The sequence below is a fragment of the Chenopodium quinoa genome, unplaced genomic scaffold (assembly GCF_001683475.1).
Source record: "Chenopodium quinoa cultivar QQ74 unplaced genomic scaffold, ASM168347v1, whole genome shotgun sequence".
Lineage (NCBI taxonomy): Eukaryota > Viridiplantae > Streptophyta > Magnoliopsida > Caryophyllales > Amaranthaceae > Chenopodium > Chenopodium quinoa.
Window position 1 is genome coordinate 3,553,036 of NW_018742523.1, and position 72,089 is coordinate 3,625,124.

Here is a 72,089-nt window from a genome sequence, read left to right on the forward strand (position 1 = left end):
AGGGTAAGGAAGTCTTTTCTTTACTTTCTCTCTCTCCCTCTTTATCTGTTTATCGCTTTTTATAATTACATGTTAGGTTGTTTAGTTATATTAATTATGCATGCGGTCCTTTGCGGGTTTTGTTTCCGCGCGATGTCGGACACCGTAAAACCCAATAAAAGTATAAGAGCCTCTTTCATTTAATTTTTACCAAAAAAATTAATTAAGGTGATTTAAAATGGATTTAAATTTCAAGATTAGCAACCTAATTAGATTAGGACCTCGTTTTTACCAATAATGAAAACCCCCCATCTCACAACACTCGTGTGTTTAAAAGGTTATATTATCTCTCAACCTAGTTAAATGTCGGCTCGAAATGTGACATATATTCCAGCATTTTGACAAGGGACTCATTTCTCATGAACACAATACCATGCACGAAGGTCAGAAGGTCTTTTCAAGCTTGTAATGTAGGCCGGGTAAAAGTGGGTAGGAAGTAAATTTGGGAGATATAGGCAATTATAGTCTAACCGGGGAGCTATCGAACATAATCAATAAACATCCTTGATCCATCATTCTCACTCACAAGAGCACATATCCAAATTACATTGTGAACATCCACTACTACCTTTATTTTTTTCATTCTTCTTTCTTTTTCTTCATTTTCAATTTATTTTTCTTTCTTCGTTGTTTTTTTCTTTTTCTATTTTTTTTCTTTTCATTCACTTTCTAAGGATAAAACCTCCATGCTTGTGATTCCTTCTTTTCTCTTTTTTTTATAGCTCCACATTAAACGCTAATTTCACCACAAAAATTAAACAAACACCACGATATAAAGCTCCCCCAAGCTAGACTAGGGAAAAGTAACCAATTGGGGCCAAAGGGTTAATTTTGTGACTTTCATGAAAAATATAGACAAGGCTACAACATGGGTGAGCAAGAAGGGAACAAACGTTTCTAACTAAATTCGTCTGGAGGTCACCTAAAGAACATGGCCTTCGTCCTGCTCAACGTGCATGTGCAATTTATAATGAAACATTACTAAGAGTCTAAAGTCAAAAGTAAGATCAATATCACACCAGGAACTAGACACACATGAATAAATAATTAAGTCTCAAGCCTCACAGTTAACACAGTCAAGCTCCAGACTCATACATGGTTAACAAAGTTGACTTCTACTAGGGATCAAAACAATTCAAGGTCAAATCATGATCATTTAATTCGTAGTGCAAGCCTTTCAATCAAGATAAGTCAAAAACCTTTTGGTGTCAAGGATAGGGGCACAGGGAAGTAGTTCATTGGCCATTCATTATCATGATTCTCGTATTTTTTTTTAACACAACCAAAGCAATAAAACAAACTAATCAAAGCAAAAGTAAATAAGAGAACGTACCGAGAGACACACAAATATACACAAACCTCCCCCAAGCTACACTCGGCAATGGCCTCATTGCAACGTGTTGGAGGTGGGAAAAACACCTATGAATCCTCACTCAAATTCATCATCATCATCATCTCCGTCATCCATCGTCACCATCATCATCATTACTAGCTGCCCCGCTACTACCAGCAATGTCTCCCATATCGGGAAAGGTATACCACGAAGGATGGGAAGCATCCCTCGGAATATGACCTTGCCTGTAAAAATAATCATAAACAGGATGCATAGACAGGCGATAGTTGGTCTCAAGTTTCTGGAGACAGGAAGAGAGATCCCGGATGCCAGCCATGATGGCCTCATTTTCAGAAGAGAGGGGTGGTGCAGGGGAAGATGAGAAGGGTCCAGCAGACTCTCGCCTATAGTAAGTCCTTGTGGGGGCAACTGGGCAGGTGAACTACTAAGGACCTCCAAAAGATATGAAGGTTGGTGAGGGCGAATCTTAGTAAGGTCAGGAGAGGGTAAGGAGATGGATCGCCCATTGTTCTTTATATTAAGCCATTTGTAATTTCCAAGTTCAACGGATAGCCAGTTGGTGGCAATGAAATAATGTTGGTCCAAGGTAATAGGACCTAGCACTAGTGTGCGATGGAATTCATCAAAAGCCTCCTTAACTTCCAAGTGGGTCACCAAACCGCCTAGGACTATGGGGTTGTTGGTACGGTCTCCATTAGGTTTAACAGTGGTGAAGGTAAGTCCCTGTTTCCTAAGATGAGGGAAAAAAGGTGAGTAATAATCATCCGAAAACCCTCATCAGAATCCCCATATCCTAGGTAACTACCCAAGATCGCAACCTCGTCTGCCCTAACATTATTAGGTTCTGTCCGTCCAAAAATAGTCCACCCAGAAAAGCGAGTCCAAAGTCTAAGGATGGGTTGATGGATTTTGGTAACTGGGGCATGTTGCATTGACTCAATGTTTTCACCTGTCATGGCAAACCACAAATTCCCAGACATGAAATTGTTCGGTTGCATGGTTAATCCTGTGGACGGAAGACCAAACTTCCTAGCAAAACCATCTAATGTAAGACGATGGGATTTATTCAACAATCTATAAACTACATGTGTCACCAAACCATGTCTACCTTTTACTACATCAAAAGAGCTCAAGAATTCAAGAGTGATGTCTTCATATGTATAATGGATCATGTTAAACAATTGAGACATGCCAAGTTTAGAAAACAAAGTTCTACATTCAGAATCAATTCCTAATTTTGCAAGAAGAGAACGATCTATAAAACGAGTAGGAATTACCTTCTGATGTTGGAGCTCTAGGAAACGCTTCTTTTGATTCGGAAATTCGGCCACGAACTTGATGTGAGGAAAACCAGGAATTCTCTCCAAATCGAGTTGTGGATTTGAGGGGCGCTCCTATTCACTACTACATTTAAGAGCTAATACAACGACTTTTTCCGTTGTATTAGGTGTCAAAAACCGTTGTATTAGACCTAATACAACGGCTAGCAACCGTCACATTTGCTGGGGTTGGATTAGGTCTAATACAACGGTAAAAGTGACCTAATCCAACGGATTGAGCAATCCGTTGGATTAGGTTCCCTTTTTTTGTTTTTGGGAATAATTGGACCAAATCCAACGGATTGAGGAATCCGTTGGATTAGTTATCTATCTAATCTAACGGATTGCTCGCCCAATCCGTTAGATTAGGTCCTTTTCCTTTTTTTTTTTTCTTTTGATACCGTTGTATTAGACCCTTTTTGTTCTTTTTTTTTTAAAACCGTTGTATTAGGTAATTTTTTTAATTTTTTTTTTGGAATATATAATTATATATTACACCTAAGCTATATATTATATATAATTAATTAGTTTAAATCTAAAAGGTATAATATATAATAAATATAAATTATATTAGTATATTTATAATTAAAAATCAACGAAGTGCATATAATATATTCGTTGCATTACAAAATAAACGAAGTGCCGATACTAACCAATAATAAATGAAAGTTCACTAATTAATTAACAATCGTTTGAAATAAAATTAGTACTTGCAATAGATACATAAAATGAACATTAGTCCGTACTTCATTCAACCCGGGGTAGCTCATCGTCATCAAGCACCTACATGTAAAAATAATAATAATAATAATAATAATAATAATAATAATAATAATAATAATAATAATAATAATAATAATAATAATAATAATAATAATATATTAGGACAAGTAATGTATATAAATCAACATTAGGGACAAGTAACAAATAATATAATGCATATAAGCCAAACAAAAGCTAAAACAAGTAATGCATAAGCCATAACACCACCAACAACACAACAATAACACCACCAATTGGGGAAATTAAATAACGCACAATAACACGAACACACAGCAACACACAACAACACAACAACACGACACAACACCACACAACGCAGCAGCAACAGGCAGGCAGGCAGCAGCAACAGGCAGGCAGCAACAGCGGCAGGCAGACAGGCTTAATTATTTCCTGCCACTACCTTTCAACAAGCTTGAACACAATTTGCCACTGCTCATCTCTTACAGGAGTTAGGCACCTCTGGTTCTTGAAAGGCAAGCAAGGAAACTTGATTTAGTCTTTTGACATCTTCATTTCCAAATATTTAGCAGATTCTTCCTTATTTTCTATCAAGTACCAACCTAATCAGCTGTTAGTAGGCTAGAACTTAGCCAAGCCCCTAGGCACTAAGGCCATGAAAGCTCGATCACGTCTCATAATTAACACCTAACATGATCAACCCAATGATTATAGGAGGAAGAATGTAAGCCACCAATAGATCCTTGGCAGGAGCCATAGAACCTTATAATCCCTATTGAATGCTATTATTAGGATTACTTTTGATTAACTTTTATGGCACACCTAGGAGGGATACACCTGTTTCAACAATGCTTAAGGATGTTCCGGCAAGCTTTACAGTTTTGCAAAGGCCTATTCTCAACAAATGCTAAACACAATTAACTAGCTCATACTTGAGTCCCATTGCACATCGATGTCTATCTTTATGGTCTCATTATAGTAATTGGCTTCATTCGTTAGTCTGAAAGATAACTTACTAACAAATTTCAATATAACTTCCTAGTGTTATACTTTTAGTCGTAGGGTTATTTTGATACTCATCTACCATTTGTTTATTTGCGATGTAGCATTGGAATTGTATCTTACGGGTCATTGTTTTTTGGATTTAGTTAAATTAAGTTCAAATTCTAAAATGGTCTTCACTACCATGCTTGCATTTCTGAACCTTTCTAAAATTTTTCACCTTTGACATGTCTAAATGAAGTCTTTAATTCTTAGCTGAGGCATCTTTTGCCTATTCTTGCTGAGACACCTGTCTATTTCGATTGCGGGAGCTCTCTTTTTTGGAACTAGATAACAACAGCCCCACTAGTAAGCTGCATGTTTTACTATATTAATAATTGCTAACATCTGGCCAGTTATAGGCATTTAATATCCAATTCTAGAATTGTGGTTAACATTAGCTTTATGTATCAGATTCTCAAGGGGCTCAAACGGGAGATACCATGTCTGCGAGGACCAGGTCACCATTATGTTTCCTAAACATTTTAGGCTTCATTAGCATTTTAGGCTGAATATTGTTAGATTAAACTTGTGTTTTTGGGGTACAAGGCAGTGGCTCAATTTCTGAAAAATCATTCTCCTGTATCCAACTTCGCAGATGGTTATGATAATTTAAGTTTAAGCACCATATTGGAAGGGAGACGAAGGAAGTTACGTGCACATATGTTTTATGAAACTTTGGTAAGTCTTAAAATGCTATTTCAAGGTTTTCTTAGATTGGATTAGGTCTTTAGGAGTACCTCTTAGGTTCATGAAATCCCTCACTGACTATTTGATTGAACTTTTTATTTTTTGTGCTACATTGTGACAAGGATTATCTCCTATTGGTATGTTCTTATTTCTATGCTTTCCCCTAGTATTAGCTTCCTAAACCCTAAAGATGGACAATTATAACTATGAGAAATACTGTATTTCATCAAATCAGTTGATTAATATATACATAAGAATTCAAGATTCAACGCAAAATGATTTAGTATTTCAGTAATCACATTTCTGATGGTTTCTACTAACTTCACCTTGTTAGCCCAAATTTCCCCTGCTATAACAACACAACACCACCATTTGTTGTTTCTATTCAGAGAAGTTTAGAAAAGAAAGTTCAGAGCAGAGAAGTGCAGATTGTACCTGATTAAATGATTTTGAAGATTGTCCACTTTGGGCAGTATTTCGATTTGGTGCATAAGCAAAACAAAAGCTAAAACAAGTAACGCATAAGCCATAACACCACCAACAACACAACAATAACACCATCTTCTTGTGATTATGCTGACTCCAAAGCATCAATTTTGGCCTGTTTAGGCAAACATAGTAATATGTTACTAATTATCGAATAACTAACAATATTTAGGCGTACAATGTTACTAAATATCGAATAACTCACAATATTCTCTTTTGCTTTTTCAGAGCTGCTAATGTATGTCCTTTCAGCACTTCTTTTTCTTGATTCCTTATAAACCTTTGCTTGAGAAGGTTCTTTCTTGTCTGGATCTTGTTGTTGCTATATATATGTAAATCATAATATATAAATTAGAATAAAAATATATGCAACATGCCTATAATTTAGATTTTAAAAAATGTACTTACCAACTCATGGCGTAAAATAGCATATGATTTGCGTCCCAAAGTGTGCATATCGTCTAACATTAGACGATTGCCTTTTTTACTGTCGCTAACTGCCTAGGGAAAATCGGAAACCACCATTTAATTCAAAATTAAACACATATTAGATAAAATTATTTCAGGAAATTAGATTAGAATCAATATACGTACAATACCTTCTCCTCATCGGTATGCCAATATTGTAGAAGATCTTGGAACATCTGATCGGAGATTGTATCTGGTTTATGTTTCCACCTTAAATCATCCGTATCATAAGCATAGAAGTGTTTCTTCTTGATTTGGCATTTATAATATTTCCAACAACTATTTACAGCATCCATCACCCAATTAAACCCGGCATGGGGGACCATATACTTCTCCTGTTCAAGCTAAAACATTAGTAACGTGTTGAGGTGTAAGTGTAATGCAACTAAGACAGTATCATTTACCTGGACATAATCCAATATTTATTAAGTGTCGGTAGGCTTGGAAAATTTCTATAGTTAAGCGGTGCAAGTTCGGAATCCCTTGCCACCATTCCCAAAAAAAACTTGAACTCTTGCACAATCTCCTTTGTAGGTGCAACTGGCTGACCTAATGAGTTCAGAACAATCACATGACGCTCCTCTCTTGAACATGCGTGAACTCTTTGGAGCATTGTTCGACCTCGTTTTTTCGTTTTGGAGGACAATTCTCTTGATGTTTCTATGGTAATAAACACTAGTCAAATGGATGGATTTGTTTTCCTGTTCCTTGAATTTGTTCTTAACAACATTATTCACAATTAATCGGCATTTCAACATGAAAATCAGACCAAATCAATCACACATTGAATTAAGCACACCATGAATTAAACTTATGTAAACATCGAAACATGTTGATGTTAGCTTAGTAGTTAGAATTCAATCTTCCTAAAAAAGTTCGTAGGATCAAATCCCGGAATTCTTAAAAGGCAGCCATTAAGATTTAAGCATACAGATTTTATACACTGCTCCTTAACCCAAATAATCTACAAAAATGATTATATTATGAACTTAGCGTATTGAAATCCACAGGAAAAAAAAATAAATCTTCCTGACTAAACAAAGGGTTAAAAAAATAAATTCAACTTGTTTCTAATTTATCCCCTTGTTTGATGGTAAATATAGATCATGACCATTCTAAACTCATAAGCAAATATTTACAAACCAAGTAACATAACAAATTCCTGATCCAGATAATACTACCACTATAGCCCACACGGTTCCAAAATGTAATCAACATATTTATGCAATCAACACAGTTTAGAAAACCTATTTGCATTAACAGAGTAAACTTATACAAATTCAAACCTTTCACTTGCACATATACATAATTCCATAAATAAAAATTCCATAATATTACGGGTCTGGATAGCATATCTAAATCACCTGAGAAAATTTATACCTGAGTACTATTTTAAAATAAGAAAAATCAGTAGAAAGAAAGTTAGAAAACTTGAATGGAAAAGTGTACACATAATTTTTAGAAAGGGATAAAAGGGATGGAAGAGTCTGATTCACATAATTCTTGTGATCTGATTCACAAACAAGAGGGCCATTATATGATGTTCTGGCTGGGAGAAGGGATGGAAGAGTCTCTTTAGATTCAAAGGTGCTACGAGACATCCCTACACCCTCAATGAATGTTGACCAACTCACATAGAGCTTTTACAGAAATCTGACACAGGAAGAAATGGTCACCCTATCAGGTATCAATAGTGAGGGTGAATTTATCTTTAACTTTGGTTGGACTTTCACACAGAAATATGCCTGGCCTTCCACTTTTAGAATTTACCGAAAGTCAAAGAATAATGTACTATTCAGTTACGAGTCAGGACTTCGGAGTCCCAACACAAAGTAGTCAGTCAAATCATGTTTCCATCTAAAGGTCCTAATAAACAGCTTTTAGTTTTCAAGCCGAACCAGCAATTAGATAACATTCTTATTAACTCTTCGATGTTAGCTATCCAGTAATAAACTAGCTAATAAAATTCAAATCCATTTTAGCTAGTCATGATAGGTTTTGAATAGCTATCAACAAACACAATGGTCGAACTTGGTTTTCTAGGTTTAAAATTATCCAATTTATACCAAAGTTCATTTGCATGAATAAGTCTTGAATAGTTGAGCTTGAACACTTGAACCTAAGTCCCTAATCTATTGAGGACCTTAATCTGACATCAAATTCATAAACCCACTCATCATATATACAAAGACACCCAAGCTTTAAGCCACAAGCTCAAGTTGATCACATAAATTTCACAATTTATTTTAGCATCAAGATACCAATTCAGCAATATAAATCCATTTCCACCAGGTAAAAAAGAGAGACTTGACCTGCAGTCCTACAGATATTGGTGGAAAGCAGCAGAAATGTAGTTTTAAGTATATGACTAACAAGAAAATGCAGCCCAACTTTCTGAGAGAAATCAAGGACTGACTACAAAATGCTTCAGGAATGTAACTACACACTACATCATTTCTCAGAGTAAGAAACATAATTCATAATTACATAAAGTTAATTAGTCTCATGTTTATCCCAAAAGTATCTTCCAAACTGGAACACCATGCAAACACCTATCCAAATACCCCCTTTCTACCACCCTGCCCTACAAATACCTGAAAGTTAATTAGTCTCATGGTACACCAATTTGAGAAGCAAAATCCTCTTCTTTGCTCTGTTAGCTCCTATCGTTGTTCTTGTACAAGAAGTACATATATGTATGTATGTATATAACAAGAATATCATGATTAGAATATACCTTCCATTCCAAACTGTGCTATAACTGCTCGGTCCGCTGCTTCATTGCCCTCACAATCTTCCTGAAGAGCATCAGCGGTCTCATTCAGCTGCTCATCATCATAATTTTGCCCTTGTTCAGGCACCTCACTGCTCATCATCAGCGCTTCATCTTTTTGTCGTTTCCAAAACTCGAGGTACGCTGACATTGAGCCAGGAGAACAGAACGCTCTTTTCTTCACAGATGCCTTTGTTGACCCCAATTGCTATTCTTGCTGCTTCCTTTGAATTTCCCGTGTGGGAACTTGATGTTGTTGAAAAGAGACCTATAAAACAAAAGCAAAATAAGTAATGCATAATCAAACAAGTAATATATATAAGTAATACATATATATACAAAGCAACAAATTCAAGTTACTGAAGATACCTTTTCATATACTTGTATTTTTCAAGTACCAAGAGTTTCCTGTTCCATATCAGAATCTCCTGAGGAGCCATCATCTGTTTGCCTCACACTCGAACAAAGTATGTCGCGTGTTTTTTGTTGCAGTATCTTATTCGCCAAGGATCCCGATCCTTGGGCTTACATTCTTTCAGCATTATACTTCAATTTTTGGAGCCTTTGTAACTCATAGTCTGGAAGCTGACTTTGGGAATCAGAAGCTTTTGCTTTACCCCCCTTAATCTGCAAAGCCATTCAATGAGAACATGTTTACAACCCATAAAAGATAATAATATGAAAAACAATGCAATATAATATAATATAATATAATATAATATAATATAATATAATATAATATAATATAATATAATATAATATAATATAATATAATATGGAAATCAATGCAATATAATGTAATATAAATTGTTAGGGAAAAAACCATCAGAAAGCTCTCTAGGAGGGATTTGAACAGCATACTGCCAACCATCTATATTAAGATCTTCAACATAAAACACTTGATGTGCTTGAGATGCCAAGATAAATGGTTCTTCTTTAGAAATCGTCTTATACATATTAATCATTACAAGCTCATCATCATCTTTTTTCAGAGTGAAACCACACATACTTAAATAAGACGACACAGAAGTAGCCATGGTACGAAATTGAAATGATGTCTGTTATTGAACCACAATAATTGACATTAGCCTTAATAGGATTTTGATCTTTGGAACTCGCAAAGCTATGTGTCATGGCCATTATAGTGACTCAACTATTTTGAGTTACACAATTAGCATCGCGCTTCATGGTATGGAACCTAAAACCATTGACTGAGTACCTTGTGTACTTTATAGCAATGTAAGAAGGCCCTTTTGATAACCATATGATATTGTTAAGGATGATGTCTTGACCCTCATCAACAATGAAATCAACTTTCTCCCTAAACCAATCCACAAAATCCTTGTTGTGATCTTGAACGCTATTCCATTTCCTTTTTCCTCTAGCGCTTACAAATTCCTTGTGCTCACTATGAAATATAAAAAGATTATTTTATTAACACTACAAATAAAACATATTGAAAACCAAGAGAAAAAGAAAAGAAACTACATTTTGGTTGGTAATCTAACCTTATATATTTCTCAACTTCCTCGCAGTCACAATTGAACAAGACATAACGATGCGCTTGTACCCATTGATTGTGATCAAGTATGTGTTCACGGTCTTTTTTCTTTGATGTCCTTCCTTTCCTTTTTATTGGAAGTCCTACCTTCGGAAGAAATGATTGTGATGTACTACAAGCATTAATTTGAGGTGTGGCTGAGTTTGATCCTTTCAAAAATCTAGCTACAAAGGCAACACATTTTTTGGCTAGATATCCTTCTGCCATTGAGCCTTCTTGACGAGTTTTATTTCAAACATCTTACTTCAGTCCATGAAGATACCTCTCAATCCCATACATACACCTTGAACTTACAGGTCCACCCAACTTAATTTGGCCCACCAAGTGTAGAGGTAGATGTACCATTATATCAAAAAAGGCAGGTGGAAAAATCCTCTCAAGTAGGCATAATGTTTTAACTATCTCAAATTGCAATTTTTCAAGATGTTGAGGATCAATAGTTTTACTCCATATACTATTAAAAAAAGCACAAAGTCTAATCAAAGGAGTAGCAACATCTTTGGATAATGTTGTCTTCACTGCAATTGGGAGCAAATAATTCATCATAAAATGTGCATCGTGGCTTTTGTAGCCTGCAATTTTCCTTTCCCCAACTTGTACGCATCGACCAATGTTAGAAGCATAGCCTTGAGGAAGTTTGGAATTTTTGAAGTCTTGGCAGAACTTACGTTTTTGCTCCAATGACATCCAAAAGCGGGATCTTGGAAATTCTTCGCCACCATCTTCCAATTCTCTTGGTTGAAGCTCCGACATCAAATTAAGCTCTACCAAATCTTGACGAGAACTCACATGATCCTTGGTCTTTTGAGAAATGTCTAACAATGTCCCAATGACACTATCAAACACATTTTTCTCAATATGCATTACATCGAGGTTGTGGCGATTAAGACAATGCTTCCAATATGGTAACTCGAAGAAAATGACCCTCTTTTTCCATGGATTTGGATCATCAACAACACGCCTTGGTTTCTTTTGCTTCTTTCCAAATTCATTTGGAAAATCACGCAACAGATGAGCTACATCAATTCCATTCAATGGAGTAGGTTGATGTCTTTCCTCAACCTTCCCATCAAAATTCCTCTTATCACGATGCCAAGGGTGAAATGGAGGTAGAAATTTACGATTTGCCCTATACACATTCTTAGCACTATAAGGCAACCACTCAGAATCTAATTCATAATGACAATCAGGGCACGCCAAGTATCCTTTTGTGCTCCAGCCAGATAACATCGCATAAGCAGGAAAATCACTAACGGTAGTCTATATGTATGTGAAACCTGTAGTTACTCGAAGCATCATAAGTTTCCAGTTCGAACTCCCACAAATCCTTCAAGTCCTTCATTAGTGGTTGCAAATATATGTCAAGGTCATTGCCTAGGGAAGAAGGACCCGGAATTAGTAGTGCTAACATCAAATACTCAGGCTTCATAATCATCCAAGGAGGCAAGTTGTAATTGATCAACATAACTGGCCAAGTACTATGTACTATACTCATTAAGTTGAATAGGCTGAATCCATCTGTGGCTAGTTCTAGCCTCACATTGCGCGGGTCATCAGAAATCTCTTTGTACAGGGAATCAAATTCCCTCTAAGCTTGACCGTCAGCTGGATGATGTAAAAGATGATCATTTTAATGCCCATCCGCATGCCAAGTCATGTATCTCGCTGTCTCTTGACACATAAATAGTCGTTGAAGCCTTTTCTTTATCGGAAAGTACCTAAGAATCTTTTTAGGAATCCTATAGGTCTTTCCTTTACCATTTTCTATGTCATCCTCTTTGTCCTTTGATTTCCATCTTGGTGTTTTACAAACATGGCAGCTTGTTGCATTTTCATGCTCTTCCCAATATATCATGCAATCATTTGGACATGCATCAATCTTTGTATAATCCAACCCCAACCCTTTCAAAATACTTTTTGCTTCATTGAAAGAAGTTGGCAACTTTGCATCAAGCAACACCTCCCTTATAAGCTCCAATATATCTCCAAATGCGGCATTGGTTAGATTATGATCACACTTCAAAATAAAAAGTCGAATCATGAAGGAAAGTTTTGAGTGGTTTTTGGAACCAGGATACAATTCTTCTTTCCCTTTTTCAACTAACCTCAAAAACTTTTTTGCCTCATCATTTTGCCCCTCTCTAAAAGCATCACGTGCATGATGCAACAACCTCACTACGTCATTGCTAGAGTCACTTGGGATTGACCCTTCATCATTATCCAAACTAGTTTCTTCTCTTTGGATATTGAACCCTAAGTCTAATAACTTATCCGATCTTGGAACAAAACCATTACAAATTAGATGGTCTCTGACCACACCTTCACGCCGCTAAAAACGATAATGACAAATTTGACAGGGACAACAAATTTGATTTCCTTGAGACTTAATAGCAAAAGCCCTTTTGACATATTCGCCAACTCCTTGTTCATATTCATCGCTCCATTTGGCAAACATCCACCAATTCTTAGTTCCACCTTCCATTCCTTAGGGTAAAAATAGAAATTAACAGAGTAAATAGGAAAAATTATTTGATAATTCAAGAAGGCCTTGACTTAAGTCCCTAATTTAGCTGTTACATAATGTTCCATATTTTGATTGATGTGGATTAGAATTTAAAAACAAGAAAAACCCATATTTAATTTACCATTTACATCATAATGAACAATTGACATTCAACACTAAGTAATGAACGGAAAATAATAAAGCAAACAATCAAATATGCACAGGTACAACTATTAGTTTCCATACTCTTGCTTTTAAGTTCCTTGCGGTCCATAAATTTGTCGGTTTAAAAGTTGAAAGACCTAACAAGTCAGATAGTTTGTGGATGCTAAAATAAGAAACTATCTTTCTTTCATAGTCCATAACTCCATACTGCCTCTAATACCTTAATGACCAAAATAGTACATAATCTATCCCTGTATCGATAAGTACACTAATTTTACCCCAAAGATGAGTAATATTGATTCTTACCACATTACTATAAACCCAAATCAAACTTTACAATGAAATGCTTCAGATTAGTCAAAACCAATAAGTATAATTAGCAACCCACTTGAAAATATTAAAATTGAAGCAAACCCAGATCATATTTCACGCTACTAATTAGTCAAAAACAACAAATTTGATGAGAAAATCCACTTCAAAATTAATATGAAGTATTGTCTATCAAAATAGAAAAATAAAGTAGTGATTCGGTCATAAACACTATATTTTGATTTATTCATGCAAAAGAGTACATTCAGATATTCAGTCCATCTGTCCATGGAAATTGAACAGGCCAAACTAACCTGGTAGAAAGTACCTGACAAGAAATAGCTTCAAGATTCCAATTTTAAGATAGAGAACGTTGTAGTTCATCAGTGCACCTAAGATTAATTCATCTAACTCATTTCTGGAAAAAGGGAACATAATCAAGAACATGGAACCTAGAAAAGCAAGGACAGCAGCTTGGTAACAGAGGAAATCCAAAGCACATACCACAGTAAGATTTAGAAAACAGAACATAGAGCCGAATGATATATTAAGGAGTAGAAAAAGAGTTCGGATTGCATAAAGCTACACAAGCGAATTGCCTGTTGGGTTTTGTTTATAGAAAATTGTGCAAATACGCCCACCCAAACAGATTTACATAAAAAAGAACAAAGGTTGCAGCATAATTATGAGTAATGTTTAAGCCAAAGTAATATCAAAACTAATGGCACAAAATAAGTTGTCTATTATACTATAGAAGAAAATTAGATACTGTAACCTCATATTAATTGTACAGGTTTTATAAGCAGAAAAATGCAAAGGCCAGCAGAAAGAACTGAGAAAAGGTTAAGATTCGAGCAGCTAACTTCAACAGGTATGTCAAGTATTCCTAAATAAACCCCTAAAAAAAATTTAGGGTTCATAAATCTAAAAACCACCACAACAACCACCCTCAAGCAAGCAATCAGCCACATGCAACATTCGAACAAATCAACAAATCTAAATCCAAAGATTCGAGCAATCAACCACATGCAAGGTTCAAACTAAAACTAAATACAAAACAAAATCAATAAGTCTATAATTGGTAGACGAAAATTCAAGGTATACCTTAAATAGAGATTCGAGCACGAAGCAGCGGCGAGGGAGGAGAACAAAGGAAGGACCAGCAGCGAGCTAGGAGGAGAACGAAGGAAGACTGATGAGAAGTTTGGGAAAGGGGTTTCAATTTCATTTTTGGCTCTAATATTTCAGCATTTCTCGGGGGTTTTTTTTTTTTTTTTTTTGACTTATCCGTTGTATTAGGTCTTATTCTTTTTTCCTTTTTTTTTTTTTTGGGGGCTGATCCATTGGATTAGCTCCACTGATCCGTTGGATTAGCTCCAACTGAAAAATAAAAAAAAAATAAAATTCGGGAACACTATCCGTTGTGTTAGAAGAATAATCCGTTGGATTAGCTCAACTAATACAACGGATTAGTATATCTAATACAACGGTTAGTATAAACCGTTGAATTAGCCCTATTTTAGTGTAATATAACGGATTAGCCTAGTCTAATACAACGGTACAAAATTAGCCGTTGTATTAGCTATTTTTGTACCGTTGTATTAGATAAAAAATATAGTAGTGTATATTTCTCTTCCTTGTAGCCATTGATGCTTCTCAAGCTTTCTCTCTCTAGAAAAGAAAAATGGAATTCGGGTGAGATGAGTGTTTGGAGGGATAGGAATAGTAGTGGAGGTTGGATACGGGGTAGAAGTGATGAAGGATGAAGAAATTGAAAGGATTTGAGCCAAATTTGTGGGGATTAGAGGAGAGGATGAGAGTTAGGGATTGGGATTTGGGGATTTTTAGAGAGAGAGAGAGGGTGAGAATAATGAAGATGGAAGATTAGAATGAAGTGAGAGGATTTTATTTTTTTCCTTTTGAAATACGACTTGCATTGCTGCTATCCCTCGTGCCTGATCGGGCATAGGCGCCCGGTTGACCCAGCGGAGAGAGTTAGGAAAAGTTCTTGTTTTCTTTCTTCTATTTTCTGAACTTAGCTTCTCGCGCTCGATCGGGCATCCTATGCCCGGTCTGACCGGGCGGTGAAAGCAACAGACGTTCTGCCTTCCTCTTGCCTCTTGCGCCCGGTCCGACATGACATGCCCGGTCTGCCCGGGCGGTAAGGGTTAGAAAAAAATTCTACGCTTCTTTTTCCCTTTTCTTCTCTTATGATCAGTGCTTCTCGCGCCCGGTTGGGCATCCTATGCTCTTTCTACTAGGGCGACGAGTAATTCCTCGTTTTATCAACCTTCGACGACTTTCTTGACATCCCACTTCTTGCATAGCTCGGTGTTCTCTGAAAAGCAAAAACTAAAACAACACAAACATAATACTAAAAAAAAGAAAAAAAAAAGAAAAGGAAAATAGGGAAAGCTAAGAAAACGGGTTGCCTCCCGCAAGTGCTTGTTTATAAGGTCGCTAGCTCGATCATAGTAATGCTCATTGAGTTGGCGATGGGGAAGAGAGTGCGATGTCCACCTTCTCTTCGATAGGATCCCCGAATCGATAATGCTTCACCCTTTGTCCGTTAACCTTGAAAGTGCCTCTGGCCTTATTCCATAGTTCAATAGTGTCGTAGGGGTAGGCCTTAAAAACAGTGAAAGGACCCAACCACCTAGACCGAAGCTTTCCGGGGAACTATTTCAATCGTGAGTTGAATAGAAGAACTTGATCTCCTTCCTTGAATTCTCTTCTCACAAGGCCCTTATCATGCCAACGGTTAGTTCTTTCCTTGTATAATTTTGAACTCTCATAGGCTTCAAGATGGAGCTCATCTAGTTCATTCAATTGTAACAACCACTTTTCTCCCGCTGCTTTAGCATCAAAATTTAATCTCTTCATAGCCCAAAATGCTCAGTATTCTAGCTCAATGGGTAGCTGGCATGTCATCCCATAAACAAGTCTGTATGGGGTTGTATCTATTGGCGTTTTAAAAGTTGTTCGGTATGCCCATAGTGCATCATTAACCTTGGCAGACCAATCTTTTCTTGTCCTTGCAACCGTTTTCTCTAAGATAGACTTAATTTCTCGGTTAGACACTTCAACTTGACCACTGGTTTGTGGATGATAGCCAATGCCAAGCCTGTGTTGCACTCCATAATTTTTCAACATCGCTTCGAACCGATGCTCCAAGAAATGTGTTCCCCTGTCACTAATCAACACACGTGGGATACCAAATCGGGGAAAAAAATTTTCTTGAAAAATTTACTTACCACACGAGCATCATTGGTTGGAGTAGCAATAGCTTCAATCCACTTTGACACATAGTCAACGGTACTAGGATATATCGGTTTCCATGAGAAGAAGGAAACGGACCCATGAAGTCTATCCCCGACACGTCAAACAACTCGAACTCGAGTATGTTGTTGAGTGGCATTTTATTCCTCTTAGAAATATTGCCCGTCCGTTGACATAGGAATATACATCTTTGAACAAGGTTGGCCAATAAAACCCGCACTACAAAATCTTCGCGGTTGTCTTCGAAGGACCTGCATGTCCACCACACAGTAAGTCATGGCAATGAGAGATGACATTGTTAACCATTAGTTTTGATAATATTACTTTGTCAAGTGGATGTCCCTGATGATTTACAACGTGAGCAACTTCCCTTGATCAAAACGGAAGATGCACTTGAAACGGTGTTAATAGGGAGTGTCAATGATGAAGATTGGGAAACAAGGGAGTAAACAAGGCTACTAGAGGAAGCAAAAGCCAATCCAATCATCGCTCTAGTCAAGGAAGTCTTTAGTGTATCGAGTGTTAGGGAGAGTACTACGCCTCCCGAGGTAGAGTTGAAACCCCTTCCCTCTACTCTTAAATATGCATATCTTGGTCCTAATAATGCATATCCTGTTATTGTTAATGTTGAGCATCACGATACAGAATTGGAGCAACTGCTCACTAGTTTGAGAAAATATAAAAATGTTATTGGGTACACCATTAATGATATTAAGGGCATTAATCCCTCTTGTTGTATGCATAAAATCATCCTTGAGGACGATCATGCCTCCTCTATAGAACCTCAAAGAAGGCTTAATCCAAACATGATGGAGGTAGTTAAAAAAAAGGTTCTTAAATTGCTTGATGCAGGAATAATTTACCCTATCTCAGATAGTAAGTGGGTTAGCCCTGTACAAGTAGTACCAAAAAAAGGAGGTATCACCATTGTCAAGAATGATAAGGGTGAGCCAGTCGCCACTAGGACTGTCACAGGGTGGCGAATGTGTATTAACTATAGAAGGTTGAATAAGGCCACCTGAAAGGACCATTTCCCCCTCCCCTTTATTGATCATATGCTTGAACGTTTGGCTAAGCATTCCTTTTTCTGTTATTTGGATGGATATTCTGGTTTCTTTTAAATTCCTATTCGTCCTTGTGATGAGGAAAAGACCACATTCACATGTCCATATGGCACTTTTTCATACCTTAGGATGCCATTTGGATTATGTAATGCCCCAGCCACGTTTCAACGTTGTATGATGGCAATTTTTTCAGGTTTTATAGAGAATTCTCTGGAAATATTTATGGATGATTTTTCTATTTATGGAACATCTTTCGATGTATGTCTTGAAAATTTGAAAAAGGTGCGCCATAGATGTCAAGAAGTCAATCTAATTTTATACTGGGAAAAGTGTCATTTTATGGTACAATAGGGAATCGTTTTAGGTCATGTCGTGTCAAATAAGGGTATTGATATCGATAAGGCCAAAATAGAGGTCATTGAGCGACTACCCCCTCCAAACTCTTTAAAAGGAGCTCGAAGTTTCCTTGGTCATGCAGGTTTTTACCGTCGCTTCATTAAGGATTTTTTAAAATTTGCTTGACCTCTAACTGAGCTTCTAGCTAAGGATGCTCCATTTATTTTTGTTGATGCTTGTCTTGAAGCTTTTAACAGGTTGAAGGAAGCTTTGATCTCTGCTCCTGTTATGCAACCCCCTGATTGGACCCTACCTTTTGAAATTATGTGCGATGCTAGTGACTATGCGGCAGAAGGCGTTTTGGGGAAACGAAAGGACAAAAAACTTCATGCTATTTATTACTCTAGTAAAACTCTTACCCCTGCTCTAATGATTTATGCCACAGCCGAAAAAGAGATGCTAGCAGTAATTTATGCAATAGACAAGTTTCATTCTTACCTAGTTGGTTCGAAAGTAATAATTCATACAGATCATGCGGCATTGAGATATTTAATGAGTAAAAGTCACGCCAAGCCGCGGTTGATTCGTTGAATCCTTCAGCTGCAAGATTATGACATCGAGATAAAGGACACGAAGGGGACTGAGAATGTCATCGCAGACCATCTCTCTCGCCTCCTCCTCGATAATGGGGACGGAGATGACCTCCATTTTGATGATTCTTTCCCTGATGAACATTTATTAGCTCATTTGAAAATTAAGTCACCTTGGTATGCTGATTTAGCTAATTTTTTGTCCACAGGAACAATGCCTTACGGCTACTCATCTCAATAACGCAAGAAATTCCTCTATGAGGCAAGGAGACACTTTTGAGTGGATCCTTTCTTGTATAAGCTATGTGCGGATGCATTGATTAGATGATGCATCCCAGAGAATGAGGTAAACAATGTCATCTCTCATTGCCATGACTTACTGTGTGGTGGACATGCAGGTCCTTCGAAGACAACCGCGAAGATTTTGTAGTGCGGGTTTTATTGGCCAACCTTGTTCAAAGATGTATATTCCTATGTCAACGGACGGACAATATTTCTAAGAGGAATAAAATGCCACTCAACAACATACTCGAGTTCGAGTTGTTTGACGTGTCGGGGATAGACTTCATGGGTCCGTTTCCTTCTTCTCATGGAAACCGATATATCCTAGTACCGTTGACTATGTGTCAAAGTGGATTGAAGCTATTGCTACTCCAACCAATGATGCTCGTGTGGTAAGTAAATTTTTCAAGAAAATTTTTTTCCCCGATTTGGTATCCCACGTGTGTTGATTAGTGACAGGGGAACACATTTCTTGGAGCATCGGTTCGAAGCGATGTTGAAAAATTATGGAGTGCAACACAGGCTTGGCATTGGCTATCATCCACAAACCAGTGGTCAAGTTGAAGTGTCTAACCGAGAAATTAAGTCTATCTTAGAGAAAACGGTTGCAAGGACAAGAAAAGATTGGTCTGCCAAGGTTAATGATGCACTATGGGCATACCGAACAACTTTTAAAACGCCAATAGATACAACCCCATACAGACTTGTTTATGGGATGACATGCCAGCTACCCATTGAGCTAGAATACTGAGCATTTTGGGCTATGAAGAGATTAAATTTTGATGCTAAAGCAGCGGGAGAAAAGTGGTTGTTACAATTGAATGAACTAGATGAGCTCCATCTTGAAGCCTATGAGAGTTCAAAATTATACAAGGAAAGAACTAACCGTTGGCATGATAAGGGCCTTGTGAGAAGAGAATTCAAGGAAGGAGATCAAGTTCTTCTATTCAACTCACGATTGAAATAGTTCCCCGGAAAGCTTCGGTCTAGGTGGTTGGGTCCTTTCACTGTTTTTAAGGCCTACCCCTACGACACTATTGAACTATGGAATAAGGCCAGAGGCACTTTCAAGGTTAACGGACAAAGGGTGAAGCATTATCGATTCGGGGATCCTATCGAAGAGAAGGTGGACATCGCACTCTCTTCCCCATCGCCAACTCAATGAGCATTACTATGATCGAGCTAGCGACCTTATAAACAAGCACTTGCGGGAGGCAACCCGTTTTCTTAGCTTTCCCTATTTTCCTTTTCTTTTTTTTTTCTTTTTTTTAGTATTATGTTTGTGTTGTTTTAGTTTTTGCTTTTCAGAGAACACCGAGCTATGCAAGAAGTGGGATGTCAAGAAAGTCGTCGAAGGTTGATAAAACGAGGAATTACTCGTCGCCCTAGTAGAAAGAGCATAGGATGCCCAACCGGGCGCGAGAAGCACTGATCATAAGAGAAGAAAAGGGAAAAAGAAGCGTAGAATTTTTTTCTAACCCTTACCGCCCGGGCAGACCGGGCATGTCATGTCGGACCGGGCGCAAGAGGCAAGAGGAAGGCAGAACGTCTGTTGCTTTCACCGCCCGGTCAGACCGGGCATAGGATGCCCGATCGAGCGCGAGAAGCTAAGTTCAGAAAATAGAAGAAAGAAAACAAGAACTTTTCCTAACTCTCTCCGCTGGGTCAACCGGGCGCCTATGCCCGATCAGGCACGAGGGATAGCAGCAATGCAAGTCGTATTTCAAAAGGAAAAAAATAAAATCCTCTCACTTCATTCTAATCTTCCATCTTCATTATTCTCACCCTCTCTCTCTCTCTAAAAATCCCCAAATCCCAATCCCTAACTCTCATCCTCTCCTCTAATCCCCACAAATTTGGCTCAAATCCTTTCAATTTCTTCATCCTTCATCACTTCTACCCCGTATCCAACCTCCACTACTATTCCTATCCCTCCAAACACTCATCTCACCCGAATTCCATTTTTCTTTTCTAGAGAGAGAAAGCTTGAGAAGCATCAATGGCTACAAGGAAGAGAAATATACACTACTATATTTTTTATCTAATACAACGGTACAAAAATAGCTAATACAACGGCTAATTTTGTACCGTTGTATTAGACTAGGCTAATCCGTTATATTACACTAAAATAGGGCTAATTCAACGGTTTATACTAACCGTTGTATTAGATATACTAATCCGTTGTATTAGATGAGCTAATCCAACGGATTATTCTTCTAACACAACGGATAGTGTTCCCGAATTTTATTTTTTTTTTATTTTTCAGTTGGAGCTAATCCAACGGATCAGTGGAGCTAATCCAATGGATCAGCCCCCCCAAAAAAAAAAAAAAAGGAAAAAAGAATAAGACCTAATACAACGGATAAGTCAAAAAAAAAAAAAAAAAACCCCGAGAAATGCTGAAATATTAGAGCCAAAAATGAAATTGAAACCCCTTTCCCAAACTTCTCATCAGTCTTCCTTCGTTCTCCTCCTAGCTCGCTGCTGGTCCTTCCTTTGTTCTCCTCCCTCGCCGCTTCTTCGTGCTCGAATCTCTATTTAAGGTATACCTTGAATTTTCGTCTACCAATTATAGACTTATTGATTTTGTTTTGTATTTAGTTTTAGTTTGAACCTTGCATGTGGTTGATTGCTCGAATCTTTGGATTTAGATTTGTTGATTTGTTCGAATGTTGCATGTGGCTGATTGCTTGCTTGAGGGTGGTTGTTGTGGTGGTTTTTAGATTTATGAACCCTAAATTTTTTTTAGGGGTTTATTTAGGAATACTTGACATACCTGTTGAAGTTAGCTGCTCGAATCTTAACCTTTTCTCAGTTCTTTCTGCTGGCCTTTGCATTTTTCTTCTTATAAAACCTGTACAATTAATATGAGGTTACAGTATCTAATTTTCTTCTATAGTATAATAGACAACTTATTTTGTGCCATTAGTTTTGATATTACTTTGGCTTAAACATAGCTTATACAAGAAAGGATCCACTCAAAAGTGTCTCCTTGCCTCATAGAGGAATTTCTTGCGTTGTTGAGATGAGTAGCCGTAAGGCATTGTTCCTGTGGACAAAAAATTAGCTAAATCAGCATACCAAGGTGACTTAATTTTCAAAAGAGCTAATAAATGTTCATCAGGGAAAGAATCATCAAAATGGAGGTCATCTCCGTCCCCATTATCGAGGAGGAGGCGAGAGAGATGGTCTGCGATGACATTCTCAGTCCCCTTCGTGTCCTTTATCTCGATGTCATAATCTTGCAGCTGAAGGATTCAACGAATCAACCGCGGCTTGGCGTGACTTTTACTCATTAAATATCTCAATGCCGCATGATCTGTATGAATTATTACTTTCGAACCAACTAGGTAAGAATGAAACTTGTCTATTGCATAAATTACTGCTAGCATCTCTTTTTCGGCTGTGGCATAAATCATTAGAGCAGGGGTAAGAGTTTTACTAGAGTAATAAATAGCATGAAGTTTTTTGTCCTTTCGTTTCCCCAAAACGCCTTCTGCCGCATAGTCACTAGCATCGCACATAATTTCAAAAGGTAGGGTCCAATCAGGGGGTTGCATAACAGGAGCAGAGATCAAAGCTTCCTTCAACCTGTTAAAAGCTTCAAGACAAGCATCAACAAAAATAAATGGAGCATCCTTAGCTAGAAGCTCAGTTAGAGGTCAAGCAAATTTTAAAAAATCCTTAATGAAGCGACGGTAAAAACCTGCATGACCAAGGAAACTTCGAGCTCCTTTTAAAGAGTTTGGAGGGGGTAGTCGCTCAATGACCTCTATTTTGGCCTTATCGATATCAATACCCTTATTTGACACGACATGACCTAAAACGATTCCCTATTGTACCATAAAATGACACTTTTCCCAGTATAAAATTAGATTGACTTCTTGACATCTATGGCGCACCTTTTTCAAATTTTCAAGACATACATCGAAAGATGTTCCATAAATAGAAAAATCATCCATAAATATTTCCAGAGAATTCTCTATAAAACCTGAAAAAATTGCCATCATACAACGTTGAAACGTGGCTGGGGCATTACATAATCCAAATGGCATCCTAAGGTATGAAAAAGTGCCATATGGACATGTGAATGTGGTCTTTTCCTCATCACAAGGACGAATAGGAATTTAAAAGAAACCAGAATATCCATCCAAATAACAGAAAAAGGAATGCTTAGCCAAACGTTCAAGCATATGATCAATAAAGGGGAGGGGGAAATGGTCCTTTCAGGTGGCCTTATTCAACCTTCTATAGTTAATACACATTCGCCACCCTGTGACAGTCCTAGTGGCGACTGGCTCACCCTTATCATTCTTGACAATGGTGATACCTCCTTTTTTTGGTACTACTTGTACAGGGCTAACCCACTTACTATCTGAGATAGGGTAAATTATTCCTGCATCAAGCAATTTAAGAACCTTTTTTTTAACTACCTCCATCATGTTTGGATTAAGCCTTCTTTGAGGTTCTATAGAGGAGGCATGATCGTCCTCAAGGATGATTTTATGCATACAACAAGAGGGATTAATGCCCTTAATATCATTAATGGTGTACCCAATAACATTTTTATATTTTCTCAAACTAGTGAGCAGTTGCTCCAATTCTGTATCGTGATGCTCAACATTAACAATAACAGGATATGCATTATTAGGACCAAGATATGCATATTTAAGAGTAGAGGGAAGGGGTTTCAACTCTACCTCGGGAGGCGTAGTACTCTCCCTAACACTCGATACACTAAAGACTTCCTTGACTAGAGCGATGATTGGATTGGCTTTTGCTTCCTCTAGTAGCCTTGTTTACTCCCTTGTTTCCCAATCTTCATCATTGACACTCCCTATTAACACCGTTTCAAGTGCATCTTCCGTTTTGATCAAGGGAAGTTGCTCACGTTGTAAATCATCAGGGACATCCACTTGACAAATTGTCTCTCCAATGGAAGGAGTTCCCATAGCATTCAAGAGTGAATACTCCATTTTCTCATCTCCTATTTCAAAAGTGATTTTACCATTCTTCATATTAATGATTGCTCCCGTAGTAGCTAAGAATGGTCTAGAATGATAGGAACATGTGCATCCTCCTCCATTTCCATCACAACAAATTCACATGGAATAAAGAATTTTCCCACGCGTAGAGGAACATCTTTAAGTACACCCAAAGAAAACTTGACTGACCGATCCACAAGTTGTAGAGATATACGTGTAGGCTTTAGTTCACCCATTTGAATTTTCTTGCAGATAGAGAGCGGAATAAGACTTACACTTGCACCAAGATCACATAATGCTCTGTTGATTTCTATCTCTCCAAGTTTCACCGGAATTGAGTAGCTACTTGGATCGCCTAATTTCTTAGGAAGTGTATTTTGCAAAATTGTACTACACTCTGCAGTCAATGCAACCGTAGCATTCTCCTCTAGCTTCTTCTAGTTAGAGAGCATATCCTTTAAAATTTTTGCATAAGATGGCATCTCGGATATTGCATCTAAAAATGGAATGTTGATGTGAAGCTTTTTCAGAATATCGAGAAATTTTCCATAATTTTTCTCTAACTTAGCTTGGGATAACCTCTGCGAAAAAGGAACCTTTGGCACATATGGAGCAAGTGGTGGTGGAGTCGTTTCCTTTGGCTCTTCCTCAATCATAGTAATTTCAACCACCTTTTCATTTGCGCCTACCCCTTCAACAACCTCCTTTGATGGCTCCCTTACGGGAGGATTTTCAATTGCTATCCACTCCTCAAAGTCACGGCATTCATATGCCCCTTTTGTGGTTTCTCTGTCTTACCCGAAAAGGTACCCGGTCTCTTTGAAGATTGGCCAACTTGATGAGCAAGTTGACTTATTTGATTTTCCATGAGCTTGTAACTGTTGGATGGAATTGTTTGTTGTGGTGATAAAGTTCTCCATCATTAGCTCAAGGTTAGATTTTTGAGGAGGTGGTTGCACAGGTTGCATGGTTTGTTGGACTAGAGGTGGTCTTAGTTGGAAACCAAGTGGTGCATTATAATTTTTGTTTCGAGGTGGTGGTGGAGGTGGATTTTGTTGGGCTTGGGTATTCTTGTAGGAAAAATTTGGGTGATTCTTCCAACCTTCATTATATGTGTTAGAGTGGGGGTCATATGGCCTTTTGGGGTTAGAACTGTAGAATGCATTGGCTTTCTCAATTGATATCTCATTTGAATTTTGTGGGCAATTAGGTGCGATGTGACCTTGCACATTACACATTTGACAAGTCTCAAGTAAGCTAGCGGATGATCCAGCTTGGAGTCTGTTAAACTTGCTTGACAATGCTTGCACAGAGCTAGTCAAAAAATTTAGAGCATCAACATCTAATTTACCTCTCATCTTCACACTATTTTGGCCTCCTAGGTGATAGTTATCATTGGCGCCCATCTTCTCAACTAGTTCCTTTGCCTCAGTTGGGTTCTTAGTCAAGAGAGAACCCCTAGATGAAGCGTCAATATAGATTTGGAACTCATGAGTTAAACCATTATAGAAGGTTTGGATCAACATCCATTTAGGAATACCATGAAGAGGGCATTGTCTCTACAATTGCTTGAATCTCCTCCATGCGTCATATAGGGACTCATCATTGGACTGCCTGAAAGTAGATAACTCGTTTCTCAACCTTGCAGTCTTTTCTAGTCCCAAGAACTTGACTAGAAAAGCCTTCACCAGTTTATCCCATGTGTCAAATGAGCCATTACCTTCATCTCTCAACTATTCCTTCGCCCTATCCTGTAATGAGAAAGGAAAAAGGCAAAGTCTAAGAGCATCATCTGTAACACCATTTAACTTCATAGTATTGCATTTCTCTATGAAACTATCAATGTGACTCACTGGGCAATCATGAGATGTGCCTGCAAACGAATCACTGGAGATGAATTGAATGAATTGTGGTTTCAATTCGAAGTTCTGAGCAGTGACAGGTGCTCTGACAATGCTTGAGATGAGTCCGGTTGTTGTATCAGGAATACCGTACTCCAAAAGAGATTTCGTTGTTGGGTCGTCCATGTTTCGATTTCTCCCTCTTCCTCTACCTCTTCGTCTCCTTACAGTTGCTTCGATTTCATAATCAAAAGGTGCTAAATCATCTGACCCTGAACGCCGTGTTTGCATGCAACAAAGAACTAAAAGAAGAGTATCAAAAACACAAGAAATAATAGCCGAAGAAACAAATAAAGCTTAGTAAAAACGAATCACGAAATATTAAAATGAAACCTAGTCCCCGGCAACGGCGCCAAAATTTGATAGGCGTGTCGCGTACCTAACAAAAATAAACCAAACAAGACCACTACTATGTAGACGGGCAAGTAAGGATCGAATCCCAAGAGACTAAGGTTCACCTAATTAATTAGACTCAAGCAATCACTAAGCAAGTAACCAATCAATAGTGAAGAACACTAATAACAAATATCTAAATGGCACAATTAATCTAGAGAAATTATAATCAATGAATTAAAGCATCCAAGATCAAACATTACCACGAATATAATCAATGCACGAATAAATCTACCCCCAATAACAATTCAATTGACAAGATCAATTAAGCATGTCAATCTACTACTTTCATGATGAACTTCAAACCCTTAATTGAAATACCTGAATCCCGTTAATACCCAACTTCCATTACGATAAGAACAAAGGGATGATAACAATACTAATTATTCCTAATCTAGCATTGGCAAAAATACAATCAATTAAGCATGTCAATTGGGATTATTATTGGAGAATTTAAAGATTCAATTCATATACCGATCATATTCGGGCTTTGCAAGATCCCGGATTAAGTACTCACACATATTAACGAAATCAAAAACAAGAATTAATAAAGAAAACATAATTAATGAGTAATGAAAAGTAAAGGAGAGAAAAAGTAGATGAATACCAATTACTTCAATTGAGAAAGCTTGAATTGTTGATGAACAATAATCCAATACTAAGAGTAGAAATTAATTGCTTAAAGAGAATAAACTAGGGTTTTTAAGTAGTTCTAATACTAGGGAAAATAATCAGCCGTCTTCTAATTGTGATTACAATGGGTATTTATACCCCTTAAAAAGATAAAAAAGCCGAAATTAATTAAAGACGGTTTGCGCGCAACAGTGCTCGGTCTGCCCGGGTGAAGCCTACCCGATCGGGCGGCTGAGGTAAAACTCCTTCTTCCTTGTGTTCTTCTTCTGCCCGGTCAGCCAGGTCTTTGAGTGGCCGGTCGGGCGCGCAACACAGCTCGAGAATGAAGCTCTGAAGATGACACTCCTCTGCTCAGTCGGCCAGGGCATGACATAACCGGTCAGCCAGGGCTTGTGGGATCTATGATGATACTTCGTAGTTAGCTCTTGAGTTGAACTTAATAAGTTATCTCCCAAAAGCGTGAGAAAGACTTTAAGTTCGTAATACTCTAGTTTCTTTTTGTCTAGCCTTGGTTAAGCTACGAGATAGGGACCCGTTCGGGCGCGTTGGTGTGCAAAGAAGGAGGATTTGCACTTGCGGGTCTAGAGCTTTTCGTGTTCGTGCTCGGGGTTCATGAGAAGAACACTTCAAGGGTAAGGAAGTCTTTTCTTTACTTTCTCTCTCTCCTTCTTTATCTGTTTATCGCTTTTTATAATTACATGTTAGGTTGTTTAGTTATATTAATTATGCATGCGATCCTCTGCCGGTTTTGTTTCCGTGCGATGTCGGACACCGCAAAATCCAATAAAAGTATAAGAGCCTCTTGCATTTAATTTTTACCACTAAAAATTAATTAAGGTGATTTAAAATGGATTTAAATTTCAGGATTAGCAACATAATTAGATTAGGACCTCGTTTTTACCAATAGTGAAAACCCCCCATCTCACAACACTCGCGTGTTTAAAGGGTTATATTATCGCTCAACCTAGTCAAATGTCGACTCGAAATGTGACATATATTCCAGCATTTTGACAAGGGACTCATTTCTCATGAACACAATACCATGCACGAAGGTCAGAAGGTCTTTTCATGCTTGTAATGTAGGCCCGGTAAAAGTGGGTAGTAAAGTTGGGAGATGTAGGCAATTATAGTCTAACCGGGGAGCTATCGAACATAATCAATAAACTTCCTCGATCCATCATTCTCACTCACAAGAGAACATATCCAAATTACATTGTGAACATCCACTACTACCTTTATTTTTTCATTCTTCTTTCTTTTTCTTCATTTTCATTTTTTTTTTCTTTCTTCTTTATTTTTTTCTTTTTCTCTTTTTTTTTCTTTTCATTCACTTTCCAAGGATAAAACCTCCATGCTTGTGATTCCTTCTTTTCTCATTTTTTTAGAGCTCCACATTAAACGCCAATTTCACCACAAAAATTAAACAAACACCACGATATAAAGCTCCCCCAAGCTAGACTAGGGAAAAGTAACCAATTGGGGCCAAAGGGTTAATTTTGTGACTTTCATGAAAAATATAGACAAGGCTACAACATGGGTGAGCAAGAAGGGAACAAACGTTTCTAAATTCGTCTGGAGGTCACCTAAAGAACATGGCCTTCGTCCTGCTCAACGTGCACGTGCAATGTATAATGACACATTACTAAGAGTCTAAAGTCAAAACTAAGATCAATATCACACCAAGAACTAGACACACATGAATAAATAATTAAGTCTCAAGCCTCACAGTTAACACAGTCAAGCTCCAGACTCATACATGGTTAACAAAGTTGACTTCTACTAGGGATCAAAATAATTCAAGGTCAAATCATGATCATTTAATTCGTAGTGCAAGCCTTTCAATCAAGATCAAGTCAAAAACCTTTTGGCGTCAAGGATAGGGGCACAGGGAAGTAGTTCATTGGCCATTCATTATCATGATTCTCATATTTTTTTTAACACAACCAAAGCAATAAAACAAACTAATCAAAGCAAAAGTAAATAAGAGAACGTACCGAGATATATATATATATATATACAAACCTCCCCCAAGCTACACTCGGCAATGGCCTCATTTCAACGTGTGGGAGGTGGGAAAAACACCTATGAATCCTCACTCGAATTCATCATCATCATCATCATCTCTGTCATCATCGTCACCATCATCATCATTACCAGCTACTCCGCTACTACCTGCAATGTCTCCCATATTGGGAAAGGTATACCACGAAGGATGGGAAGCATCCCTCGGAATATGACCTTGCCTGTAAAAATAGTCATAAACAGGATGCACAGACAGGCGATAGTCGGTCTCAAGTGTCTGGAGACAGGAAGAGAGATCCTGGATGCCAGCCATGATGGCCTCATTTTCAGAAGAGACAGGTGGTGCAGGGGAAGATGAGAAGGGTCCAGCAAACTCTCGCCTATAGTAAGTCCTTGTGGGGGCAACTGGGCAGGTGAACTACTAAGGACCTCCAGAAGATATGAAGGTTGGTGAGGGCGAATCTTAGTAAGGTCAGGAGAGGGTAAGGAGATGGATCGCCTATTGTTCTTTATAACAAGACATTTGTAATTTCCAAGTTCAACGGATAGCCAGTTGGTGGCAATGAAATAATGTTGGTCCAAGGTAATAGGACCTGGCACTAGTGTGCGGTGGAATTCATCAAAACCCTCCTTAACTGCCAAGTGGGTCACCAAACCGCCTAGGACTATGGGGTTGTTGGTACGGTCTTCATTAGGTTTAACAGTGGTGAAGGTAAGTCCTTGTTTCCTAAGATGAGGGCAAAAAGGTGAGCAATAATCATCCGAAAACCCTCATCAGAATCCCCATATCTTAGGTAACTACCCAAGATCGCAACCTCATTTGCCCTAACATTATTAGGTTATGTCCGTCCAAAAATAGTCCACCCAGAAAAGCGAGTCCAAAGTCTAAGGACGGGTTGATGGATTTTGTTAGCGGGGGCATGTTGCGTTGACTCAATGTTTTCACATGTCATGGCAAACCACAAATTCCCAGACATGAAATTGTTCGGTTGCATGGTTAATCTTGTGGACAGAAGACCAAACTTCCTAGCAAAACCATCTAATGTAAGACGATGGGATTTATTCAACAATCTATAAACTACATGTGTCACCAAACCATGTCTACCTTTTACTACATCAAAAGAGCTCAAGAATTCAAGAGTGATGTCTTCATATGTATAATGGATCATGTTAAACAATTGAGACATGCCAAGTTTAGAAAACAAAGTTCTACATTCAGAATCAATTCCTTATTTTGCAAGAAGAGAACGATCTATAAAACAAGTAGGAACTACCTTCCGATGTTGGAGCTCTAGGAAACGCTTCTTTTGATTCGGAAATTCGGCCACGAACTTGATGTGTGGAAAACTTGGAATTCTCTCCAAATCGAGTTGTTGATTTTGAGGGGCGCTCCTATTCACTACTACATTTAAGAGCTAATACAACGACTTTTTCCGCTGTATTAGGTGTCAAAAACCGATATATTAGAGCTAATACAACGGCTAGCAACCGTCACATTTGCTGGGGTTGGATTAGGTCTAATACAACGGTAAAAGTGACCTAATCCAACGGATTGAGCAATCCGTTGGATTAGGTTCCCTTTTTTTGTTTTTGGGAATAATTGGACCAAATCCAACGGATTGAGGAATCCGTTGGATTAGTTATCTACCTAATCTAACGGATTGCTCGTCCAATCCGTTAGATTAGATACTTTTCCTTTTTTTTTTTTTTTTTCTTTTGATACCTTGTATTAGACCCTTTTTGTTCTTTTTTTTTTTAAAACCGTTGTATTAGGAAATTTTTTTAATTTTTTTTTTTGGAATATATAATTATATATTATACCTAAGCTATATATTATATATAATTAATTAGTTTAAATCTAAAAGGTATAATATATAATAAATATACATTATATTAGTATATTTATAATTAAAAATCAACGAAGTGCATATAATATATTCGTTGCATTACAAAATAAACGAAGTGCCGATACTAACTAATAATAAATGAAAGTTCACTAATTAATTAACAATCGTTTGAAATAAAATTAGTACTTGCAATAGATACATAAAATCAACATTAGTCCGTACTTTATTCATCCCGGGGTAGCTCATCGTCATCAAGCACCCACATGTAAAAATAATAATAATAATAATAATAATAATAATAATAGTAATAATAATAATAATAATAGTAATAATAGTAATAATAGTAATAATAGTAATAATAATAATAATAATAATAATAAGAATAATAATAATATATTAGGACAAGTAATGTATATAAATCAACATTAGGGACAAGTAACGAATAATATAATGCATATAAGCAAAACAAAAGCTAAAACAAGTAATGCATAAGCCATAACACCACCAACAACACAACAATAACACCATCTTCTTGTGATTCTGCTCACTCCAAAGCATCAATTTTGGCCTGTTTAGGCAAACATAGTAATATGTTACTAATTATCGAATAACTAACAATATTTAGGCGTACAATGTTACTAAATATCGAATAACTCACAATATTCTCTTTTGCTTTTTCAGAGCTGCTAATGTATGTCCTTTCAGCATTTCTTTTTCTTGATTCCTTGTAAACCTTTGCTTGAGAAGGTTCTTTCTAGTCTTGATCTTGTTGTTGCTATATATACGTAAATCATAATGTATGAAATTAGAATAAAAATATATGCAACATGCCTATAATTAGATTTTAAAAAATGTACTTACCAACTCATGGCGTAAAATAGCATATGATTTGCGTCCCAAAGTGTGCATGTCATCTACCATTAGACGATTGCCTTTGTTGCTGTCGGTAATTGCCTAGGGAAAATCGGAAACCACCATTTAAGTCAAAATTAAACACATATTAGATAAAATTATTTCAGGAAATTAGATTATAATCAATATAAGTACAGTACCTTCGCCTCATCGGTATGCCAATATTGTAGAAGATCTTGGAACATCTAATCAGAGATTGTATCTGGTTTATGTTTCCACCTTAAATCATCCGTATCATATGTATAGAAGTGTTTCTTCTTGATTTGGCATTTATAATATTTCCAACAACTATTTACAGCATCCATCACCCAATTAAACCCGGCATAGGGGACCATATACTTCTCCTGTTCAAGCTAAAACATTAGTAACGTGTTGAGGTGTAAGTGTAATGCAACTAAGACAATATCATTTACCTGGACATAATCCAATATCTTATCAAGTGTTGATAGGCTTGGAAAATTTCTGTAGTTAAGCGGTGCAAGTTCGGAATCCCTTGCCACCGTTCCCAGAAAAAACTTGAATTCTTGCACAATCTCCTTTGTAGGTGCAACTGACTGACCTAATGAGTTCTGAACAATCACAGGACGCTCCTCTCTTGAACGTGCGTGAACTCTTGGAGCATTGTTCGACCTCGTTTTTTCCTTTTCGAGGACAATTCTCTTGATGTTTATGTGGTAATAAACACTAGTCAAATGGATGGATTTGTTTTCCTGTTCCTTGAATTTGTTCTTAACAACATTATTCCCAATTAATCGGCATTTCAACATGAAAATCAGACCAAATCAATCACACATTGAATTAAGCACACCATGAATTAAACTTATGTAAACATCGAAACATGTTGAGGTTAGCTTAGTAGTTAGAATTCAATCTTCCTAAAAAAGTTCATAGGATCAAATCCCGGAATTCTTAAAAGGCAGCCATCAAGGTTTAAGCATATAGATTTAATACACTGCTCCTTAACCCAAATAATCTACAAAAATGATTATATTATGAACTCAACGTATTCAAATCCACTGGAAAAAAAAAATAAATCTTCCTGACTAAACAAAGGGTTAAAAAAATAAATTCAACTTGTTTCTAATTTATCCCCTTGTTTGATGGTAAATATAGATCATGACCATTCTAAACTCGTAAGCAAATATTAACAAACCAAGTAACACAACAAATTCCTGATCCAGATAATACTATCACTATAGCCCACACGGTTCCAAAATGTAGTCAACATATTTATGCAATCAACACAATTTAGAAAACATATTTGCATTAACAGAGTAAACTTATACAAATTCAAACCTTTCACTTGCACATATACATAATTCCATAAATAAAAATTCCATAATATTACGGTTCTGGATAGCATATCTAAATCACCTGAGATAATTTATACCTGAGTACTATTTTAAAATAAGAAAAATCAGTTGAAAGAAAGTTAGAAAACTTGAATGGAAAAGTGTTCACATGATTTTTAGAAAGGGATAGAAGGGATGGAAGAGTCTGATTCACATAATTCATGTGATTTGATTCACAAACAAGAGGGCCAGTATATGATTTTCCAGCTGGGAGAAGGGATGGAAGAGTCTGTTTAGCTTCAGAGGTGCTACGAGACATCCCTGCACCCTCAATGAATGTTGACCAACTCACACAGAGCTTTTACAGAAATCTGACACAGGAAGAAATGGTCACCCTATCAGGTATCAATAGTGAGGGTGAATTTATCTTTAACTTTGGTTGAACTTTCACACAGAAATATGCGTGGCCTTCCACTTTCAGAATTTACCGAAAATCACAGAATAATTTACTATTCAGTTACGAGTCAGGACTTAGGAGTCCCAACACAAAGTAGTCAGTCAAATCATGTTTCCATCTAAAGGTCCTAATAAACAGCTTTTAGTTTTCAAGCAGAACCAGCAATTAGATAACATTCTTATTAACTCTTCGATGTTAGCTATCCAGTAATAAAATAGCTAATAAAATCCAAATCCATTTTAGCTAGTCATGACAGGTTTTGAATAGCTATCAACATACACAAAGGTCGAACGGGGTTTTCTAGGTTTAAAATTATCCAATTTATACCAAAGTTCATTTGCCTGAATAAGTCTTGAACACTTGAACCCAAGCCCCTAATCTATTGAGGACCTTAATCTGACATCGAATTCATAAACCCACTCATCATATATACAAAGCCACCCAAGCTTTAAGCCACAAGGTCAAGTTGATCACATAAATTTCACAATTGATTTCAGCATCAAGATACCAATTCAGCAATATAATCCATTTCCACCAGGTAAAAAAGAGAGACTTGACCTGCAGTCCTACAGATATTGATGGAAAGTAGCAGAAATGCCGTTTTAAGTATATGACTAACAAGAAAATGCAACCCAACTTTTTGAGAGAAATCAAGGACTGACTACAAAATGCTTCAGGAATGTAACTACACACTACATCATATCTCAGAGTAAGAAACATAATTCATAATTACATAAAGTTAATTAGTCTCATGCTAATCCCAAAATTATCTTCCAAACTGAAACACCATGCAAACACCTGTCTAAATACCCCCTTTCTACCACCCTGCCCTACAAATACCTGAAAGTTAATTAGTCTCATGCTACACCAATTTGAGAAGCAAAATCCTCTTCTTTGCTCTGTTAGCTCCTATATTTGTTCTTGTACATGAAGTACATATATGTATGTATGTATATAACACTTGATGTGCTTGAGATGCCAAGATAAATAGTTCTTCTTTAGAAATCGTCTTACACATATTAATCATTACAAGCTCATCATCATCTTTTTCAGAGTGAAACCACACACACTTAAATAAGACGACACAGAAGTAGCCATGGTACGAAATTGAAATGATGTCTGTTATTGAACCATAATAATTGACATTAGCCTTAATAAGATTTTGATCTTTGGAACTTGCAAAGCTCTGTGTCATGGCCGTTATAGTGACTCCACTATTTTGAGTTACACAATTAGCATCGCGCTTCATGGTATGGAACCTATAACCATTGACTGAGTACCCTGTATACTTTATAGAAATGTAAGAAGGCCCTTTTCATAACCATATGATATTGTTAGGGATGATGTCTTGACCCTCTTCAACAATGAAATCAACTTTCTCCCTAAACCAATCCACAAAATCCTTGTTGTGATCTTGAACGCTATTCCATTTCCTTTTTCCCCTAGCGCTTACAAATTCCTTATGCTCACTATGAAATATAAAAAGATTATTTTATTAACACTACAAATAAAACATATTGAAAACCAAGAGCAAAAGAAAAGAAACTACATTTTGGTTGGTAATCTAACCTTATATATTTCTCAACTTCCTCGTAGTCACAATTGAACAAGACATAACGATGCGCTTGTACCCATTGATTGTGATCAAGTATGTGTTCACAGTCTTTTTTCTTTGATGTCCTTCCTTTCCTTTTTATTGGACGTCCTACCTTCGGAAGAAATGATTGTGATGTACTACAAGCATTAACCTGAGGTGTGGCTGAGTTTGATCCTTTCAAAAATCTAGCTACAAAGGCAACACATTTTTTGGCTAGATATCCTTCTGCCATTGAGCCTTCTTGACGAGTTTTTTTTCAAACATCTTACTTCAGTCCATGAAGATACCTCTCAATCCCATACATACACCTTGAACTTACAGGTTCACCCAACTTAATTTGGCCCACCAAGTGTAGAGGTAGATGTACCATTATATCAAAAAAGGCAGGTGGAAAAATCCTCTCAAGTAGGCATAATGTTTTAACTATCTCATATTGCAATTTTTCAAGATGTTAAGGATCAATAGTTTTACTCCATATACTTTTAAAAAAAAGCACAAAGTCTAATCAAAGGAGTAGCAACATCTTTGGATAATGTTGTCTTCACTGCAATTGGGAACAAATAATTCATCATAAAATGTGCATCGTGGCTTTTGTAGCCTGCAATTTTCCTTTCCTCAACTTGTACGCATCGACCAATGTTAGAAGCATGGCCTTGAGGAAGTTTGGCATTTTTGAAGACTTGGCAGAACTTACATTTTTGCTCCAATGACATCCAAAAGCGGGATCTTGGAAATTCTTCGCCACCATCTTCCAATTCTCTTGGTTGAAGCTCCGGCATCAAATTAAGCTCTACCAAATCTCGACGAGCACTCACATGATCCTTGGTCTTTTGAGAAATGTCTAACAATGTCCCAATGACACTATCAAACACATTTTTCTCAATATGCATTACATCGAGGTTGTGGCGATTAAGACAATGCTTCCCATATGGTAACTCGAAGAAAATGACCCTCTTTTTCCATGGATTCGGATCATCAACAACACGCCTTGGTTTCTTTTGCTTCTTTCCAAATTCATTTGGAAAATCACGCAACAGATTAGCTACATCAATTCCAGTCAATGGAGTAGGTTGATGTCTTTCCTCAACCTTCCCATCAAAATTCCTCTTATCACGATGCCAAGGGTGAAATGGAGGTAGAAATTTACGATTTGCCCTATACACATTCTTAGCACTATAAGGCAACCACTCAGAATCTAATTCATAATGACAATCAGGGCACGCCAAGTATCCTTTTGTGCTTCAGCCAGATAACATCGCATAAGCAGGAAAATCACTAACGGTAGTCTATATGTATGTGAAACCTCTAGTTACTCGAAGCATCATAAGTTTCCAGTTCGAACTCCCACAAATCCTTCAAGTCCTTCATTAGTGGTTGCAAATATATGTTAAGGTCATTGCCCGGGGAAGAAGGACCCGGAATTAGTAGTGCTAACATCAAATACTCAGGCTTCATAATCATCCAAGGAGGCAAGTTGTAATTGAACAACATAACTGGCCAAGTACTATGTATTATACTCATTGCGCGGGTCATCAGAAAACTCTTTGTACTGGGAATCAAATTCCCTATAAGCTTGACCGTCAGCTGGATGATGTAAAAGATGATCATTTTAACGCCCATCCGCATGCCAAGTCATGTATCTCGCTGTCTCTTGACACATAAATAGTCGTTGAAGCCTTTTCTTTATCGGAAAGTACCTAAGAATATTTTGAGGAATCCTATAGGTCTTTCCTTTACCATTTTCTATGTCATCCTCTTTGTCCTTTGATTTCCATCTTGGTGTTTTACAAACATGGAAGCTTGTTGCATTTTCATGCTCTTCCCAATATATCATGCAATCATTTGGACATGCATCAATCTTTGTATAATCCAACCCCAACCTTTTCAAAACACTTTTCGCTTCATTGAAAGAAGTTGGCAACTTTGCATCAGGAAACACCTCCCTTATAAGCTCCAATATATCTCCAAATGCAGCATTGGTTAGATTATGATCACACTTCAAAATAAAAAGTCGAATCATGAAGGAAAGTTTTGAGTGATTTTTGGAACCAGGATACAATTCTTCTTTCCCTTCTTCAACTAACCTCAAAAACGTTTTTGCCTCATCATTTTGCCCCTCTCTAAAAGTATCACGTGCATCATGCAACAACCTCACTACGTCATCGCTAGAGTCACTTGGGATTGACCCTTCATCATTATCCAAACTAGTTTCTTCTCTTTGGATATTGAACCCTAAGTCTAATAACTTATCCGTTCCTTGGGCATTGAGGTACGCTGACATTGAGGTACGCTTCATCTTTTTGTCGTTTCCAAAACTTGAGGTACGCTGACATTGAGCCAGGAGAACAGAACGCTCTTTTCTTCACATATGCCTTTGTTGACCCCAATTGCTATTCTTGCTTCTTCCTTTGAATTTCCCGTGTGGGAACTTGATGTTGTTGAGAAGAGACCTATAAAACAAAAGCAAAATAAGTAATGCATAATCAAACAAGTAATATATATAAGTAATACATATATATACAAAGCAACAAATTCAAGTTACTGAAGATACCTTTTCATATACTTGTATTTTTCAAGTACCAAGAGTTTCCTGTTCCATATCAGAATCTCCTGAGGAGCCATCATCAATTTGCCTCACACTCGAACAAAGTATGTCGCGTGTTTTTTGTTGCAGTAACTTATTCGCCAAGGATCCCGATCCTTGGGCTTACATTCTTTCAGCATTATACTTCAATTTTCATAGACTTTGTAACTCATAGTCTGTAAGCTGACTTTGGGAATCAGAAGCTTTTGCTTTACTCCCCTTCATTTGCGAAGCCATTCAATGAGAACATGTTTACAAACCATAAAAGATAATAATATGAAAAACAATGCAGTATAATATAATATAATATAATATGGAAATCAATGCAATATAATGTAATGTAAATTGTTAGGGCAAAAACCATCAGAAAGCTCTCTAGGAGGGATTTGGACAGCATAATGCCAACCATCTCTATTAAGATCTTCAACATAAAACACTTGATGTGCTTGAGATTCCAAGATAAATGGTTCTTCTTTAGAAGTCGTCTTACACATATTAATCATTACAAGCTCATCATCATCTTTTTCAGAGTGAAACCACACACACTTAAATAAGACGACACAGAAGTAGCCATGGTATGATATAGAAACGATGTCTGTTATTGAACCATAATAATTGACATTAGCCTCAATAGGATTTTGATCTTTGGAACTCGCAAAGCTATGTGTCATAGCCGTTAGAGTGACTCCACTATTTTGAGTTACACAATTAGTATCGCGCTTCATGGTATGGAACCTATAACCATTGACTGAGTACCCTGTATACTTTATAGAAATGTAAGAAGGCCCTTTTCATAACCATATGATATTGTTAGGGATGATGTCTTGACCCTCTTCAACAATGAAATCAACTTTCTCCCTAAACCAATCCACAAAATCCTTGTTGTGATCTTGAACGCTATTCCATTTCCTTTTTCCCCTAGCGCTTACAAATTCCTTATGCTCACTATGAAATATAAAAAGATTATTTTATTAACACTACAAATAAAACATATTGAAAACCAAGAGCAAAAGAAAAGAAACTACATTTTGGTTGGTAATCTAACCTTATATATTTCTCAACTTCCTCGTAGTCACAATTGAACAAGACATAACGATGCGCTTGTACCCATTGATTGTGATCAAGTATGTGTTCACAGTCTTTTTTCTTTGATGTCCTTCCTTTCCTTTTTATTGGACGTCCTACCTTCGGAAGAAATGATTGTGATGTACTACAAGCATTAACCTGAGGTGTGGCTGAGTTTGATCCTTTCAAAAATCTAGCTACAAAGGCAACACATTTTTTGGCTAGATATCCTTCTGCCATTGAGCCTTCTTGACGAGTTTTTTTTCAAACATCTTACTTCAGTCCATGAAGATACCTCTCAATCCCATACATACACCTTGAACTTACAGGTTCACCCAACTTAATTTGGCCCACCAAGTGTAGAGGTAGATGTACCATTATATCAAAAAAGGCAGGTGGAAAAATCCTCTCAAGTAGGCATAATGTTTTAACTATCTCATATTGCAATTTTTCAAGATGTTAAGGATCAATAGTTTTACTCCATATACTTTTAAAAAAAGCACAAAGTCTAATCAAAGGAGTAGCAACATCTTTGGATAATGTTGTCTTCACTGCAATTGGGAACAAATAATTCATCATAAAATGTGCATCGTGGCTTTTGTAGCCTGCAATTTTCCTTTCCTCAACTTGTACGCATCGACCAATGTTAGAAGCATGGCCTTGAGGAAGTTTGGCATTTTTGAAGACTTGGCAGAACTTACATTTTTGCTCCAATGACATCCAAAAGCGGGATCTTGGAAATTCTTCGCCACCATCTTCCAATTCTCTTGGTTGAAGCTCCGGCATCAAATTAAGCTCTACCAAATCTCGACGAGCACTCACATGATCCTTGGTCTTTTGAGAAATGTCTAACAATGTCCCAATGACACTATCAAACACATTTTTCTCAATATGCATTACATCGAGGTTGTGGCGATTAAGACAATGCTTCCCATATGGTAACTCGAAGAAAATGACCCTCTTTTTCCATGGATTCGGATCATCAACAACACGCCTTGGTTTCTTTTGCTTCTTTCCAAATTCATTTGGAAAATCACGCAACAGATTAGCTACATCAATTCCAGTCAATGGAGTAGGTTGATGTCTTTCCTCAACCTTCCCATCAAAATTCCTCTTATCACGATGCCAAGGGTGAAATGGAGGTAGAAATTTACGATTTGCCCTATACACATTCTTAGCACTATAAGGCAACCACTCAGAATCTAATTCATAATGACAATCAGGGCACGCCAAGTATCCTTTTGTGCTTCAGCCAGATAACATCGCATAAGCAGGAAAATCACTAACGGTAGTCTATATGTATGTGAAACCTCTAGTTACTCGAAGCATCATAAGTTTCCAGTTCGAACTCCCACAAATCCTTCAAGTCCTTCATTAGTGGTTGCAAATATATGTTAAGGTCATTGCCCGGGGAAGAAGGACCCGGAATTAGTAGTGCTAACATCAAATACTCAGGCTTCATAATCATCCAAGGAGGCAAGTTGTAATTGAACAACATAACTGGCCAAGTACTATGTATTATACTCATTGCGCGGGTCATCAGAAAACTCTTTGTACTGGGAATCAAATTCCCTATAAGCTTGACCGTCAGCTGGATGATGTAAAAGATGATCATTTTAACGCCCATCCGCATGCCAAGTCATGTATCTCGCTGTCTCTTGACACATAAATAGTCGTTGAAGCCTTTTCTTTATCGGAAAGTACCTAAGAATATTTTGAGGAATCCTATAGGTCTTTCCTTTACCATTTTCTATGTCATCCTCTTTGTCCTTTGATTTCCATCTTGGTGTTTTACAAACATGGAAGCTTGTTGCATTTTCATGCTCTTCCCAATATATCATGCAATCATTTGGACATGCATCAATCTTTGTATAATCCAACCCCAACCTTTTCAAAACACTTTTCGCTTCATTGAAAGAAGTTGGCAACTTTGCATCAGGAAACACCTCCCTTATAAGCTCCAATATATCTCCAAATGCAGCATTGGTTAGATTATGATCACACTTCAAAATAAAAAGTCGAATCATGAAGGAAAGTTTTGAGTGATTTTTGGAACCAGGATACAATTCTTCTTTCCCTTCTTCAACTAACCTCAAAAACGTTTTTGCCTCATCATTTTGCCCCTCTCTAAAAGTATCACGTGCATCATGCAACAACCTCACTACGTCATCGCTAGAGTCACTTGGGATTGACCCTTCATCATTATCCAAACTAGTTTCTTCTCTTTGGATATTGAACCCTAAGTCTAATAACTTATCCGTTCCTTGGGCATTGAGGTACGCTGACATTGAGGTACGCTTCATCTTTTTGTCGTTTCCAAAACTTGAGGTACGCTGACATTGAGCCAGGAGAACAGAACGCTCTTTTCTTCACATATGCCTTTGTTGACCCCAATTGCTATTCTTGCTTCTTCCTTTGAATTTCCCGTGTGGGAACTTGATGTTGTTGAGAAGAGACCTATAAAACAAAAGCAAAATAAGTAATGCATAATCAAACAAGTAATATATATAAGTAATACATATATATACAAAGCAACAAATTCAAGTTACTGAAGATACCTTTTCATATACTTGTATTTTTCAAGTACCAAGAGTTTCCTGTTCCATATCAGAATCTCCTGAGGAGCCATCATCAATTTGCCTCACACTCGAACAAAGTATGTCGCGTGTTTTTTGTTGCAGTAACTTATTCGCCAAGGATCCCGATCCTTGGGCTTACATTCTTTCAGCATTATACTTCAATTTTCATAGACTTTGTAACTCATAGTCTGTAAGCTGACTTTGGGAATCAGAAGCTTTTGCTTTACTCCCCTTCATTTGCGAAGCCATTCAATGAGAACATGTTTACAAACCATAAAAGATAATAATATGAAAAACAATGCAGTATAATATAATATAATATAATATGGAAATCAATGCAATATAATGTAATGTAAATTGTTAGGGCAAAAACCATCAGAAAGCTCTCTAGGAGGGATTTGGACAGCATAATGCCAACCATCTCTATTAAGATCTTCAACATAAAACACTTGATGTGCTTGAGATTCCAAGATAAATGGTTCTTCTTTAGAAGTCGTCTTACACATATTAATCATTACAAGCTCATCATCATCTTTTTCAGAGTGAAACCACACACACTTAAATAAGACGACACAGAAGTAGCCATGGTATGATATAGAAACGATGTCTGTTATTGAACCATAATAATTGACATTAGCCTCAATAGGATTTTGATCTTTGGAACTCGCAAAGCTATGTGTCATAGCCGTTAGAGTGACTCCACTATTTTGAGTTACACAATTAGTATCGCGCTTCATGGTATGGAACCTATAACCATTGACTGAGTACCCTGTATACTTTATAGAAATGTAAGAAGGCCCTTTTCATAACCATATGATATTGTTAGGGATGATGTCTTGACCCTCTTCAACAATGAAATCAACTTTCTCCCTAAACCAATCCACAAAATCCTTGTTGTGATCTTGAACGCTATTCCATTTCCTTTTTCCCCTAGCGCTTACAAATTCCTTATGCTCACTATGAAATATAAAAAGATTATTTTATTAACACTACAAATAAAACATATTGAAAACCAAGAGCAAAAGAAAAGAAACTACATTTTGGTTGGTAATCTAACCTTATATATTTCTCAACTTCCTCGTAGTCACAATTGAACAAGACATAACGATGCGCTTGTACCCATTGATTGTGATCAAGTATGTGTTCACAGTCTTTTTTCTTTGATGTCCTTCCTTTCCTTTTTATTGGACGTCCTACCTTCGGAAGAAATGATTGTGATGTACTACAAGCATTAACCTGAGGTGTGGCTGAGTTTGATCCTTTCAAAAATCTAGCTACAAAGGCAACACATTCTTTGGCTAGATATCCTTCTGCCATTGAGCCTTCTAGACGAGCTTTATTTCAAACATCTTACTTCAGTCCATGAAGATACCTCTCAATCCCATACATACACCTTGAACTTACAGGTCCACCCAACTTAATTTGGCCCACCAAGTGTAGAGGTAGATGTACCATTATATCAAAAAAGGCAGGTGGAAAAATCCTCTCAAGTAGGCATAATGTTTTAACTATCTCATATTGCAATTTTTCAAGATGTTGAGGATCAATAGTTTTACTCCATATACTTTTAAAAAAAGCACAAAGTCTAATCAAAGGAGTAGCAACATATTTGGATAATGTTGTCTTCACTGCAATTGGGAGCAAATAATTCATTATAAAATGTGCGTCGTGGCTTTTGTAGCCTGCAATTTTCCTTTCCCCAACTTGTACATATCGACTAATGTTAGAAGCATAGCCTTGAGGAAGTTTGGCATTTTTGAAGACTTGGCAGAACTAACGTTTTTGCTCCAATGACATCCAAAAGTGGGATCTTGGAAATTCTTCGCCACCATCTTCCAATACTCTTGGTTGAAGCTCCGGCGTTAAAATAAGCTCTACGAAATCTCGACGAGCACTCACATGATTCTTAATCTTATGAGAAATGTCTAACAATGTCCGAATGACACTATCAAACACATTTTTCTCAATATGCATTACATCGAGGTTGTGACGATTAAGACAATGCTTCCAATATGGTAACTCGAAGAAAATGACCCTCTTTTTCCCTGGATTTGGATCATCAACAACACGCCTTGGTTTCTTTTGCTTCTTTCCAAATTGATCTGGAAAATCACGCAACAGAGAAGCTACATCAATTCCATTCAATGGAGTAGGTTGATGTCTTTCCTCAACTTTCCCATCAAAATTCCTCTTATTACGACGCCAAGGGTGAAATGGAGGTAGAAATTTACGATTTGCCCTATACACATTGTTAGCACTATAAGGCAACCACTCAGAATCTAATTCATAATGACACTCAAGGCACACCATGTATCCTTTTGTGCTCCAGCAAGATAACATCATGTAAGCAGGAAAATCACTCACGGAAGTCATCAATGCTACATGCATGCAAAACCTCCGGTTACTCGAAGCATCATAAGTTTCCAGTCCGAACTCCCACAAATCCTTTATGTCCTTCATTAGTGGTTGCAAATATATGTCAAGGTCATTGCTTGGGGAAGAAGGACCCAGAATTAGTAGTGCTAACATCAAATACTCAGGCTTCATAAACATCAAAGGAGGCAAGTTGTAATTGATCAACATAACAGGCCAAGTACTATGTACAATACTTATTGAATTGAATGGGCTGAAGCCATCTGTGGCTAGTTCTAGCCTCACATTGCGCGGGTCATCTGAAAACTCTTTGTACAAGGAATCAAATTCCCTCCAAGCTTGACCGTCAGTTGAATGATGTAAAAGATGATCATTTTCACGCCCATCTGCATGTCAAGTCATGTATCTCGTTGTCTCTTGAAACATAAATAGTCATTGAAGCCTTTATCTTTATCGGAAAGTACCTAAGAATCTTTTGAGGAATCCTATAGGTCTTTCCTTTATTATTTTCTATGTCATCCTCTTTGTCCTTTGATTTGCATCTTGGTGTTTTAGAAACATGGGAGGTTGTTGCATTTTTATGCTCTTCCCAATATATCATGCAATCGTTTGGACATGCATCAATCTTTGTATAATCCAACCTCAACACTTTCAATACACTTTTCGCTTCATTAAAAGAAGTTAGCAACTTTGCGTCAGGCAACACCTCCCTTATAAGCTCCAATATATCTCCAAATGCGCATTGGTTAGATTATGATCACACATCAAAATAAAAAGTCGAATCATGAAGGAAAGTTTTGAGTGATTTTTGGAACCAGGATACAATTCTTCTTTCCCTTCTTCAACTAACCTCAAAAACTTTTTTGCCTCATCATTTTGCCCCTCTCTAAAAGCATCACGTGCATCATGCAACAACCTCACTACGTCATCGCTAGAGTCTTTAGGGATTGACCTTTCATCATTATTCAAAATAGTTTCTTCTCTTCGGATATTGAACCCTAAGTCTGATAACTTATCCGATCTTGGAACAAAATCATGACAAATTAGATGGTCTCTCAACACATCTTCACATTGCCAAAAACGATAATGACAAATTTGACAGGGACAACAAATTTGATTTCCTTGAGACTTAATAGCAAAAGCCCTTTTGACATATTCGTCGACTCCTTGTTCATATTCATCGCTCCATTTGGCAAACATCCACCAATTCTTAATTCTGCCTTCCATTCCTTAGGGTAAAAATTGAAATTAACAGAGTAAATAGGAAAAATTATTTGATAATTCTAGAAGGGCTTGACTTAAGTCCCTAATTTAGCTGTTACATAATGTTCCATATTTTGATTGATGTGGATTAGAATTTAAAAACAAGCAAAACCCATATCTAATTTACCATTTACATCATACTAAACAATTAACATTCAACAGTAAGTAATGAACAAAAAATAATAAAGCAAACAATCAAATAGGCACAGGGACATCTATTAGTTTCCATACTCTTGCTTTTAAGTTCCTTGCGGTCCATAAATTTGTCGGTTTAAAAGTTGAAAGAGCTAACAAGTCAGATAGTTTGTTGATGTTAAAATAAGAAACTATCTTTCTTTCATAGTCCATAACTCCATACTGCCTCTAATACCTTAATTACCAAAATAGTACATAATCTATCCCTGTATCGATAAGTACACTAATTTTACCCCAAAGATGAGTAATATTGATTCTAACCACATTACTACAAACCCAAATCAAACTTTACAATGAAATGCTTCAGATTAGTCAAAACCAATAAGTATAATTTGCAACCCACTTGAAAATATTAAAATTGAAGCAAACCCAGATTATATTTCACGCTACTATTTAGTTAAAAACAACAAATTTGATTAGAAAATCCACTTCAAAATTAATATGAAGTAGGTTCTATCAAAACAGAAAAAGAAAGTAGTGATTCGGTTATAAACACTATATTTTGATTTATTAATGCAAAAGAGTACATTCAGATATTCAGTCCATCTGTCCATGGAAATTAGGGTTCATAAATCTAAAAACCACCCCAACAACCACCCTCAAGCAAGTAATCAGCCACATGCAACATTCGAACAAATCAACAAATCTAAATCCAAAGATTCGAGCAATCAGCCACATGCAAGGTTCAAACTAAAACTAAATACAAAACAGAATCAACAAATCGATAATTGGTAGACAAAAATTCAAGGTATACCTTAAATAAAGATTCGAGCACGAAGCAGCGGCGACAAGGGAGGAGAACGAAGCAGCGGCGGCGAGGGAGGAGAACGAAGAAGGAACAATAGCGAGCTAGGGAGGACAACGAAGAAAGACTGATGAGAAGTTTGGGAAAGGGGTTTTAATTTCATTTTTGGCTCTAATATTTTAGCATTTCCCTGTTTTTTTATTTTCTAATTTTTTTTTATTTTTTTTTACTCATCCGTTGTGTTAGGTCTTATTCTTTTTTCCTTTTTTATTTTATTTTTTGGGTCTGATCCGTTGGATTAGCTCCAACTGAAAAACAAAAAAAATTCGGGAACACTATCCGTTGTGTTAGAAGAATAATCCGTTGGATTAGCTCATCTAATACAACGGTTAGTATAAACCGTTGTATTAGCCCTGTTTTAGTGTAATACAACAGATTAGCCTAGTCTAATACAACGGTATGAAACTAGCCGTTGTATTAGCTATTTTTGTAACGTTGCATTAGACAAAAAATGTAGTAGTGTATATTTCTCTTCCTTGTAGCCATTGATGGTTCTCAAGCTTTCTCTCTCTAGAAAAGAAAAATGAAATTTGGGAGAGATGAGTGTTTGGAGGGATAGGAATAGTAATGGAGGTTGGATATGGGGTAGAAGTGATGAAGGATAAAGAAATTGAAAGGATTTGAGCCAAATTTGGGGGGATTAGAGGAGAGGATGAGAGTTAGGGATTGGGATTTGGGGATTTTTAGAGAGAGAGAGGGTGAGAGTAATGAAGATGGAAGATTAGAATGAAGTGAGAGGATTTTATTTTTTTCCTTCTGAAATACGTCTTGCATCGCTGCTATCCCTCGCGCCCGGTCGACCCGGCGGAGGGAGTTAGGAAAAGTTCTTGTTTTCTTTCTCCTATTTTCTTAACTTGGCTTCTCGCGCCCGATCGGGCATCCTATGCCCGGTCTGATCGGGCGGTGAAAGCAACAAACGTTTTGCCCTCCTCTTACCTCTCGCGCCCGGTCGGGCATGACATGCCCGGTCTGCCTGGGTGGTAAGGGTTAGAAAAAAAATTCTACGCTTCTTCCCTTTTCTTCTCTTTTGTTCAGTGCTTCTTGCGCCCGGTTGGGCATCCTATGCCCTGTCTGCTAGGGTGACGAGTAATTCCTCGTTTTATCAACCTTCGACGACTTTCTTGACATCCCACTTCTTGCATAGCTCGGTGTTCTCTGAAAAGCAAAAGCAAAAACAACACAAACATAATACTGAAACAAAAAAGAAAAGGAAAATAGGGAAAGCTAAGAAAATGGGTTACCTCCCGCAAGCGCTTGTTTAAAAGGTCGCTCGCTCGACCATAGTATTGCTCATTGAGTTGGCGATGGGGAAGAGAGTGCGATGTCCACCTTTTCTTCGATAGGATCCCCGACTCGATAATGCTTCACCCTTTGTCCGTTAACCTTGAAAGAGCCTTTGGCCTTGTTCCATAGTTCAATAGTGCCGTAGGGGTAGGCCTTAAAAATAGTGAAAGGACCCGACCACATAGGCCGAAGCTTTCCGGGAAACAATTTCAATCGTGAGTTGATTAGAGAACTTGATCTCCTTCCTTGAATTCTCTTCTCACAAGGCCCTTATCATGCCATCGCTTAGTTCTTTCCTTGTATAATTTTGAACTCTCATAGGCTTCAAGATGGAGCTCATCTAGTTCATTCAATTGTAACAACCTCTTTTCTCCCACTGCTTTAGCATCAAAATTTAAACTTTTAATAGCCTTAAATGCTCGGTGTTCTAGCTCAACGGGTTGGTGGCATGCCTTCCCATAGACAAGTCTGTATGGGGTTGTACCTATTGGCGTTTTAAAAGTTGTTCGGTATGCCCATAGTGCATCATCAATCTAGGCAGACCAATATTTTCTTGTCCTTGCAACCGTTTTCTCTAAGATAGACTTAATTTCTCGGTTGGACACTTTAACTTGACCACTAGTTTGTGGATGATAGCTAATGCCAAGCCTGTGTTGCACTCCATATTTTTTCAACATCACTTCGAACCGATGCTCCAAGAAATGTGTTCTCCTGTCACTAATCAACACACGTGGGATACCTAATCAGGGAAAAATAATTTTCTTGAAAAATTTACTTACCACACGAGCATCATTGGTTGGAGTAGCAATAGCTTCAACCCACTTTGACAAATAGTGAACGACTACTAGGATATATCAGTTTCCATGAGAAGAAGGAAACAAACCCATGAACTCTATCCCTCACACGTCAAACAACTCGACCTCGAGTATGTTTTTGAGTGGCATCTCATTTCTCCTAAAAATATTGCCCGTCCGTTGACAACGATCACAGGTCTTGACATAGGAATATACATCTTTGAACAAGGTTGGCCAATAAAACCCGCACTGCAAAATCTTCGCGGTTGTCTTCGAAGGACCTGCATGTCCACAACACGGTAAGTCATGGCAATGAGAGATGACATTGGTTACCTCATTCTCCGGGATGCATCATCTAATCACTACATCTGCACATAGCTTATACAAGAAAGGATCTTCCCAAAAGTGTCTCCTTGCCTTATAGAGGAATTTCTTCCGTTGTTGAGACGAGTAGCCGTGAGGCATTGTACTTGTGGACAAAAAATTAGCTAAATCAGCATACCAAGGTGACTCAATTTTGAAAAGAGCTAATGAATGATCATCAGGTAAAGAATCGTCAAAAGTGAGGTCATCTCCGTCCCCATTATCGAGGATGAGGCGAGAGAGATGGTCTGCGATGACATTCTCAGTCCCCTTGATGTCCTTTATCTCGATGTCATAATCTTGCAGTTGAAGGATCCAACGAATCAACCGCAGCTTGGCGTGACTTTTACTCATTAAATATCTCAATGCCGTATGATCTGTATGAATTATTACTTTCGAACCAACTAGGTAAGAATGAAACTTGTCTATTGCATAAATTACTGCTTGCATCTGTATGAGTTAGAGGTCGCTCAATACCCTTATTTGACACGACATGACTTAAAACAATTCCCTATTGTACCATAATATGACACTTTTTCCAGTTTAAAATTAGATTGACTTCTTAACGTCTATGGAGCACCTTTTTCAAATTTTCAAGACATACATCTAAAGATGTTCCATAAATAGAAAATCATCCATAAATAATTCCATAGAATTATCTATGAGACTTGAAAAAATTGCCATCATACAACGTCGAAACGTGGCTAGAGAATTACATAATCCAAATAACATCCTATGGTATACAAAAGTGCCATATGTGAATGTGGTCTTTTCTTGATCACAAGGACGAATAGGAATTTGAAAGAAACCAGAATATCCATCCAAATAACAGAAAAAGGAATGCTTATCCAAACGTTCAAGCATCTGATTAATAAAGGGGAGGGGGAAATGGTCCTTCCGGGTGGCCTTATTCAACCTTCTATAGTCAATACACATTCGCCACCCTGTGACAGTCCTAGTGGCGACTGGCTCACCTTTGTCATTCTTGACAACTGTCATACCTCCTTTTTTAGGTACTACTTCTACAGGGCTAACCCATTTACTATCTGAGATAGGGTAAATTGTTCCTGCAACAAGCAATTAAGAACCTTTTTTTAACTACCTCCATCATGTTTGGATTAAACCTTCTTTGAGGTTCTATAGAGGAGGCATGATCGTCCTCAAGAATGATTTTATGCATACAAAAAGAGGGACTAATGCCCTTAATGTCATCTATGGTGTATCCAATAACATTTTTATATTTTCTCAAAATAGTGAGCAGTTGCTCCAATTCTGTGTCATGATGCTCAGCATTAACAATAACAGGATATGCATTATTAGGACCAAGATATGCATATTTAAGAGTAGAGGGAAGGGGTTTCAACTCTACCTCGATAGGCGTATTACTCTGCCCAACACTCGATACACTAAGGATTTCCTTGACTGGAGCGGTGATTGGATTGGCTTTTGCTTCCTCTAGTAGCCTTGTGTACTCCCTTGTTTCCCAATCTTCATCATTGACACTCCCTATTAACACCGTTTTAAGTGCATCTTCCGTTTTAATAAAGGGAATTTGCTCACATTGTAAATCATCGGGGACATCCACTTGACAAATAGTCTCTCCCATAGAAGGAGTTCCCATAGCATTCAAGAGTGAATACTCCATTTTCTCATCTCCTACTTCAAAAGTGATTTTACCATTCTTCATATCAATGATTGCTCCCGTAGTAGCTAAGAATGGTCTAGAATGATAGGAACATGTGCATCCTCCTCCATTTCCATCACAACAAAATCACATGGAATAAAGAATTTTCCCACGCGTAGAGGAACATCTTCAAGTACACCCAAAGGAACCTTGACTGACCGATCCGCAAGTTGTAGAGATATACGTGTAGGCTTTAGTTAACCCATTTAAAGTTTCTTGCAGATAGAGAGCGACATAAGACTCACACTTGCGCAAAGATCACATAATGCTCTGTTGATTTCTATGTCTCCAAGTTTCACCAGACTTGAGTAGCTACCCGGATCGCCTAATTTCTTAGGAAGTGTATTTTGCAAAATTGCACTACACTCTGCAGTCAATGCAACCGTAGCATTCTCCTCTAGCTTCTTCTTGTTAGAGAGCATATCCTTTAAAAATTTTGCATAAGATGGCATCTCGGATATTGCATCTAAAAATGGAATGTTGATGTGAAGCTTTTTCAGAATATCGAGAAATTTTCCATAATTTTTCTCTAACTTAGCTTGGGCTAACCTCTGCAGAAAAGGAACCTTTGGCACATATGGAGCAAGTGGTGGTGGAGTCGTTTCCTTTGGCTCTTCCTCAATCATAGTACTTTCAACCACCTTTTCATTTGCGCCTACCCGTTCAACAACCTCCTTTGATGGCTCCCTTACGGGAGGATTTTCAATTGCTTTCCACTCCTCAAAGTCACGACATTCATATGCCCCTTTTGTGATTGCTCTGTCTTACCCGAAAAGGTACCCGGTGTCTTTGAAGATTGGCCAACTTGATGAGTGATCGGCCCCCTAGGTGTCGTTAGTTCCTAAAGGTCGAGTCAAGAATAAAAAGAAAACCCACGTCCTAAACTAACCAAAGGTAGCATAGTGGAAGAGGGGTCGAATCCTCAGGGAAGGTCAAACGTCTCTTGCTTAGATCACTTATAAGTCAATTGAAAAGGGAGGAATAAATTTTTGATGGATTTATCTATAGCTACTAGGGAAACAAATAAACTAAGAACTAAATTAACAAGCAACAAGCAGAGGTATAAAACTTCGAAAATCAAGGAATAGCAAACACTAGGGATAGGGGAGAATTCCTAACTAACAATGATTTCAACAATTAGAGGCAACAAGAATGGTTCAATCGGTCAACCAAGAAGTTGGGGCCTATGGTCCAACATCTAGGATTCCCTCTCGGGCTCACCTAAACACCGCCTACCCAACCCCGCCTCGGTGGTCGAGGTCATCCCTAACCTAGTCATCATCACATACAAGCTCACTCTCGCGCAACTAGCATGCAACACAAAATAGGGTCTTAGAGGTGATCAATCTCTAATTCCTAACAACTAAAACCTAGGTTGGAATCAATTGCAAAACTTCTCAATCTACCCAATCTTGCACCACATATCATTCATTTCATCATTAGTTCATCATTTCCCCCCTCCCCTAGCTAGAAACCTAGCCTAGAGAAGGAAGGGTCATACCAAAGCACACAAGAACATTAACAAAAGCAAAAAACTAAGTTTAATGAGAGAAACATGGCTAAAACCAGAAAATAGGATGATTAAACTTTACTAAAGAAGTTAACTTTGAAGAGAATAAGTTAAGTCTACTTGTAATCTATTCTAAATAGCATGAAATCTAAGCAAATAAGGATAATATTATACTAATAGCAAGAAAATAAAGGATCAAAACCAGAAATTGCAAGTTTAAACAAGGAGGCAACTAAGACATTAAACTATTCTATTGACTTGAAATAACAACTAAAGATAAGCTAAAACTAATTAAAATAGATAAATAAAGCAATAAATAAAGAGTAGGGATAGAAATAATACCAAAAGATTTAATCTTGGATTGAAAATGAAAGAGAGTAACAAAGAGTAGTGTTTTAGATCTAATGAGGAACTAAACCCTAACTAATCTAAAGTGCAAAAGAAAGAAAGAAAACAATAAGCTGAAATCTGATTTTCTAATATTTCTCTCTCTACCTCTCTCTCTCTTCCCAATTACAAGGAAGAGAGGTATTTATACCCTCCTCTAAAACCTAACCCAAATCAAGGCCCAAAATTTTAGGCATCACGTGCAGAGTAAAATAATTAGAGCCGTCGGCCTACGCGTGTAGCAGAGTTCAAATCGGTCAGGGGAACACGGAGCGCCCGCTCTAAGGCCAGAGCACCCGCTCTAAGGCCAGAGCGCCCGCTCTGAAGTCTCGCAGAAAATGCTCTGATTATTCTGGGAGCTAGAGCGCCCGCTTCATCATTAGAGCGCCCGCTCTGAGGGTTGGGTACTTGGTTTTTCTGCAGCAAGGAATACAGAGCGTCCGCTCCATATCTAGAGCGCCCGCTCTGAACTCTTCTTTCCTTCATATTTTGGGCTCTAATGCTCCAATCCCTTTGACTCCAAAGCATGCCTAATCCTTGCATCCAATCCTTGCTTTCTTAGCCACGGGAGGACCTATAAGATGGAAAACACAAATCATAGGAAAGGTTCTAATAGGAGCAAATTGAAATGGGTTAAAGGAGAGGGAATAAAACCTTAGGAAATGAGCCAAAAATGACTCAAAACCACTTCAAGTAACAAATATGCTCAATAATAACAAAACTAAGCTAAAATAGAGGAAAAAGGGCAAACAAAGGGCTCAATCGGGGAAGAAACGAAGTAGAAAAGTGGGCCAAATGGCCACTGATCAAATTCCCCCCAACTAAGTCCTTTGCTCGTCCTCGAGCGAAGTAAAATAAGCAAACAAAAATAACCAAAAGCATAAGTCTATACACTAACTCACTTTCGTAGGAATCACGGTCGTTTTTAGCGTAAACGACAAGCCATTTAAACCCCCAAGTCACTTAGGAGGAAGAGTATGCTCTCGTGAGGGTTTTCGAGAGAGATTAACCCACAACTTCGCACTAAATCAAGGCAAGGTTTTTAGAGACAAATAGAAAAATAGAAAAATAGAAAAATAAAAAGGGAAAGAAACACAAACATGAATGGTTGAACTTTCACTACAATGCAATCACAAGGATGCGCAAGCTTCTTGACAAGATAGGTGGACAAGCTAGCTAATGCTCCTGGTTGAAGGCCACATAGCTCATGCTCAAAAGCTTGGACTATAAAGATCCTATCCTCCAATTGTCCCTCACCAAGGCAACCTTCCTCATCTCGATCATGTACACTAGGCGGCTAGTCGTCTCGAATTCCACAAGAGAATTAGGAGAACAACAAGGAGGTGGGCAAGGTAGGATTGCCCTAACTTAGTAAATGCAAATCCAATCTAAAAGCTCGACCCATGACTCTCTCCACCGACATTGACTCAATCACACAAGGTCCAAAGGGCTTTTAAGGTGCAATGAAATGGCTTGGGGTAAGGGTTAATTCTGGCTGGTGGTGTAAGCTCCTAAGAGTGAAACATTAATGAATCGAGCAAAACCAAGGCCAACTAACCTTAGTTGGTGGGTATTATACCCCCCAACTAACTCTAAACTATATACAAGATCGATGCCTTACTTATGCATTCTTATTCCAAATTTTTTTTTTTTTTTTTTTTTTTTTTTTTTTTTTTTTTTTATACCAAAAGATTTAATTGGGGAAACAAACACGTCCCTTGCAATTTACATTATAGACATCCACTATGCCAAACTTTTAACTCAGATACAAAGCCAAGCTCGAGTTTCACTCATTTCTGTAAAGGTGAAAATAAAATTAGGTTCATAAGGCTTGTAATGCGGGTAGACAAAAAGTGGAAGGCTCAAGGGGGTACGCAAAAGGTGAATGTAAACCCAAAAACCTGAAATTTGAAAGTAAAGGTGTCCTAGGAAATAAAAAAAAAAGATCTAAAAAGAACGAAAAATTATGCCCTTATCCCGAAATGAATGCCTTTATCATCCTATGAGTCGATTCGGTCGCGGTCTCAAGAGTCAAATGGAGCGAGTTTTAGATCAAGTAGCAAAACACTAAGTCTCCAAATTTCTAGCCACCTAGCTTTCATTCACAAGATGAGCTACGCCCACAACCACAAACCGAGGACAAAAGGGATCAAGGCCTAAATAGCCCAAGATATGTCCAATAGGAGTCATTTGAGCAATGAAGCTATGTGATTTTCAACCAAAACATTAAAGACCTTGTAAACCTATCAAACCAAGGAACCAACTCATATATGTTCATACATTGTAGCTACTAATTCAGCCAAACACAAAACAAAGTTTTAACACTTGCCTTGGAAAACACTAAGAGAAAGAAAAAGAAAAATAAAACATTGAAGAGCAACAAGAGAAGTAGGACTTCGTTTGGAATAAATTCCATAAGTGGGGGCGGTAGAAGGTACGTGAATTGAATGCACGTCCTCCTAGGCATAAAGCCGGGCGCCTCTCACGAGGTGTGAACCTCGCCCCGTTGCTACTCTTCAACAAAAATAGAAAGGAAGGGATAGAAGGATAGAAGAGGAACTCAAGAATGAAAGCATCAATGCACACAATTCTCAGTACACAATTCCAAGTATGCAAACATCCATGAATCAATCAACTTAATCCTAACTCCGCTCCTAGGAACTAAGCAAGATAAAATAAATAGAAGAGAGTTTGGAAAGATCTCACCGGAGCCATGCCAATCCAAAACATAAAAAGAATGATGGGTTCCAAGTCAACCAACCTTGGCTCCTTCCAAAGGTAGTATACAACCTGCCAAAAAGTGAGAAATACCAGAACTCCAAAGCAAAAAGATTAGAAAACAAAATAAAGAAGAAAAAGGAAAAGTGATCATGTATAATACAAACCAACAGATACAAGCCAACAGATTATTAAGCACAAGCAAGCATAGGAAAGGCTGCTCATCCCCAAAATGATCTTTTCATTTGCCCCTAGATATGAAAATGCTAAGGCACCCCCCCAACTAAAACCAGGCACCGTCTCGGTGCGATAAAACATGTAATAGTCAAGGGTTGGGGGGGGGGGGTCAAAAGAAATGATCATCTATTCCTCAGAGTCTTCCTCTTCCTCTCCCTCTACAACTACAGGGGGCGCCCAATCATAATCAACATCGCATGGCGGCCCATATGGCTCCCACCCACCGTAATAACCGGGGGGAAAGCCGTCGCCCTGATAAGGATAGGCGGGATCACCGAGGTAATCACACCCACCTGGGCGCTGGTAGTTGTAGGGGGGGAAGGAGTGGGGAGGGTCATGCAGGGTACCGGGGCCTTGCCAATAGGGGTATTGGCCGCCGGTACGAGGAATGGGGTTCCCATTGTCATCTACCTGAGGGGGCTCCCAATTCGGGACAGGCCCGTGCTGCGGAGGGTAGTAGGGGTAGTTGACACATGGGCTAAAATGTCCCTGGTCCACATGGTAATCATAAATATGGTTTTGATAAATATCAAAAGTGGGACCAGGAGACTGAGCAGGGGCCTCCTCTCTTTCCCTAGGCCGGGCTTGAGCAAGGTTCCTAACCTCCAGAGTGAGGCTAGCGAAAGCTTGCTCAATATTAAATGCAGAAGAGGAAGAGGGCTCACCTCCCCCCGAGAACTGGGGGGGCTGCTGAAGATGCTGCTGTGCCTGAGAAATAAATTGTTGAAATTGCTCTTGTTGCTGCTGCTGAAACTGTTGCTGCTGTTGCTCTTGATGTTGCTGGAATTGTTGTTGTTGCCGCCTCGCTTGCCTGATTTCATTTCTATGATCAATCTCGGGCTGGGAGAGGTCATTCTCGTGAATTTGCTCCATAGGGACTTGCCATGGTAACTCAGTTCCCGGGGGCGGATTCATCATGAACGGACATGGCATGTAGCACCAAGGGACGTCTCGGATCCGCCAAATGAAGGCCTTACCCGTGACTCCCGTGGAATCCGAAATGAATTGCATTCTTTTCATCTTCTCTATGTTCAATTTTGCTGCCATGTTCAAGCTCTCCATCTGCTGCAGCTGGGTCTTGTATCTGTACTTGAAGGCGATATACGTGACCATCCCTCCCATAAAGATAGGACCAGTCAAGAGGGGGGAGTCCCTTATTGCCTTACATCTCTTGGCAAACAGATACCCTAGATTGATCTTGTGCTCCGGGGTGGTAGGTGGGTAAAGAAGCGCACCCTCGGTAGCTCTCCAAAGAAGATATAACTCTTGATCGCTCATTTTACCTAGATCTTTTCTGGAGAAGAAAATATATGCAAGCATCCGGTGAAAGTACCGTAAGGCGGCATGGTGGATCTCTGAGGCCTTGGAGGAGTTTGATTGGAATTCTCTAGCCCCACTCGTGATTCGGGCCCAAAATTCTTGCGGATTGTACCCCTCTATATAACCTTGACCGTCTAGTCCGGAGGTATCCAAGATTCGAGCATTTGGGTCCCAACCAAATAGTTCATTGAAAGCACGGAGGGTAATGTGGCGGCCTTTGTTGAACAACCGGAATTTTACTTTGAATGCATCAATGCCTTCCATACCCTCTTCTTGATTTAACTCGAAGCTAGCAAGAAACTCCAATGTTAGGGGGCGGTAAGTTAGAGGCGGTTGGGTGGGGTAGTAGTAGGAAGTATCTGCGGTGATGTAATCATTTGGCAATCTACAATCCAAGAACGCATCAAACCCCAGATTCACTGCAAGCTCCATAACCTTCTCGTCTATTCCAATCATATAACAGTCGTGTTGGGAATAGAAGAGAGTTGGATTAATTGCCCTCCTATCCGATTCGGCCAATTTGGTCCTTTGGGCCGCATGTGGCAGGGTAATGTTGAATTGAGTGGGTTGAGCATGCCCACCACTACTACCGGCACCACTACTTTCTCCTACATTACCACTCCTTGGTTCGGCTCTTTGCCTCTTTGAACCACCAGCCATTTCTTACAACAACAATATAGAAATTTTCCAAAGCAACACACCACAACAACCCAACAATTTCCAACAATTCTACACAATGACCACAAAAACAAAACTCTCCAAAACTTTGCACAACCACCAATTCTAAAACCAAAACCTTCTACAAGCCAAAACCTAGCAAAAATCCACAATAATTTTCCCTTGCCAAAGCACCACAACAAACAACACACTACAATTCACAACAAATTTTCACCACATAAAACACAAAACCCATTCATTCACCATCAATTCTCCAATTAAGCCAACCTTAATAAGCAAATATCCAAAGAAATAGGGAAAATTAACTTAGTAAGAGTAGGATTATACCAACAATTGGAGACAAATTAGCCTAGAGTTGAAATTGAAGAAGAACCCGGCTTGGCCCGACGCGAACCCGGTAGAACCTGCTTCAATTCTTGATGAAATCCGGACTAGGTGCTGAATTCTTAATGGATATGTATGATTTTTGGAGATAGGGGATGAATAATTTGTGAATTTTAGAGGAATTCGTAGTTGGAAGGTGGAGATTTGGAGGAGATGAAGGTTTGGTTATGGAGGAAGAAGTTGAGGGAGTTTGAGGTGAGAGAAGGGATAGGGATAGGGAGTTTGAGGTGAGAATTTGGGTGCTCAAAATTAAGAGGGGATAAAACGCAAAGTCTGAATTGAGGGTCGGAGCGGGCGCTCCAAGGGTAGAGCGGCCGCTCTAACATTTCGCTGAAAAATCAGGTTTCTGGGTTGAAAATCAAAGCGCCCGCTCTATGACCAGGGCGCCCGCTCTAAAGCTGCGCAATTTTCCCACACTTAGTCAATTTTTCACCCAAAACTCAGAGCTCCCGCTCTCTATCCAGAGCGCCCGCTCTCGCTTCTCGGATTTTAGCACCAAAAATGTAGAATTTCTGAGGGACCTTCAAAGCGCCCGCTCTACACCCAGAGCGTCCGCTCTAAAGTCTCGAAATTTTCCTTCCTTAGCCCCCTTAAATTCAGAGCGCCCGCTCTACACCCAGAGCGCCCGCTCTAAAGTCTCGGATTTAGGCCTCAAGTATTCTGAATAATTCCCAATGATGCAGAGCGCCCGCCCTCTGTTTAGAGCGCCCGCTCTAGACTGTCGGATTTTTGGCTTTAAAAGCATTATTTCCCAAACCTGCAAACACTCAAATATCACTCAAACCAAAATCGTTAGTACTTCTATAGGATGCGACCTAAGTACCCGACTCAACCATTGATTGGTTGAGCCAAGAGGTCGTGCCCTTCGGTTTATAGCATTTTGGCTAACGATAACCAACATAAACCATCCCCTCTTTGGGGAAAAATCCTCCGGATTTTTGCAAAGTACTTAAAACAAAAAGTAACTAAAGAGATAGTTCAAAGACAAATATTCACAATATACTACAAAGCATGCTAGTTTAACGTCCCTAGCTTGACGTTACGTCACGAGCAATAAAGCTAAGGGGGAGGAACGGTGTGGACCGTCCCAAGCATTAGGCAACCGATCTTTCCAATATCTCCTTCATCATAGTATCTTTTGATCCGTTGCCCATTCACCATGAACCGGCTCCCATCTTCATGATTTTCCAATTCGAACGAGCCATAGGGGGTTACTTTGGTGATTGTAAACGGCCCCACCCATTTGGACTTGAGCTTCCCGGGAAAGAGTCGGAGACGTGAGTTGAAGAGAAGAACCTTGTTACCCACCTCGAAGTCACGATCTCGAATCCTTTTGTCGTGCCACCTCTTGGTTTGTTCTTTGTAGAGTCTAGAGCTCTCATAAGCATCATACGTCAACTCTTCCAACTCGTTGAGCTTGAGTAGCCTCTTTTCTCCGGCCAAGTGAAGGTCCATGTTGAGTTCCTTTACAGCCCACCATGCCTTGTACTCCAATTCCACCGGAAGGTGGCATCCCTTACCATAGACAAGTCGATATGGCGTGGTGCCAATCGGTGTCTTGTAAGCGGTCCGTAAGGCCCATAGTACATCATCAAGTCTTAGGGACCAATCTTTTCTAGACTTGTTGACCATCCTCTCGAGCAAATTCTTAATTTCTCTGTTGGACACCTCTACTTGCCCTTGGGTTTGTGGATGGTAAGGGAGTCCAACCTTATGATGTACCCCATATTTCTTCAAAAGTGCTTCGAGTTGTTTCTTGGCGAAATGAGATCCGCCATCACTAATTAGGCACCGTGGCACCCCAAATCTAGGAAAGATGATCTTCTTGAGCAACTTCAACACTACCTTGTGGTCATTTGTGGGTGATGGTATCGCTTCCACCCATTTAGTCACATAATCCACAACCACAAGGATATACAAATTCCCACATGAGGAGACAAACGGACCCATGAAGTCCACTCCCCATACATCAAATGGCTCAACTTCTAAGATTGATTGTTGCGGCATTTCATTTCTCTTTGTGATTCCTCCCATCCTTTGGCATCGGTCACATCGAAGGATGAACTTGTGAACATCTTTGCGCATAGTTGGCCACCAAAGCTTGCAACCTAGGATCCTTGCCACGGTCTTGTTGACACCTCCATGACCTCCACAAGGTAGTGAATGACAATGTTCCATAATACCTTCCATCTCATGATTTGCCACACATTTCCGGAACAAACCGTCACTACACTTCTTGTACAAGCTTGGATCATCCCAAAAATACCTCTTAACTTCCTTGAAGAACCTCTTCCTTTGTCGAGCATCATAGTCATGAGGTACCACCCCGCTTGCTAAATAATTTGCAATATCAGCGAACCAAGGGATGGTGTTGGTAACGATCGCCATAAGAGAGTCATCTCGAAGCTCATCATCGATGGGATCCTCTTTGTCAAGGTAAGAAGGGTGGTCTAACGGCAACCTTGAGAGGTGGTCAGCCACTAGGTTCTCACTTCCTTTCTTATCCCGTATTTCAATGTCAAATTCTTGTAAGAGAAGGACCCATCGGATTAGACGCGACTTAGCATCCTTTTTGCTCATTAAATACTTCACCGCGGAGTGATCGGTGTAGACAATGGCCTTGTTGCACACTAAATAGGGTCTAAACTTGTCAAAAGCGAAGACCACCGCCAACATTTCCTTCTCCGTGGTGGTGTAATTCTTTTGTGCCGTATCTAAAGTCCGGCTTGCATAAGAGATCACATTCAATTTCTTTTCTTTCCTTTGCCCAAGGACTGCTCCAACTGCATTATCACTCGCGTCACACATTAGTTCAAACGGGAGTTCCCAATTCGGTGCTTGCACTATAGGCGCATTCACTAAAGCATTTTTCAAGGTTTCAAATGCCTTAGTGCAAGCATCATCGAATTTGAACTCCACCTCTTTTTGAAGTAAACTCGTCAAAGGTCTCGCTATTTGTGCAAAATCTTTGATAAATCGGCGATAGAAGCCGGCGTGCCCCAAGAAGGCACGTACCCCGGTCACCGATGATGGTGGGGGTAGCTTTTCTATCGCCGAGACCTTTGCCGGGTCTACCTCAATACCATTAATGGACACTTTATGCCCGAGGACAATGCCCTCCTCGACCATAAAATGGCACTTTTCCCAATTCAACACAAGGTTCGTCTCTTGACACCTCTTTAAAACCTTTTCGAGATTGTGCAAGCATAGGTCAAAAGACGAACCACAAACACTGAAATCATCCATGAAAACTTCTATTGCATTTTCGATCATATCAGAAAAGATTGCTGTCATACATGTTGGAAAGTCGATGGGGCATTGCACAATCCGAAGGGCATCCTTCGGTAGGCAAATGTCCCAAATGGACAAGTGAAGGTTGTTTTATGTTGGTCATCCGGGTGAATTGGGATTTGAAAGAAACCCGAATAACCATCAAGAAAACAATAGTGTGAATGCTTCACCAACCTTTCCAACATTTGATCGATAAATGGCAAGGGGAAATGATCTTTTCTAGTGGCTTTATTAAGCCTCCTATAGTCAATGCACATTCTCCACCCCGTGACAGTGCGGGTGGAGATATCATTCCCCTTGTCATCTTGTATGATGGTCATGCCTCCCTTTTTGGGAACCACATGAACCGGGCTCACCCATTTGCTATCGGAGATAGCATAAATGATCCCCGCTTCACGTAGTTTGAGGATTTCCTTCTTAACCACTTCCTTCAAAGTCGGATTCAACCGCCTTTGAGGTTCAATGGAAGAGGCATGATCATCCTCAAGATGAATGCGATGCATACACAAGCTAGGGCTAATCCCCTTAATATCATCAATGCTATACCCGATAACACTCCTATATTTTTTTAAAATCTCAATTAATTTTTGCAATGAGGTGTCATCGAGGTTAGCATTGACAATAATAGGATGTAAGCAATCATCATCCAAATAAGCATATTTGAGAGAAGGAGGGAGGGGTTTTAGTTCTACCTTGGGAGGAGGCGTGGAACTCTCCTCCTTAGACTCACTTTGGATCGATGGGAGCTCATCCACGGCTCCTTGAGTCTCGGGATGAGTTTCACCTTCAAGGCTTTCAACCTCCAAGGCACACAAAGATTCTCCTTCACCCACCTCCTCACATGGGAGGTCTTCATCACCCTTGTCTTTAAATACCTCATGAGACTTCACCAATTCATCAAGTTCGGAGTCCACCAAGTCCACCCGCCAAATCTTCTCTACCATAGGTTGCTTCAAAGTCTTTGAGAATTCAAACTTGTACTTCTCATTGGCCACCTCACATGTAATGGTATTATCTTTGCAATTGACGACCGCTCCCATGGTCTTGAGTGCCTCTCTTCCAAGGATAAGAGGAGTATGAGGGTCCTCCTCCATATCCATCACCACAAAATCGCAAGGCACAAACAAATTCCCAATCTTGATAGGAACGTCTTCTAACTCTCCGCATGGGAATTTTGTGGACCGGTCGGCTAATTGAATCACCTTTCTTGAAGGTATCATCTCGAACTTGAGCTTCTTTGCAATGGATAGTGGCATGAGGCTCACACTTGCCCCAAGATCGGCTAGTGCATCCGTGGTCTCCATATCACCAATCTTGACCGGAAGAGTGAAGCTTCCCGGATCACATTGCTTGGTAGGCAAGGTTCTTTGCACTAGGGCACTAACTTGATGAGGAAGAGTGATACACTCATCACTTAGCTTCTTTTTGTTGGAGAGGAGTTCCTTGAGGAATTTTGCATAGGGTGGCATTTGAGTCATGGCTTCAAGGAATGGAATGTTGATGTGAAGTGACTTGAGCATAGCCATAAACTTGTTGTACTTGTCATTCAATATCCTCTCAACAATCCTCTCGGGATAAGGCGGTGGTGGTTCAAACCTTGATGGTTGATAAGATGTTGATGGTTGCTTGTCTTTCCCAACTTCCTTGCTCTTTTCACTACCTTCACCCTTCTTCTTCTCAATGCTTCCTTCAACACTATTGTCAATTATTTGACCTTGGCTATCTCCATTGACCTCTTCAACCACTTGCTCTTCACCCTCCTTGTTGTGCTCCGATTGATCACTCCTAGGCCCCTCATAAGACTTTCCGGACCTAAGAGAGATAGCTTTGATATGATGGGTGGTAGCCGGGTTGGTAGTAGGTTGGCCCGGGAGCTTCTCATTGGCTAGATTGGTCACCCTCTCGGCGAGTTGAGCCACTTGATTATCCATCATCTTTTGATGTGCGGTGACCTCTTGATGCCTTTGATCCGCTTTTCGCTCACTATTGGTTATTCTTTGATCCATGGCGGATAGGCTTGATTGGATTCTATTGAGAGTTTCCATGAGCATTTGTTGATTAGGATCATTTTGCATGGAAGGGTTGGGTTGGAAATTTTGAAATTGGTTGGGTGGTCCTTGCTTGAATGGTGCTCTAGGGTGATTGCTAGCATTTGGATTTGGAAAGGGAGCCATTTGACCCGTGTTGTGGCTTGGGCCACTTGCATCTTAAAATCTATTACCATAATTGGCATTGGGGGCTCTCCAATTATCACGTTGATTGTTCATGTACCCCATTGCCGCTACATGTTCGGGGTCTCGACCACCACAATATGATATATCATGGTTGGTACCCCCACAATTCTCACAAGAGAAAGAGTGTACTTGATTGGTGGAGGAAGATGAAGACCCTTGGCTATTTCCCAGCTTCTTGTCAATGACTTGTTCCATAAGAGCCTTGAGTGAACCTTGATCAAGCTCGAATTTGCCCGAAGCTCTCTCTTCACCTCTTCTTCTTCCACCACTCGTAGAATAGTACCTCACAACTTCCTCTATGGTGTCCTCCAATTGAGCTTGAGGCACCTTGCTAATATGTCCACCACATCCGGAATTCAAATTTTGCTTGGGTATGTCGTCAAGACCATCATAGAAGAACTTGATGAGAAGTTGCTTGTCAAACTCATGGTGTGGGCAAGCTCTCACATACTCTTTAAACCGGTCCCAAGCTTCCCCAAAGATTCATACCTTTCTTGCCTAAATGATGAAATTTTCTGCCTCAATTCGGTTGATTTGTCTTCGGGAATGAACTTGTTAAAGAAAGCTTTGGCCGTGTCTCTCCATGAGGCCAACGAGCCGGGCTTTAGGTTTTTGAGCCACCTATAAGCCTTGCCTGTGAGCGAATACCGAAAAAGGTGCATCCGGATGTATTCTTGAGTGACTTGGTTGGTTTGGAGTAAAGCACATGTCTCGAGAAATTTGTCCAAATGCTCTATCGGATCTTCATGAGCTGCTCCAGAAAATTGATCTCCACGCACCATTTGAGTGTAGTGCGGGTGGATAGTGAAATTTGTTCCCGTTGTAGGAAGTAGAATCCCACATTGCAATTCATGACTACCCGGATTACCAAAGTCACCAAAAAGAGCGCCATTGGCATCCCCCATGTCTGAAGAAATATCACTAGAAGAATCAAAGAACTCCTCCTCCTCACCCGTTTGTTCAACAAATAGTCTCCTCACTCGCCTTAGAGTGCGGTCAATGTCGAGATCGAGGTCGTGAGTAGGTGGTCCCTGTGATCTTCTAAGCATTCAACACAGCTAAACAGACAATTAGCGAATGACAACAACGGAGAAATAAATGAAAAATAGAAGGATAGAAGTAGAAAACAATTGAAAAACAAGATAACTAAGCAATAAACAATGTTGCCAGTCCCCGGCAACGGCGCCAAAACTTGATCGGCCCCCTAGGTGTCGTTAGTTCCTAAAGGTCGAGTCAAGAATAAAAAGAAAACCCACGTCCTAAACTAACCAAAGGTAGCATAGTGGAAGAGGGGTCGAATCCTCAGGGAAGGTCAAACGTCTCTTGCTTAGATCACTTATAAGTCAATTGAAAAGGGAGGAATAAATTTTTAATGGATTTATCTATAGCTACTAGGGAAACAAATAAACTAAGAACTAAATTAACAAGCAACAAGCAGAGGTATAAAACTTCGAAAATCAAGGAATAGCAAACACTAGGGATAGGGGAGAATTCCTAACTAACAATGATTTTAACAATTAGAGGCAACAAGAATGGTTCAATCGGTCAACCAAGCAGTTGGGGCCTATGGTCCAACATCTAGGATTCCCTCTCGGGCTCACCTAAACACCGCCTACCCAACCCCGCCTCGGTGGTCGAGGTCATCCCTAACCTAGTCATCATCACATACAAGCTCACTCTCGCGCAACTAGCATGCAACACAAAATAGGGTCTTAGAGGTAATCAATCTCTAATTCCTAACAACTAAAACCTAGGTTGGAATCAATTGCAAAACTTCTCAATCTACCCAATCTTGCACCACATATCATTCATTTCATCATTAGTTCATCATTTCCCCCCTCCCCTAGCTAGAAACCTAGCCTAGAGAAGGAAGGGTCATACCAAAGCACACAAGAACATTAACAAAAGCAAAAACTAAGTTTAATGAGAGAAACATGGCTAAAACCAGAAAATAGGATGATTAAACTTTACTAAAGAAGTTAACTTTGAAGAGAATAAGTTAAGTCTACTTGTAATCTATTCTAAATAGCATGAAATCTAAGCAAATAAGGATAATATTATACTAATAGCAAGAAAATAAAGGATCAAAACCAGAAATTGCAAGTTTAAACAAGGAGGCAACTAAGACATTAAACTATTCTATTGACTTGAAATAACAACTAAAGATAAGCTAAAACTAATTAAAATAGATAAATAAAGCAATAAATAAAGAGTAGGGATAGAAATAATACCAAAAGATTTAATCTTGGATTGAAAATGAAAGAGAGTAACAAAGAGTAGTGTTTTAGATCTAATGAGGAACTAAACCCTAACTAATCTAAAGTGCAAAAGAAAGAAAGAAAACAATAAGCTGAAATCTGATTTTCTAATATTTCTCTCTCTACCTCTCTCTCTCTTCCCAATTACAAGGAAGAGAGGTATTTATACCCTCCTCTAAAACCTAACCCAAATCAAGGCCCAAAATTTTAGGCATCACGTGCAGAGTAAAATAATTAGAGCCGTCGGCCTACGCGTGTAGCAGAGTTCAAATCGGTCAGGGGAACACGGAGCGCCCGCTCTAAGGCCAGAGCGCCCGCTCTGAAGTCTCGCAGAAAATGCTCTGATTATTCTGGGAGCTAGAGCGCCCGCTTCATCATTAGAGCGCCCGCTCTGAGGGTTGGGTACTTGGTTTTTCTGCAGCAAGGAATACAGAGCGTCCGCTCCATATCTAGAGCGCCCGCTCTGAACTCTTCTTTCCTTCATATTTTGGGCTCTAATGCTCCAATCCCTTTGACTCCAAAGCATGCCTAATCCTTGCATCCAATCCTTGCTTTCTTAGCCACGGGAGGACCTGTAAGATGGAAAACACAAATCATAGGAAAGGTTCTAATAGGAGCAAATTGAAATGGGTTAAAGGAGAGGGAATAAAACCTTAGGAAATGAGCCAAAAATGACTCAAAACCACTTCAAGTAACAAATATGCTCAATAATAAAAAAACTAAGCTAAAATAGAGGAAAAAGGGCAAACAAAGGGCTCAATCGGGGAAGAAACGAAGTAGAAAAGTGGGCCAAATGGCCACTGATCAATGAGCAAGTTGACTTATTTGATTTTCCATGAGCTTTCTCTGAGCTTGTAACTGTTGGATGGAATTGTTTGTTGTGGTGATAAAGTTCTCAATCATTATCTCAAGGTTAGATTTTTGAGGAGGTGGTTGCACAGGTTTCATGGTTTGTTGGACTAGAGGTGGTCTTGGTTGGAAACCAGGTGGTGCATTATAATTGTTGTTTTGAGGTGGTGGTGGAGGTTGATTTTGTTAGGCTTGGGTATTCTTGTAGGAAAAATTTGGGTGATTCTTCCAACCTTCATTATATGTGTTAGAGTGGGGGTCATACTAAAAACACTCATGGTCGAGGAAAGAGGTTCTGATAGCCATAATGAGCGATATACTTATGATGATTGTTAAATCTCTTAAAGCATTCTCATAGGTCGATCCGGTACAGTTCCAAACTGATACCTGTGAAAATTATTTATGACAATCGTGTCTTTGTAGCACAAGAAACGGTGCTATAAATCATATTGCAAACTAATCTCACGCGGTCATAGGTCGTCCAACTTTCAAACGACCCCGATTAGGGATAATTTCAATATGATATTCAACGTTCACTTAAAAGGTGTTTCTTTATCCAAGACATGGTCTTGATGCCCTATTTTGAATGTTCAAATCGAATGGACTCATTATTTAATTCTAAACCACAATTAAATAGAAATGGAATAATAATTTGCAGAATAATTAAATTACTCCATTAATGAATGGTTTAACATGGTGTTTTACATTAAGATCTCCACAACTAATTAAAGCACACTAATAGGGAAATCAAAGCCACTCTCCAACGTGCCTGATTCCCATTGCCTCAAAATGATTGTTGTGTTTCACTTGAGGCAAAGGTTTAATGAGTGGATCGGCTACATTGTCGTCCGTTCCAATCTTAAAAATACTGATTTCTCCCTCGGACTTTCATTCCCTTATCATGTGAAATCGTCTCAAGACATGTTTGACTTTCTGATGCTCCCTTGGCTCCCTAGCTTGAGCAATAGCCCCAATATTACCACAGTAGAGGTTTATTGGTCCCTTTATTTACGGGACAACACCAAGTTCACCTACGAACTTACGAAACCAAACTGCCTCCTTTGCTGCTTCCGAAGCTGCTAAGTATTTGGCTTCAATTATAGAGTCTATAGTCGTGATTTACTTAGCAGTCTTCTAACTAAACGCTCCTCCATTAAGACAACACGTATCCTGATTGTGTCTTGAAGTCGTCTCTACCAGTTTGGAAGCTTGTGTTGGTATAACCTTCAACAACCAAATCCTTACTCCCACCATAGACCAGAAATTTATTCTTGTTCCTTTTTATGTACTTTAGGATATTCTTCGCCGCAGCCTAATGCGCCTCTCATGGGTCTGATTGGTATCGGCTTGTAGCACTCAAGGCATACGATAAATCCGGCCTAGTACATATCATGGCATACATGATCGATCTAATAAGCGAAGCATATGGAATCAGATTCATCCTCACTCGCACATCAGGTGTCTTCGGATACTGTTTCTTGCTGAGAGTTATGCCATGTGACATGGGTAGGTGGCCTCTCTTGGCTTCCTCAAATTAAATCGTGCCAGTACCTTATTGATACAAACACTTTTGCTCAATCCAATCATCGTTTTAGATCTTGATGCCCAATATGTACTATGCCTCTCCTAAGTCCTTCATTAAAAAAAATTTCAAAGCCAAGCCTTTATAGACTCTAACATTGGAATGCTATTTCCAATGAGCAATTTGTCATCGACATATAAGACAAGGAATGCGATGTCACTCCCACTGACCTTCTTGTAAACACAAGACTCATGGCTTCATCAAACCGCAGATTCCAACTTCTGCTTGTTTGCTTTAATCCATAAATGGATTTCTTAAGCTTATATACCTTCCCAGCATTATTTGGATCTAGAAAACCTTCCGGCTGTTTCATGTAAACATTTTCTTCCAAAATCCTATTAAGGAAGGAGGTTTTGACGTCCATTTGCCATATTTCATAATCATAATATGCGACAATTGCAACGATAATCCGGACGGACTTAAGCATGGTGGCTGCAAAAAGGTTTCATCATAATAAACGCCGTGAATTTTCCTGTAACCTTTTTCCACCAATTTAGCTTTGTATACATATACATTTCCATCTTTGTCGGTTTTCAACTTGAAAATCCATTTGCAACTGATAGGTGTGTAACCTTCGGGCAAATCAACTAAGTCCCAGACAACTAGGATGTCGCTGGCTCATCTCCATCCACAACTAGGATGTCTTGATCCTTGATTAAGACAACACCGAGGTATATATCTGGTTGAGATCTTGGCCTTTGCGACCTACTACGAGGGTAATAGTTTGAGCATTTGCATTGTCATTTTGAATTTGCACATTGTCGGTTTGACTCTGACCAATGTCAACAGCTGCTTCGAAAGCACTTTGATTGTCAGTTTTGTCAGGTTGAGATTGTTTCTCATCTTCTCAAACTTCATCAAGTTCGACCTCCCACTTGTCATTTTGGAAAGATATCAAGTTCGACCTCCCACTTGTCATTTTGGAAAGATACTTCTTTTCCAAAAAGACACCATCTCGAGCAAAAAATATTTTGTTCTCAGATTGGTTGTAGAAGTAAAACCCCTTGGTTTCTTTTGGATATCCCATAAAGAAGCACTTGTCAGATTTTGGGCGAAGTTTGTTGGGAATTAATCTTTTGAAATATGCTATGAAACCCTAAATCTTAAGGAAAGACAACCCTGGAGATTTCGTCGTCCATAATTCATAGGGAGTCTTTTCGACAGCTTTTGACGGAGCGCGGTTCAAAGTGAGTGCCGCGGTTAAAAGTGTGTTTCCCCAGAAAGAGATAGGAATATTTCTAAGACCCATCATTGATTGAACCATATCTAACAAAGTTCGATTTCTCCTTTCGGACACTCCATTCCATTTTGGAGTTCTAATAGGAGTCAATTATGAGAGAATTCCATGTTCTTTCTGATGATCGTCGAATTCATAGCTTAAATACTTGCCAACTCGATCCAATCAAAGTGCTATGATTTTCTTGCCAAGCTGATTTTCCACTTCACTATGGAATTCTTTTCATTTCGCAAAATATTCAGATTTGTGCGTCATAAGGTAGACATAGCCATATTAAAGTCGTCAGTGAGAGTGAAAAAATAGCGATAATAATTTCTTGCGGTTATGATCATTGGTCCGCATACATCCGTGTATATAAGACCCAATAAGTCACTTGCCCTTTCTCCCAACTTTGGGAATGGTTGTTTTATCATCGTGCCTAGTACGCATCCTATCCAATTTTCAAATAAATCTAAGTCGAATGAATCAAGAATCCCTTCATGAAGAAGTTTCTTAATGCGTTTGATGTTAATGTGGCCAAGACGACAATGCCACAAGTAACATTAACATTTGTCTAGTAACATTCAGATTGTTGGATCTTATAAAACATATCAGCAAGACATTTAAAAACAACCATTGTTATAGTCTTGTGATCAAAATAGCTCGGCGTCCAATGCCATGGATCAAAATATGTTCAAAACATAATAAAACAAGAATTAGTTCTATTACAAGCCAAAGAAAAATGATGTGCCTACAAGCATGATAGAAAGACCATCTTCATTGTTCGCTCGTAGTTGCACATCCACTTGTGAAGCCCTCTCACTTGGTCCCTGAAAATGGGAGCATAAAGTGAGTCATACATGGTATCCATTACCTTTTAATAGCTTATACACAAGTGTTAATGAAGATACCTAAGAAAGATGAAACATCCCTCTTCTCCTCATCACTTTAGAAGATCTTGCATTCCCCCTTGTAGTGGTCTTGCCCACCACAGTAAAAGCATCGCATTTTCGCTATGTTCTTAAACTCCTTCTTCTTTGCTCTTAAGGGAATTTTGGTTGCTCCATAGGAGTTGGATTTGCGAAGTAGCTGCACCACATCTCTCAATGAGTGTGACTCCTTTCCCGCAGCTATATGCATCCTAAGTGCATCATAGCCCGAGTAGAGTGAGGCAAGCAAGATATGACCTGCCATCTCATCCTCCAATGGGATTCCGAGAAGCTCCATGTGCTTGAATAGCCTAGTCATTCTAAGCACATGTGGTTGGAGGGGCATACCGGGTCTCAATATGGTATTGTAGACCCTCGACAAAAGCCGGTACCTCTCCTTAGTAAGGCAACCCTCTTCTGGTGGCTTTATCTTCTTGTTTGAAAGTCACCTAGTCATGTCAAACACAAGTCCATCATAATTGCCATTAAAACTCTTAGTGACTCTCACATTGATAATGTCCTCAAGTGCTTTAAGGAACATGTCCAAAAAATAGGAGGAGAACTTTTCCTTTCATTCTTCTGGGATGGAATTAGCCATTAGTCGTGAGACTTTCTTGTAATCAGAAGACCATGCATCATGAGTTTCATCACTCAAGATTCCCTTTGAGTAGAAGCTTGGAATGGGAGTATCAAGAATGTACTCTATGGAACCATTCCGAAGAATTTTACGAAGTTCTTCTTCCCATTCCTTGAATTTGACCAAGTTTAAGCTAAAAGCCAACTTGTCGGGTAGTTTCGGGCACATGTAGTTGTTGTTGTTATTAGTTGCAGACATGATTCCACAATTGAAAGAATTTGCAATGAAAAACCATTCATAAAACCAATAAGTTTGAAATTTAAAGCATACATGCAAATTTCAATCTTAGTAAGCGTTTTATCCACACATATAAATTTGTCCTATTTAGTCCAGAATAAAAAGATTTCAAGACTCCAAAAACCAAAAAGTGATTAAGCATGTTTTGGGTTGTCTTAACACTTAATATTTTAAGGTAAGCAATCTAATTGCTAATAACTCTGAGCTACTCTTGGTTCGATTTCTTGACGTTTTATCTCCATTTCCACGACATCTAAGGACTCCTTACTGATATCGTTGAGTCTAACTAAAACTAACGTGTATGCGATGCCTTGCTTTGGCAAGCGCATCAACATACCTTACTATCTTAGGAAATTAGTAATGATGTACTTTGGCACAACCCATTACTATTCTCATTAGTTCCGTAATTGTCATTTTGGTATGGCAAATTTAACTCAATTTTCTTTGGGACTTAGGGTTTCTATGTTGGTTGATTCAAGTGAACTAAACTAATCATTCAACAATCGAAATCCTAAACATGCATCTTCTTGGGTTTCGTAGTGTCCGACACTACGCAGAATGAAACCCTCCCAAAATCCGCACACAAATTAAAATAACTACACATGCACATTAAATAATAATCACATAATTAATTAACAAAGAAAGAGAGAAAGAAGAAAAGACGATCATACCCTTGATGCGTGCTTTGCTCTTTCTTGGAGCTCGTACTTGAAAGTATAGAGCTTCGCAAATGTGCAAGCCTCTAACGGTTCTCACCCTCGAGACCCAACCCAAACAGCCCTTACCTCGAAGCTTAGTCGGGGCTAGACCAGAAGTACTTAGAGTACTAGAACGAAAATGTTCTCGCTTGTGGAGATCCTTTCAAGTAAATAACTCAAGTGCCCTTTCCTAATGCCAAATGATTGGTATTCATAGGGAAAGGAGCCCTTGAATTCCAATCTCCTATTATTATGGGAGAGTTGGAAAAAAGGCATTTATTTAATTTAATTTAATTTAATTCTAAAACAAATTAAAATGCAAATGAATCAACAAATAACAAGTGTCAAGTGGTGTGCAAGGGGTTAGGTGAGGACCACAAGGGGGGACCACCCTCCCTTTTCTCCCCAAACAAACCCAAGGCGTGCCACGCTGGCGGCCTAGTGCTTGGCTGGGCCAACCAGTTAGACGCTGAGTGTGCACGCAACTCACCACACAAGCACGCATAACCCGCAACCCACGCGCGCATTGCGTGATGCTGCTGTTGCTGCGATGTTCGTGCTATGTGCAGACCAGCACGCTGCGCTTGATTGCTGGTTGCAGAGCGCGAGGCACTTTCATGCTAGCACGCCTAGCATACTAGCGATGCTAGCCATGCCGCACTAGACAGTGTTGCTAGCTTACGATGCTAGCATGCATGCGCTGCTATTGCTAGGGATCTCGCACACTAACTTCGACTATGTGCGAGGCCCTGCTAGCACTTGCGTGGTGCTGGCCTTGCGATGGTGTGGTTGGTGCTGCTAGCTCGCCTAGAATATGTGGCCAGCCATGTTGGCCTTGCAAGGCGCGCAAGGCATGCTCGGCCATGCTAAGCTTACGGCCGAGCCTTACCTTGTAG

At 38.9% G+C, this 72,089-nt stretch overlaps 3 protein-coding genes and 2 long non-coding RNA genes across 7 annotated transcripts; all 5 read right to left on the reverse strand.

The window, feature by feature from the left end:
• Nucleotides 1-3,343: 3,343 nt before the first annotated feature.
• On the reverse strand, nucleotides 3,344-5,668 carry LOC110720005. Its single transcript, XR_002511234.1, has 2 exons — nucleotides 5,620-5,668; nucleotides 3,344-3,495 (listed from the first exon to the last, which is right to left on the reverse strand). It is a non-coding gene; the product is annotated as an uncharacterized LOC110720005 (long non-coding RNA).
• Nucleotides 5,669-5,755: 87 nt separating this feature from the next.
• LOC110719902 lies at nucleotides 5,756-32,225 on the reverse strand. The gene is made up of 5 exons (XM_021898882.1): nucleotides 32,107-32,225; nucleotides 6,270-6,473; nucleotides 6,079-6,171; nucleotides 5,876-5,992; nucleotides 5,756-5,785 (listed from the first exon to the last, which is right to left on the reverse strand). Exons 2-5 carry the CDS (start codon nucleotides 6,462-6,464, stop codon nucleotides 5,756-5,758), a joined length of 435 nt encoding a protein of 144 aa, XP_021754574.1. The 5' UTR covers nucleotides 6,465-6,473; nucleotides 32,107-32,225.
• Nucleotides 6,567-14,896, reverse strand: LOC110720006. Of its 3 annotated transcripts, none has more exons than XR_002511237.1 (5): nucleotides 14,554-14,896; nucleotides 13,778-13,867; nucleotides 9,281-9,538; nucleotides 8,876-9,179; nucleotides 6,567-6,798 (listed from the first exon to the last, which is right to left on the reverse strand). It is a non-coding gene; the product is annotated as an uncharacterized LOC110720006 (long non-coding RNA). The 3 variants fall into 3 exon arrangements; XR_002511236.1 differs by having other exon boundaries at nucleotides 13,764-13,867; XR_002511235.1 differs by lacking the exon at nucleotides 13,778-13,867.
• Nucleotides 32,226-35,521: 3,296 nt separating the features above from the next.
• Nucleotides 35,522-37,335, reverse strand: LOC110719903. Its single transcript, XM_021898883.1, has 2 exons — nucleotides 36,737-37,335; nucleotides 35,522-36,278 (listed from the first exon to the last, which is right to left on the reverse strand). The coding sequence occupies exons 1-2, from the start codon at nucleotides 37,333-37,335 to the stop codon at nucleotides 35,522-35,524; spliced, it is 1,356 nt and encodes a 451-aa protein (XP_021754575.1).
• Nucleotides 37,336-39,147: 1,812 nt separating this feature from the next.
• On the reverse strand, nucleotides 39,148-40,991 carry LOC110719904. The gene is made up of 2 exons (XM_021898884.1): nucleotides 40,393-40,991; nucleotides 39,148-39,934 (listed from the first exon to the last, which is right to left on the reverse strand). The coding sequence occupies exons 1-2, from the start codon at nucleotides 40,989-40,991 to the stop codon at nucleotides 39,148-39,150; spliced, it is 1,386 nt and encodes a 461-aa protein (XP_021754576.1).
• Nucleotides 40,992-72,089: the final 31,098 nt, after the last annotated feature.

What these genes read in the sequence shown, in the direction of transcription:
- LOC110719902 (XM_021898882.1), bottom strand. Translation starts at nt 6,464, where the DNA reads ATGGTCCCCCATGCCGGGTTTAATTGGGTGATGGATGCTGTAAATAGT. An exon ending in GGCATACCGATGAGGAGAAG is followed by an intron (nt 6,172 to 6,269) that starts GTATTGTACGTA and finishes GATTTTCCCTAG; the next exon opens with GCAGTTAGCGACAGTAAAAA. An exon ending in AAAAAGCAAAAGAGAATATT is followed by an intron (nt 5,786 to 5,875) that starts GTGAGTTATTCG and finishes TTGCCTAAACAG; the next exon opens with GCCAAAATTGATGCTTTGGA.
- LOC110719903 (XM_021898883.1), bottom strand. Translation starts at nt 37,335, where the DNA reads ATGAAGCGTACCTCAATGTCAGCGTACCTCAATGCCCAAGGAACGGAT. An exon ending in ATTCCTCAAAATATTCTTAG is followed by an intron (nt 36,279 to 36,736) that starts GTACTTTCCGAT and finishes ATCTGGCTGAAG; the next exon opens with CACAAAAGGATACTTGGCGT.
- LOC110719904 (XM_021898884.1), bottom strand. Translation starts at nt 40,991, where the DNA reads ATGAAGCGTACCTCAATGTCAGCGTACCTCAATGCCCAAGGAACGGAT. An exon ending in ATTCCTCAAAATATTCTTAG is followed by an intron (nt 39,935 to 40,392) that starts GTACTTTCCGAT and finishes ATCTGGCTGAAG; the next exon opens with CACAAAAGGATACTTGGCGT.